The sequence below is a fragment of the Triticum aestivum genome, chromosome 1B (genome assembly GCF_018294505.1).
Source record: "Triticum aestivum cultivar Chinese Spring chromosome 1B, IWGSC CS RefSeq v2.1, whole genome shotgun sequence".
Lineage (NCBI taxonomy): Eukaryota > Viridiplantae > Streptophyta > Magnoliopsida > Poales > Poaceae > Triticum > Triticum aestivum.
This window is the reverse complement of record NC_057795.1, coordinates 366,688,431-366,760,519: the sequence shown is the minus strand read 5'-3', so window position 1 is coordinate 366,760,519 and position 72,089 is coordinate 366,688,431.

Genomic DNA, 72,089 nt, shown 5'->3' with positions numbered 1-72,089 from the left:
GATTTTTAGCAAGCGAAGATACAAGCAAGTAAAAGACCCATGGTCACACGAGCAATCAAAAGATCAAACGAGAAAAAAGGCAAACAAAAAAGGAGGCAAATAAAATGGCAAATTTTTGTGAAGTGGGGGAGATGAAAACGAGAGGTGTTGTGGATGTAACTCCGAGGTATGACCCGCCCAGGAGGTGTCGGGTTATACCATTAGTGATTCATTATGAAGAAGTCCAAGGAAGCCCAAGGCGTGAAGATGGCGGCTCATGGGGGCAGGCCTGGATAGGGCCCAGAACCGCGGCCTATGAACCGCCAGATGTTAACTTGTATTGTAAGGCAATGATTAGTTACAAACCGAGCCGGTCATGATGTGTGAGCCGGTCGGGACTCTGTAAACCATCTGTCCTCAACCTGTGTATATAAAGGTGAGACCTAGTGGCGGGTTAACTCAAGAAATAAGCAATCGAGAACTAGGTCAAGCCTATTCGCTCCCTGGTAATCGAAACTCAAGCAATATAGCGAAAAGCAGGAGTAGGCTTTTACCTCTACCGTGAGGGGCCGAACCTGGGTAAGTCTTGTGTTCTTTGTCCCGTTCAACCCTTCAAGCTAACCTAGTTGCGATGGCTCCACACCTAACTCCTTTCACTAGGACATATGCTGTGACAAAACTATGATAGTTGGCGCTCACCATTGGGCCAGAGCATGGTGGTTTTGTGTTCTTGAAGGGCAGCTTCTCAGGGATCAAGGGATACACCGCGGGCCGGATGACCAAGAGCCACCGCGGCAAGACCTACATCGACGACTCTCGCTGGGGTCCCGAGGCCGATTCAATCGAGTATGGATATCGGGTCCCCTTCAATGGAATTCAAGTCTTCAATGGCAAGATCGGCAAATCAGATCCTGAGTTAGTCGCCTGCTCTGACGCCATTGAGATGGCTCGGCGTGCGAGACCCGCCAAGCTTCAACCCACTCGGAAGCGTGCTTTCGTTGGTTTCATCCATAGGGCATAATTTGAGGAAGACTCTGTGTCTGGTGGAGAGACAGCCATCTATTCAGCTGATGAGTCCTCAACTAGCGAGACCGACTCAATTTATCAACTGCAAGACGGCAGGCTTGGAGGTTGTTCTGATGGTGACACTACTCCGGACTTCTATGAGCCGCCGAGCAGGGCAGCTATCTTCATGGCTGGTACACAACAGGTTCTGAGTTCACCAACCGCTGCAGCTATGACCTCTGGTTCAACATCCGCTATGATGGCCAGGGAAAGTGGCCTTGTGTGCCGCCGGCTCAGGTTTTATCCGAGCTCTTGGAGGCTTTGACAACTTTGATAACTATGGAAGTAACCCCGACAACTCAGGCACAACATAAGGTGGACGTTGCAAAATTGCGACATGAGATAGCTCAGGCTAAGGAGGAGCTCAATGCTAAGAATGGTAGGATGGCAACAGAGCGAGCCGCCTTGGACACGGAATCGCAACGGATTCAAGCAAAAACTTTCTGATTAAACTTGGATCAGACTGCATCAAATGCCGTTCTTCGCAGGAGGCACCAGAATTGTCTACCTCTTTAGTTTAATGCAAGGCATCTTTTTAATACAGCTGGGGCAGGACCAAGTAACCCGCCTGAGACAACCGGGGCTGTTAAGGCTCCCGTGGCCAAGGCCACGGCTCAACCGCATGTTATAGACCCGCCTCATTTGAATTTAACCCCGCCTCAGCAAGTGCCAACACCACTAGGTCATTACTCTAACCCTCTGGAAAACATGATTGTCGCGGCATCGTGGCTGGCGGCTCTTGCAGTGCAAGGTGAGTCTCCCGTGGCGGTTGAAGCCTGGAAGGCTGTGGAGCTTCTTCAGATGGCGGTAGCTCAGCATGCAACTTATTCATACAGCCGCGAGCGGATTCATTCGAATCCATGCCCCAGTCGGAGTTACAACCAGCGTATTGAGTTGCTGGTGGTTTTTAGTAGTGAGCGGCGCCATAACCCGCGCCATGGCATGACCCGGCACTCGCCAATAACAATGCTCAGGTCCTAATGGACCAGGCTAGGGCAGGTCAAGAGGTAGAGCTGGCGGCTCAGTTAGCGGCTAAACAGCAACTCCAGCATAACCCATTAGCATCCGTAGAAGCCGGGATGACTTCTAGGACAGTGGGTGTGCCGTGCTTAGCGCCAGCTCTACGCAATGAGCGCTTGCCCAAGGATTTCAAGGGCCCTTGAAAAGTACCCAATTACAGTGTGGATCAGCCTCCAGATGCTTGGATTGAGAGCTACGAGCTGGCTATGGAGATGCTGGATGTTAACGATGCTGTGTGTGCCAAATATTTCACCATGATGTTAGATGGGCCATCTTGCACCTGGCTAAAGGGATTGCCCCCTAACTCCATCGGCTCATGGTCTGAATTGAAGACGCGTTTCATTCAGAATTTTAAAGATACATGTAAGCAACCTCTGTCGATTATCGACCTAGAAACTTGCATCCAGCGTGAGGATAAGTCAACAACCCATTGGGTTTGCCAGGTATCAGCTATTATCCACTCATCGGATAGCATCAACGCTGGTTCTGTAGTTTTAATTTTGGAGAAAAATTGCCAGTTTATTCCCCTCAAACAGAAGCTAGGGAGGCTTGAACATCATTGCAATGACATGGGAGAGCTCATGGCGTCTCTTATCAAATACGGCAACTTAGACTGTACTAAGGATCCTGATTCAGATGAGGAAAAGTCCGGTACGGGGAAGAAGAATGACAAGAGGCAGAAGCAGAATGAGACAGTTTAGAGCCAAGGTAACAATGGTAAGCACAAACACACTAACAGCGGACCAGACTTTGTGGCCAACACTAACGCACAGATCGGTGATCGCCGTTGCAAGGGAAAATTCTAGCCCCAGTTTGGAGGGCGATATTGAACCAACCTTGCCCAAAACATAGTCGTCCCGATAAGCCATCAACCCACATGTGGAAAGATTGTCATATCATGAGGGAGTATAAGAATTCCAGTTTTCATGAGGACCATAATAACAGTAACGGACTACACGACGGATCAGGCTCCGACTCTCACAGCCCCGGCTTTGGAGGTGGTGGTTGATACGTCTCCAATGTATCTACTTTTCCAAACACTTTTGCCCTTGTTTTGGACTCTAACTTGCATGATTTGAATGAAACTAACCCCGACTGACGTTGTTTTCAGCAGAACTGCCCTGATGTTGTTTTATGTGTAGAAAAGAAAAGTTCTTGGAATGTCCTGGAAATCCACGAAGGCACTTTTCAGAATTAATAAGAATTTTTGGCTAAAGAATCAGGGCCAGGGGGCCCACGGGCTGTCCACGAGACAGGGGGGCGCCCCCCCTAGGGCGCGCCCTCCTATCTCGTGGGCCCCCTGGACCTCCTCCGACCACAAGTCCAACTCCATATATACCGTCTCGGGGAGAAAAAAATCAAGGAAAAAGTTTCATCGCGTTTCACGACACGGAGCCGCCGCCAAGCCCTAATCTCTCTCGAGAGGGCTGATTTGGAGTCCGTTCGGGGCTCCGGAGAGGGGGATTCGTCGCCGTCGTCATCATCAACCATCCTCCATCACCAATTTCATGATGCTCACCGCCGTGCGTGAGTAATTCCATCGTAGGCTTGCTGGACGGTGATGGGTTGGATGAGATTTACCATGTAATCAAGTTAGTTTTGTTAGGGTTTGATCCCTAGTATCCACTATGTTCTGAGATTGATGTTGCTATGACTTTGCTATGCTTAATGCTTGTCACTAGGGCCCGAGTGCCATGATTTCAGATCTGAACCTATTATGTTTTCATGAATATATGTGTGTTCTTGATCCTATCTTGCAAGTCTAGAGTCACCTATTATGTGTTATGATCCGACAACCCCGAAGTGACAATAATCGGGATACTTCTCGGTGATGACCGTAGTTTGAGGAGTTCATGTATTCACTATGTGTTAATGCTTTGGTCCGGTTCTCTATTAAAAGGAGGCCTTAATATCCCTTAGTTTCCACTAGGACCTGATAACCCACTAGTGTAGGGGGTCGCAACAGCTTTCGAGGGTTAAGTACAACCCAAATTTATTGATTTGACACAAGGGGAGCCAAAGAATATTCTTGAGTATTAGCAGCTGAGTTGTCAATTCAACCACACCTGGATAACTTAGTATCTGTCGCAAAGTGTTTAGTAGCAAGAGTGGTATGATGGTAATGGTAACAGTAGCAACAGGAAAGGTAAATGTTTTTTGGTTTTTGTAGTAGTTGTAATAGTAGCAACGGAAAAGTAAATAAGCGAAGAACAATATGTGAAAAGCTCGTAGGCAATGGATCAGTGATGGATAATTATGCTGGATGCGATTCCTCATGCAATAGTTATAACATAGGGTGATATAGAACTAGCTCCAATTCATCAATGTAATGTAGGCATGTATTCCGTAAATAGTCACACATGCTTATGGAAAAGAACTTGCATGCTATCATTTGTCCTACCCTCCCGTGGCAGCGGGGTCCTAGTGGAAACTAAGGGATATTAAGGCCTCCTTTTAATAGAGAACCGGACCAAAGCATTAACACATAGTGAATACATGAACTCCTCAATCTACGGTCATCACCAAGAAGTATCCCGATTATTGTCACTTCGGGGTTGTCGGATCATAACACATAATAGGTGACTATAGACTTGCAAGATAGGATCAAGAACACACATACATTCATGAAAACATAATAGGTTCAGATCTGAAATCATGGCACTCGGGCCCTAGTGACAAGCATTAAGCATAGCAAAGTCATAGCAACATCAATCTCAGAACATAGTGGATACTAGGGATCAAACCCTAACAAAACTAACTTGACTACATGGAAAATCTCATCCAACCCATCACCGTCCAGCAAGCCTACGATGGAATTACTCATGCACGGCGGTGAGCATCATGAAATTGGTGATGGAGGATGGTTGATGATGACAACAGCGACGAATCCCCCTCTCTGGAGCCCCGAACGGACTCCAGATCAGCCCTCCCGAGAGAGATTAGGGCTTGGCGGCGGCTCCGTGTCGTGAAACGCGATGAAATTTTCTCCTTGATTTTTTTTCTCCCCGAGACGGTATATATGGAGTTGGATTTGAGGTCTGAGGAGGTCCGGGGGGCCCGCGAGATAGGAGGGTGCGCCCCCTGTCTCGTGGACAGCCCGTGGCCCCCTGACCTTGATTCTTTCGCCAAAAATTCTTATTAAATCTGAATAGTGTCTCCGTGGATTTCTAGGACATTCAGAGAACTTTTCTTTTCTACACATAAAACAACATCATGGTAGTTCTGCTGAAAATAGCGTCAGTCCGGATTAGTTTCATTCAAATCATGCAAATTAGAGTCCAAAACAAGGGCAAAAGTGTTTGGAAAAGTAGATACGTTGGAGACGTATCAACTCCCCCAAGCTTAGACCTTTGCTTGTCCACAAGCAATTCAGTTGACAAACTGAAAGTGACAAAGAAAAACTTCTACAAACTCTATTTGCTCTTGTTGTTGTAAACAGGAAAAGCCAGCAATCAAGTTTCAGCAAATATTATGAACTAACCATACTCACAATAACACATAGGTCTCACAATTACTCATATCAATAGCTTAATCAGCTAGCGAGTCATAATAATAAAACTCGGATGACAACACTTTCTCAAAATAATCATAACATGATATAACAAAATGGTATCTCGCTAGCCCTTTCTGAGACCGCAAAACATAAATGTAGAGCACCTTCAAAGATCAAGGACTGACTAAACATTGTAATTCATGGTAAAAGATATCCAGTCAAGTCATACCCAATATAAACCAGTAATAATGAATGCAAATGACAGTGTGCTCTCCAACGGGTGCTTTTAATAAGAAGGGTGATCACTCAACATAAAAGAAAATAGATAGGCCCTTCGCAGAGGGAAGCAGGGATTTGTAGAGGTGCCAGAGCTCGATTTTAAAATAGAGATTGAATAACATTTTGAGCGGCATACTTTCGCTATCAACGCAACAACTATGAGATGGCTGTATCTTCCATACTACATGCATTATAGGCAGTTCCCAAACAGAATGGTAAAGGTTTATACTCCCCCAACCACCAACAAGCATCAATCCATGGCTTGCTCAAAACAACGAGTGCCTCCAACATACAACAGCCCTGGGGGAGTTTTGTTTAATTATTTTGGTTTGTTTTGATCTTTTTGGATCATGAGACGGAGCATCCCGGTTACCGGCCCTTTCTCGTGAATGAGGAGCGGAGTCCACCCCTCTTGAGAATAACCCACCTAGCATGGAAGATATAGGCAGCCCTAGTTGAAACATGAGCTGCTCGAGCATACAAAACAGAATTTCATTTGAAGGTTTGGATTTTGGCACATACAAATTTACTTGGAACGGCAGGTAGATACCACATATAGGAAGGTATAGTGGACTCATATGGAACAACTTTGGGGTTTAAGGAGTTTGGATGCAGAAGCAGTATTCCCGCTTAGTACAGGTGAAGGCTAGCAAAAGACTGGGAAGCGACCAACTGAGAGAGCGACAACAGAAATATAATCGACCATGAACATAAATATCGTGAAGGCTATGTTGATTTGTTTCAACTACATGTGTGAACATGTGCCAAGTCGAGTCACTCAATTCATTCAAAGGAGGATACCATCCCATCATATCACATCATAATCATTCTAATAGCATGTTGGCACGCAAGGTAAACCATTATAACTCATAGCTAATCAAGCATGGCACGAGCAAGTATAATCCCTAAATGTCATTGCAAATATGTTTACTTCATAATGGCTGACTCAGGAACGATGAATCATCATATTTACAAAAACAAAAGAGGTCGAGTTCATACCAGCTTTTCTCATCCCAATAAGTCCATCATATATCATCATTATTGCCTTTCACTCGCACGACCGAATGAAGTGTATAATAATAAGAGTGCACGTGCATTGGACTAAGCTGGAATCTGCAAGCATTCAACTCAAGGGAGAAGACAAGTAATATAGGCTCTAAATATAAATAATCAATCATGCATATGAGAGCCACTAAGCATTTTCAATATGGTCTTCTCGACCCCCCAAAAGAAAGAAAAGAAAATAAAACTATTTACACGGGAAAGCTCCCAACAAGTAAAAGAAGAAGGAGAAATCTTTTTGGGTTTTCATTTTAATTTCTACTACAAGCAAGGAACTTAAACTAACTAATTTTTTTTTGTTTTTCTTAAGGTTTAACAAACACACAAGAAGAAAGCTAGAAAAAGAAATTTAACTAACATGGATAATAAATGAAAGAGTATGAACACCGACGACTAGTGTGTGGATGTGAATGGAAAGTTGGTGAGAAATACGTACTCCCCCAAGCTTAGCCTTTGGCCTAAGTTGGTCTAATACCAAGGTTCGCCTGGCTGATATCCATAAGTGAAACTGGGATTGTACTGAGATGCAGAGGCAACAGCCTCCTGGGCACCAGCGTGTTGGCGAGCTGCCTCCATTCCCCTCTCATACTCAGTTGCTTCTTCCCTGGTGACAACATATCTTCCTTTTGCCTGATAATCAAAAAGGTAGGGGGCAGGAAGAGTAACAGGTACGACGTTGCGTCTATCATAGATTAGTCGATAATGGAGGAATTGTTCATTCCTCTCAAGAAATTCATGATCAAGCATAGCTTCCTTATCTAAATAAACAGGAGGTACAGTCATATCCCCCTCTCATGGAGCTATATTAAGAAAATTTGCCACATGGGTTGCATAAATTCCTCCAAAGAAATTTCCCTTTTTACTATTATTATGCAACCTACGTGCAACTATTGCCCCCAAGTTATAACCTCTATAACCAGACGCAACACTCTTGAGGACACAAAGATCAGGGGCACACAAGTGACTTACTTCGTCCTTACCGTTAATGCATTTACCAATAAAAAGAGCAAAGTAATGTATAGCAGGAAAATGAATGCTCCCTATGGTAGCTTGTGTTACGTCCCTAGATTCTCCCACAGTAATACTAGCAAGAAATTTTCTAACTTCAGATTTGGGAGGACCATTAATATTACCCCACTGTGGGAGTTTGCAAGCAGTTGTAAAATCCTCTAAATCCATGGTATAAGATGTATCATAAATATCAAACATAACACTAGGAGAATTACGCAAAGAAATATATTCGAACCTCCGCACAAAGGAATCAGTCAATTGATAATATTGAGGACACTTATCTTGTAAGAAGTCCTCCAGCTCGGCATTACGCACATACACGTCAAATTCTTCCTTGAAGCCTGCTTCGACCATAAAATCATCGGATGGCCACTCGCAAACCCGTACATTTGCGTCCCTTGGCAAGTTAACATCTTGTTCACGTATAGCAATCCTGGGCCCTTTCTTTGCCGAGGAACCACCTTGGTACATTCTTCTAAGCATATTTCTTTTTCTGAAAATTTCTGAAATTTTAGTAACTTCAAAATAAAAGTGGATAAAACTAAACAAGATTGATAGCAACTACTCCTACAAGTGCCTAGAGCCTATATCATGCATTGGAATTGCTTGGGACCTCAAAAATTTATCATGCAAGCTCAAGAACATGGTCACCTATGCAGCCAAAATTTGCAATGAATAAAGCACTAGAACAAAAACTAATTGGACCAATGGATAAGTCACATACCAAGCAACAATCTCCCAAAGCAGTTTTGTGAATGGAGCTTTGAGCTAAGAGATCGAAAATCGCAGCAAAACGAGCTAGGACTCGGGCATGAACTGGATGGGGATCTTTTGGGTAGAAGATGGAGTGTTTGGGTGCTGGCATAAGTGGAGGGGAGCCACTAGGGGCCCACGAGACAGGGGGCGCACCCTACAGGGGGGCGCACCCTCCTCTCTCGTGGCCTGGTGCTTGGCCCTCCTTCAGTGTTTTCAGTGCCTGAAATCCTCAAATATTCCAGAAAAATCATACTAAATTTGCAGGGCATTTGGAGCACTTTTGTTTTTGGACTATTTTTTTGCATGGATAAATCAGAAAGCAGACAGATAATACTATTTTTGCTTTATTTAATCTAAATAACAGCAAGTAAAAAGAGGGTACAGAAGGTTGTGCCTTCTAGTTTCATCCATCTCGTAATCATCAAACTGAACCCACTAACAAGGTTGATCAAGTCTTGTTAACAAACTCATTCCGAATAACACGGAACCGGAGAAATTTCGAATGACACTAAGTTACCTCAACAGGGATATGAAAATCCCCAACAATAAGAATATCATACTTTTTCTTGACAGTAGGGAGAGGAAATTCAAAACCTCCAAAAATGATAGTTGGAACTTTTTCAATAGAATTGATACTATGAACTTGAGATTGTTTCCTCGGAAAGTGTACCGTATGCTCATTACCATTAACATGAAAAGTGACATTGCCTTTGTTGCAATCAATAACAGCCCCTGCAGTATTAAGAAAAGGTCTACCAAGGATAATAGAGATATTATCGTCCTCGGGAATATCAAGAATAACAAAGTCTGTTAAGATAGTGACATTTGCAACCACAACAGGCACATCCTCACAAACACCGTCAGGTATAGCAGTTGATTTATCGGCCATTTGCAAGGATATTTCAGTAGGTGTCAACTTATTCAATTCAAGTCTACGATATAAAGAGAGAGGCATAACACTAACACCGGCTCCAAGATCACATAAAGCAGTTCTAACATAATTTCTTTTAATAGAGCATGGTATAGTTGGTACACCCGGATCTCCAAGTTTCTTTGGTATTCCACCCTTAAAAGTGTAATTAGCAAGCATGGTGGAAATTTCAGCTTCCGGTATCTTTCTTTTATTTGTGATGATATCCTTCATATATTTAGCATAAGGATTTACTTTAAGCATATCACTTAAGCACATACGTAAGAAAATAGGTCTAATCATTTCAGCAAAGCGCTCAAAATCCTCATCATCCTTTGACTTGGATGGTTTAGGAGGAAAGGGCATGGGTTTCTGAACCCATGGTTCTCTTTCTTTACCGTGCTTCCTAGCAACAAAATCTCTCTTATCATAATGTTGATTCTTTGATTGTGGGTTATCAAGATCAACAGCAGGTTCAATCTCTACATCATTATCTTTGCTAGTTTGAGCATCAACATGAACATTATCATTAACATTATCACTAGGTTCATGTTCATCACCTGATTGTGTTTCAGCATCAGAAATAGAAATATCATTGGGATTCTCAAGTGTGTCTATAGTAGGTTCATTAGAAGCATGCAAGGTTCTATCTTCTTTCTTCTTCTTGTTTATAGAAGAGCTAGGTGCCTCTAAATTATTTCTTTGAGAATCTTGCTCGATTCTCTTAGGGTGGCCTGCAGGATACAAAGGTTCCTGAGTCATTCTACCAGTTCTAGTAGCCACTCTAATAGCAAAGTCATTTTTATTATTCAATTCATCAAGCAAATCATTTTGATCTTTGAGTACTTGCTCAGCTTGAGTAGCAACCATAGAAGCATATTTCCTAACGCGGTGAAGTTCATCTTTAACTCTAGCTAGATTATCACCTACGTGTCCTATCTCGAAAGCATTATTCTTTAACTCTCTACCAACATAAGCATTAAAACTTTCTTGTCTAGCCATAAAGTCATCAAATTCATCTAAGCATGGGCTATGAAATTTTGTAGAGGGTATTTCAACTTTATCGTATCTATAGAGAGAATTTACCTTTACTACCTGTTTCGGGTTATCAAGACAATGTGGTTCTTCAGGCGGTAAATTAAGACCATGTATTTCTTCAATAGGAGGTAAATTCTTAACATCTTCAGCTTTAATACCTTTTTCTTTCATTGATTTCTTTGCCTCTTGCATATCTTCAGGACTGAGAAATAAAACACCTCTCTTCTTCGGAGTGGGTTTAGGAATAGGCTCAGGAGTTGGCTCAATTGGTTCAGGAATTACTTCAGGAACTGGCTCGGGAAGAGTCCAATTATTTTCATTAGTCAACATATTATTCAATAGTATTTCAGCTTCGTTGACTGTTCTTTCCCTGAAAACACAACCAGCACAACTATCCAAGTGGTCCTTGGAAGCATCGGTTAGTCCATTATAAAAGATATCAAGTATTTCATTTTTCTTAAGATGATGATTAGGCAAAGCATAAAGTAACCGGAGAAGCCTCCCCCAAGCTTGTGGGAGACTCACTTCTTTGATTTGCACAAAATTATATATTTCCCGCAAGGCAGCTTGTTTCTTATGAGCAGGGAAGTAATAAATCATATCCTGGGGACTACGCACACAACCAGGAGCAAGAGAATTATACCAAGTCTTACCATCACCCTTTAATGAGAACGGAAATATCTTAAGGATATATAAATAGCAAGACTTCTCATCATGAGTAAATAGGGTGGCTATATCATTCAACTTGGTAAGATGTGCCACAACAGTTTCAGATTCCAGGCCATAAAAATGATCAGATTCAACTAAAGTAATAATCTCTGGATCAACAAAGAATTCATAATCCTTATCAGTAACACAGATAGGTGAAGTAGCAAAAGTAGGATCAGGTTTCATTCTAGCATTATGAGACTGCTGCTTCCATTTAGCTAATAATTTCTTAAGATCAGATCTGTCATTGCAAGCAAGAATTTCCATAGCAACTTTTTCATTCATAACATAACCCTCAGGAACAACAGGTAAAACATAATCATTGGGGGAACGTTCATCATCACTATCATCAATAGAATCTTCAATATTTTCATTCCCCCTAACTCTAGCAAATTGTTCATCAAGAAATTCACCTAATGGCAAAGTAGTATCACGCACAGAAGTAGTTTCATCATGCATAGCAGAAGTGGCATCATCAATAACATGCGACATATCAGAATTCATAGCAGTAGCAGGTTTAGGTGTCGCAAGCCTACTAATAACGAAAGGAGAATCTAGTGCAGAGCTAGATAGCAGTTCCTTACCTCCCCTCATAGTTGAGGGCAAAATAGTAGTTCGATTGTCTTTCAAGTTCTTCATAGTGATCAACAGATATAAATCCCGAGTGACTTAGAGAATAGAGCTATGCTCCCCGGCAACGGCGCCAGAAATTAGTCTTGATAACCCACAAGTGTAGGGGATCGCAACAGCTTTCGAGGGTGAAGTACAACCCAAATTTATTGATTCGACACAAGGGGAGCCAAAGAATATTCTTGAGTATTAGCAGTTGAGTTGTCAATTCAACCACACCTGGATAACTTAGTATCTGCAGCAAAGTGTTTAGTAGCAAGAGTGGTATGATAGTAATGGTAACAGTAGCAACAGGAAAGGTAAATGTTTTGGGGTTTTTGTAGTAGTTGTAACAGTAGCAACGGAAAAGTAAATAAGCGAAGAACAATATGTGAAAAGCTCGTAGGCAATGGATCAGTGATGGATAATTATGCTGGATGCGATTCCTCATGCAATAGTTATAACATAGGGTGATATAGAACTAGCTCCAATTCATCAATGTAATGTAGGCATGTATTCCGTAAATAGTCACACATGCTTATGGAAAAGAACTTGCATGCCATCATTTGTCCTACCCTCCCGTGGCAGCGGGGTCCTAGTGGAAACTAAGGGATATTATGGCCTCCTTTTAATAGAGAACCGGACCAAAGCATTAACACATAGTGAATACATGAACTCCTCAAACTACAGTCATCATCGAGAAGTATCCCGATTATTGTCACTTCGGGGTTGTCGGATCATAACACATAATAGGTGACTATAGACTTGCAAGATAGGATCAAGAACACACATATATTCATGAAAATATAATAGGTTCAGATCTGAAATCATGGCACTCGGGCCCTAGTGACAAGCATTAAGCATAGCAAAGTCATAGCAACATCAATCTCAGAACATAGTGGATACTAGGGATCAAACCCTAATAAAACTAATTTGATTACATGGTAAATCTCATCCAACTCATCACCGTCCAGCAAGCCTACGATGGAGTTACTCACGCACGGCGGTGAGCATCATGAAATTGGTGATGGAGGATGGTTGATGATGACGACGGCGAGTAATCCCCCTCTCCGGAGCCCCGAACGGACTCTAGATCAGCCCTCCCGAGAGAGATTAGGGCTTGGCGGCGGCTCCGTGTCGTGAAACGTGATGAAATTTCTCCTTGATTTTTCTCTCCCTGAGACGGTATATATGGAGTTGGAGTTGAGGTCGGAGGAGGTCAGAGGGGCCCACAAGATAGGAGGGTGCGCCCCTAGGGGGCGCCCCCCCCCCTGTCTCGTGGACAGCCCGTGGGTCCCCTGACCTTGATTATTTCGCCAAAAATTCTTATTAAATCTGAAAAGTGCCTCCGTGGATTTCCAGGACATTCCGAGAACTTTTCTTTTCTACACATAAAACAACATCTTGGTAGTTCTGCTGAAAACAACGTCAGTCCGAGTTAGTTTCATTCAAATCATGCAAGTTAGAGTCCAAAACAAGGGCAAACGTGTTTGGAAAAGTAGATACGTTGGAGACGTATCAGGACCCCGCTGCCACGGGAGCGTAGGACAAAAGATGGCATGCAAGTTCTTTTCCATAAGCACGTATGACTATTTACAGAATACATGCCTACACTACATTGATGAATTGGAGCTAGTTCTATATCACCCTATGTTATAACTATTGCATGAGGAATCGCATCCGGCATAATTATCCATCACTGATCCATTGCCTACGAGATTTTCATATATTGTTCTCCGCTTATTTACTTTTCCGTTGCTACTGTTACAACTACTACAAAAACCCAAAAACAATTACCTTTATTGTTGCTACTGTTACCATTACTATCATACCACTTTTGCTACTAAATACTTTGCTGTAGATACTAAGTTATCCAGGTGTGGTTGAATTTACAACTCAACTGCTAATACTCAAGAATATTCTGTGGCTCCCCTTGTGTCGAATCAATAAATTTGGGTTGTACTTCACCCTCGAAAGCTGTTGCGATCCCCTACACTTGTGGGTTATCAAGACTAATTTCTGGCGCCGTTGCCGGGGAGCATAGCTCTTTTCTCTGAGTCACTTGGGATTTATATCTGTTGATCACTATGAAGAACTTGAAAGACGCTAAGACCAAGATCTATCCCTCAACTACGAGGGGAGGTAAGGAACTGCCATCTAGCTCTTCATTAGATTCCCCTTCTGTTATGAGTAAGTTTGCGACACCTGAAACTGCTACTGCTATGAATTCTGATATGTCGCATATTATTGATGATGCCACTTCTGCTATGCATGATGAAACTACTTCTGTGCATGATACTACTTTGCCATTAGGTGAATTTCTTGATGAACAACTTGCTAGATTTAGGGGGAATGAAATTACTGAAGATCCTATTACTGATGATAATGATGATGAAGGTCCCCCCAATGATTATGTTTTACCTGTTGTTCCTAAGGGTTATGTTATGGATGAAAAAGCTGCTATGGAAATTCTTGCTTGCAATGATAGAAATGATCTTAAGAAATTATTAGCTAAATGGAAGCAGCAGTCTCTTAATGCTAGAATAAAACCCGATACTGCTTTTGCTACTTCACCTATCTGTGTTACTGATAAGGATTATGAATTCTCTATTGATCCTGATATTATTACTTTAGTTGAATCTGATCCTTTTTATGGCCTGGAATCTGAAACTGTTGTGGCACTTCTTACCAAGTTGAATGATATAGCCACACTATTTACTCATGATGAGAAGTCTCACAATTTATATATCCTTAAGACATTTACGTTCTCATTAAAGGGCGATGCTAAGACTTGGTATAATTCTCTTGCTCCTAGTTGTGTGCGTAGTCCCCAGGATATGATTTATTACTTCTCTGCTAAATATTTCCCTGCTCATAAGAAACAAGCTTCCTTGCGGGAAATATATAATTTTGTGCAAATCAAAGAAGAGAGTCTCCCACAAGCTTGGGGGAGGCTTCTCCGGTTACTTAATGCTTTGCCTGATCATCCTCTTAAGAAAAATGAAATACTTGATATCTTTTATAATGGACTAACCGATGCTTCCAAGGACTACTTGGATAGTTGTGCTGGTTGTGTTTTCAGGGAAAGAACAGTCGATGAAGCTGAAATACTATTGAATTATATGTTGACTAATGAAAATAATTGGACTCTTCCAGAGCCAGTTCCTGAAGTAATTCCTGAACCAATTGAGCCAACTCCTGAGCCTATTCCTAAACCCACTCCGAAGAAGAGAGGTGTTTTATTTCTCAGTCCTGAAGATATGCAAGAGGTAAAGAAATCAATGAAAGAACAAGGTATTAAAGATGAATATGTTAAGAATTTACCTCCTATTGAAGAAATACATGGTCTGAATATACCGCCTGAAGAACTACATTGTCTTGATAACCCGACACAGGTAGTGAAGGTAAATTCTCTCTATAGATACGATAAAGTTGAAATACCCTCTACTAAGTTTTATAGCCCATGCTTAGATGAATTTGATGACTTTATGGCTAGACAAGAAAGTTTTAATGCTTATGTTGGTAGAGAGTTAAAGAATAATGCTTTCAAGATAGGACGCGTAGGTGATAATCTGGCTAGAGTTAAAGATGAACTTCACCGGGTTAGCAAATATGCTTCTATGGTTGCTACTCAAGATGAGAAAGTACTCAAAGCTCAAAATGATCTGCTCGATGAATTAAATAATAAAAATGACTTTGCTGTTAGAGTGGCTACTAGAACTGGTAGAATGACTCAGGAACCTTTGTACCTGAAGGCCACCCTAAGAGAATCGAGCAAGATTCTCAAAGAAATAATTTAGAGGCACCTAATTCTTCTAAAAATAAGAAAAAGAAAGACAATAGAACCTTGCATGCTTCTAATGAACCTACTGTAGACACACCTGAGAATCGCAATGATATTTCTATTTCTGATGCTGAAACGCAATCAGGTGATGAACATGAACCTAGTGATAATGTTAATGATAATGTTCATGTTGATGCTCAACCTAGCAAAGATAATGATGTAGAGATTGAACATGATGTTGATCTTGATAACCCACAATCAAAGAATCAACGTTATGATAAGAGAGAATTTGTTGCTAGGAAGCACGGTAAAGAAAGAGAACCATGGGTTCAGAAACCCATGCCCTTTCCTCCTAAACCATCCAAGTTAAAGGATGATGAGAATTTTGAGCGCTTTGCTGAAATGATTAGACCTATTTTCTTACATATGCGCTTAACTGATATGCTTAAAGTAAATCCTTATGATAAATATATGAAGGATATCATCACAAATAAAAGAACGATACCGGAAGCTGAAATTTCCACCATGCTTGCTAATTACACTTTTAAGGGTGGAATAGCAAAGAAACTTGGAGATCCGGGTGTACCAACTATACCATGCTCTATTAAAAGAAATTATGTTAGAACTGCTTTATGTGATCTTGGAGCCGGTGTTAGTGTTATGCCTCTCTCTTTATATCATAGACTTGAATTGAATAAGTTAACACCTACTGAAATATCCTTGCAAATGGCTAATAAATCAACTGCTATACCTATCGGTGTTTGTGAGGATGTGCTTGTTGTGGTTGCAAATGTCACTATCTTAACGGACTTTGTTATTCTTGATATTCCCGAGGACGATAGTATGTCTATTATCCTTGGTAGACCTTTTCTTAATACTGCAGGGGCTGTTATTGATTGCAACAAAGGCAATGTCACTTTTCATGTTAATGGTAATGAGCATACGGTACACTTTCCGAGGAAACAATCTCAAGTTCATAGTATCAATTCTATTTAAAAAGTTCCAACTATCATTTTTGGAGGTTTTGAATTTCCTCTCCCTACTGTAAGAAAAAGTATGATATTCTTATTGTTGGGGATTTTCATATCCCCGTTGAGGTAACTTAGTGTTATTCGAAATTTCTCCGGTTCCGTGTTACTCGGAATGAGTTTCTTAACAAGACTTGATCAACCTTGTTAGTGGATTCATTTTGATGATCACGATACGGATGAAACTAGAAGGCACAACCTTCTGTACCCTCTTTTTACTTTCTGTTATTTAGAATAAATAAAGCAAAAATAGTATTATCTGCCTGTTTTCTGATTTATCCGTGCATTAAAAAATAGTCCGAAAATAAAAGTGCTCCAAATGCCCTGCAAATTTAGTATGATTTTTTCTGGATTATTTGAGGATTTTAGGCACTGAAAACACTGCAGGAGGGCCAAGCACCAGGCCACAAGAGAGGAGGGCGCCCCCCGTGTAGGGCGCACCCCCTGTCTCGTGGGCCCCTGGTGGCTCCCCTCCACTTATGCCAGCACCCACACACTTCATCTTCTACACAAAAAAAATCCCCATCCCGCTCAAGCCCGAGTTCTAGCTCGTTTTTCTGCGATTTTCGATCTCTTAGCTCAAAGCTCCATTCGCAAAACTGCTTTGGGAGATTGTTGCTTGGTATGTGACTCCTCCGTTCGTCAAATTAGTTTTTGTTCTAGTGCTTTATTCATTGCAATTTTTTGCTGCATAGGTGACCATGTTCTTGAGCTTGCATGTTAAATTTTTGAGGTCCTAAGCAATTCGAATGCATGATTTAGGCTCTAGGCACTTGTAGGAGTAGTTGCTATCAATCTTGTTTAGTTTTATCCACTTTTATTTTGAAGTTACTAAAATTTCAGAATTTTTCAGAAAATGTTAAGGAGGTTCTTTAAAGGCTCTTCTAGCCAAAGCTCTAAGGAAAAACAAGACAAAGAGAAGGAAAAACCAAAGTATAATATTTCTTGCTTAGCGGAAGTACGGTCATGTGAATGGCCATGTGAGGATTTCTTGAAGGAAGTCTGAATTCATGAAGACTTTTATGCTTTAATCGGGACTGCAGGCCTCACCGGTTTCATGAACGACCGAATCGATCAGTATCTCTTACTTACCAATACTTTCGTGCAAAACTTTTACTACTATCCTAAGAAGTCACCGCATGCAGTATCATTTCATTTATATGATGAATTCAAAGAAATGTCTTTACGTCATTTTTGCGCGGTATGTAGGATACCTTATGAGGGAGAATTAGAGGAACCCCATCATGAAGATGTGGATGGCTTTGTTAAAACTATTGCTGTAGAAAAGCCAAAGAAGGGCTCTGAGGCAAAAGTCTCTAGCATACACTTTCCTGTTTTACGCTACTTTGCCATATTTGCTAGTAAATGCTTGATTGGTCGTGGGGATAGTGGAAATTTGAGCGTTCTAGATATTATTTTTTTTCGACATGCTTTGCTGGGAGACAATACTTTTAGTATGGGTGCTGCCATTGCTAAACGGCTAGCCCTGAATCGTACAAAAGGCCCCATATTTGGAGGTATCTATGCTGCACGTCTTGCTGAACATTTTCAGATACCCATTAGGCACATTGAGGAGGAGGAGACAAAATTACATCCTCACATTTTAGATTACAAGAGCATGGTAGCACACAAGTTTATCATTGACAGCAAAGAAAATATGCTTTTGTATAAACTTAGATTTAACAAGAAACACATTGAGATTATTATTTTTCCTGCGCCTCTGTTGTTTGATTTGCTTGCCGAAAATTTTCTTATCACGCCGGAGGCGGTGAATAACCATCGAGCCCAAGCTTTTACTCCAGAACCTGAACCTGAGCCGGAACCTAAACCTGAGCCCTATCGCGCATCATCTGTCCAGTGGGATCCGGAGATGACTAGCCAGTGTTATCCTGATTATACCTCTCCTTACACCGGAGAGAGTAGCGGTGGTCCTTGGTATTAGACCAACTTAGGCCAAAAGCCTAAGCTTGGGGGAGTACGTATTTCTCACCGACTTTACATTCATTGTTCACACACTAGTCGTCGGTGCTCATACTCTTTCATAGTATTATCCTTGTTAGTTTAAATTTCTTTTTCTAGTTTTCTTCTTGTGTGTTTGATAAACCTTCAGAAAAACCAAAAAAAAATAGTTAGTTTAATTTCCTTGCTTGTAGTAGAAATTAAAATGAAAACCCAAAAATATTTCTCGTTCTTCTTTTACTTGTTGGGAGCTTTCCCGTGTAAATAGTTTTATTTTCTTTTCTTTCTTTTGGGGGTCGAGAAAACCGTATTGAAAATGCTTAGTGGCTCTTTTATGCATGATTGATTATTTATATTTAGAGGCCATATTACTTGTCTTCTCTCTTGGGTTGAATGCTTGCAGATTCCAGCTTAGTCCAATGCACATGCACTCTTATTATTATACACATCGTTCGGTCGTGCAAGTGAAAGGCAATAATCATGATTTATGATGGACTTATTGGGATGAGAAAAGCTGGTATGAACTCAACCTCTTTTGTTTTTGTAAATATGATGATTCATCGTTCCTGAGTCAGCTATTATGAAGTAAACATATTTGCAATGATATTTAGAGATTATAGTTGCTTGTGCCATGCTTGATTAGCTATGAGTTATAATGGTTTACCTTGTGTGCCAACATGCTATTAGAATGATTATGATGTGGTATGATGGGATGGTATCCTTCTTTGAATGTATTAAGTGACTCGACTTGGCACATGTCCACGCATGTAGTTGAATCAAATCAACATAGCCTTCATGATATTTATGTTCATGGTGGATTATATCCTGCTCATGCTTGTATTCGGTGTGAATTAGTTCTAATGCATGCTTACGACTGTTATCGCTCTCTCAGTTGGTCGCTTCCTAGTCTTTTGCTAGCCTTCACCTGTACTAAGCGGGAATACTGCTTGTGCATCCAAACTCCTTAAACCCCAAAGTTGTTCCATATGAGTCCACTATACCTTCCTATATGCCGTATCTACCTGCCGTTCCAAGTAAATTTGTATGTGCCAAACTCCAAACCTTCACATGAAATTCTGTTTTGTATGCTCGAGCATCTCATGTTACAACTAGGGCTGCCTATATCTTCCATGCTAGGTGGGTTGTTCTCAGGAGGAGTGGACTCCGCTCCTCATTCATGAGAAAGGCCGGTAACCGGGATGCCTAGTCCCATGATCCAAAAAGATCAAAGCAAATCAAAATAATTAAACTAAACTCCCCCAGGGCTGTTGTATGTTGGAGGCACTCGTTGTTTCGAGCAAGCCATGGATTGATGCTTGTTGGTGGTTGGGGGAGTATAAACCTTTACCATTCTGTTTGGGAACTGCCTATAATGCATGTAGTATGGAAGATACAGCCATCTCATAGTTGTTGCGTAGGCAGTGAAAGTATGCCACTCAAAATGTTATTCAATCTCTATTTTAAAATCAAGCTCTGGCACCTCTACAAATCCCTTCTTCCATTTGCGAAGGGCCTATCTATTTACTTTTATGTTGAGTCATCACCCTTCTTATTAAAAGCACCCGCTGGAGAGCACACTGTCATTTGCATTCATTATTACTGGTTTATATTGGGTATGACTTGATTGGATCTCTTTTACCATGAATTACAATGTTTAGCCAGTCCTTGATCTTTAAAGGCGCTCGACATTTATGTTTTGCGGTCTCAGAAAGGGCTAGCGAGATACCATTTTGTTATATCATGTTATGATTATTTTGAGAAAGTGTTGTCATCCGAGTTTTATTATTATGACTTGCTAGCTGATTATGCTATTGATATGAGTAATTGTGAGACCTATGTGTTATTGTGAGTATGGTTAGTTCATAATATTTGCTGAAACTTGAATACTGGCTTTTCATGTTTACAACAACAAGAGCAAACAGAGTTGGTAAAAGTTTTTCTTTATCACTTTCAGTCTATCAACTGAATTTCTTGAGGACAAGAAAAAGTTTAAGCTTGGGGGAGTTGATACGTCTCCAACATATCTACTTTTCCAAACACTGTTGCCCTTGTTTTGGACTCTAACTTGCATGATTTGAATGAAACTAACCCGAACTGACGCTGTTTTCAGCAGAACTGCCATGATGTTGTTTTATGTGTAGAAAAGAAAAGTTCTTGGAATGTCCTGGAAATCAACAGAGGCACTATTCAGAATTAATAAGAATTTTTGGCAAAAGAATCAAGGCCAGGGGGCCCACGGGCTGTCCACGAGACAAGGGGCGCCCCCCCTGGGGCGCGCCCTCCTATCTCGTGGCCCCCCTGGACCTCCTCCGACCTCAACTCCAACTCCATATATACCGTCTCGGGGAGAAAAAAATCAAGGAAAAAGTTTCATCGCATTTCACGACACGGAGCCGCCGCCAAGCCCTAATCTCTCTCGGGAGGGCTGATCTGGAGTCCATTCAGGGCTTCGGAGAGGGGGATTCGTCGCCGTCGTCATCATCAACCATCTTCCGTCACCAATTTCATGATGCTCACCACCGTGCGTGAGTAATTACATCGTAGGCTTGCTGGACGTTGATGGGTTGTATGAGATTTACCATGTAATCAAGTTAGTTTTGGTAGGGTTTGATCCCTAGTATCCACTATGTTCTGAGATTGATGTTGCTATGACTTTGCTATGCTTAATGCTTGTCACTAGGGCCCAAGTGCCATGATTTCAGATCTGAACCTATTATGTTTTCATGAATTTATGTGTGTTCTTGATCCTATCTTGCAAGTCTATAGTCACCTATTGTGTGTTATGATCCGACAACCCCGAAGTGACAATAATCGGGATACTTCTCGGTGATGACCGTAGTTTGAGGAGTTCATGTATTCACTATGTGTTAATGCTTTGGTCCGGTTCTCTATTAAAAGGAGGCCTTAATATCCCTTAGTTTCCACTAGGACCCCGCTGCCACGGGAGGGTAGGACAAAAGATGCCATGTAAGTTCTTTTCCATAAGCATGTATGACTATTTACGGAATGCATGCCTACATTACATTGATGAATTGGAGCTAGTTCTATATCACCCTATGTTATAACTATTGCATGAGGAATCGCATCCGGCATAATTATCCATCACTGATCCATTGCCTACGAGCTTTTCATATATTGTTCTCTGCTTATTTACTTTTCCGTTGCTACTGTTACAACTACTACAAAAACCCAAAAACGTTTACCTTTATTGTTGCTACTGTTACCATTACTATCATACCACTTTTGCTACTAAATACTTTGCTGCAGATACTAAGTTATCCAGGTGTGGTTGAATTGACAACTCAACTGCTAATACTCAAGAATATTCTTTGGCTCCCCTTGTGTCGAATCAATAAATTTGGGTTGTACTTCACCCTCGAAAGCTATTGCGATCCCCTACACTTTCGGGTTATCAGCTGCTCAAACTCTAGATTTCAAGGCCAAGGCAATCAAGGCAGTTTTGATGAGTAGCCCAGTCAAGGCAATCAGCAGCAGTAGTCCGGGTATCAGAGTAATCCAAAGCAGCTGAATAGTGGCCAATATCATGTTTTTACCACGAGCATGTGCAAGCAAGATCATAAGGTTCGTAAACGAGCTGTGAGCGTAGTTGAGCCGGCAATCCCTTGATACTTACAATGGTTAGAATAGCCCATTTTATGTAACCGTGAAGATCACCCGCCCCGTATTGACAACCCGGGTCAGCTAGCTTTGGTGGTTGCTCCTCAGGTCGGAGGTTACAAGTTCACTAAGGTGCTTATGGACGGAGGCGAGAGTATCAATATCCTTTATTATGATACTTTTCACCGTATGAATTTAACTGAAGAAGATCTTAAGCCATCCTCTACAGTTTTTCATGGGGTGGTGCATGGTAAGTCGACGTATCTAGTGGGTAAGATAGCCTTGGAAGTAGCTTTTGGCAATGAACATAATTACAGGGCATAGACATTAACCTTTGAAGTGGTCAAGTTCAAAAGCCCCTATCATGCTATGTTTGGACGGCCGGCTTACACCAAATTTATGGCACGGCCTTGTTATGTGTATATGTAGCTTAAAATGCCGGGTCGCAAGGGTACTATCACAATACATGGTGACAGGAAAATAGTTCTGGAGTGTGAAGAAGGCGATGCTACTTATGCTGAGTCTGTTTGTGCAACGGTGGAGCTGAAGTTTTATAAAGAAAATGTTGACCCGGCAGATATGACCCTTTGAAGAAGCCAACAACAGAGCATGACCCTTTGTTGAAGTTTAAATCGGCAGATGACACCAAACATGTTGACTTTGTCCCTGGTGATTTATCCAAATGGTTCACTATTGGTGCTAATACGGATCCAAAATAGAAATGCGCGCTCATTGAGTTCATCCGTGAGAACCAGGTCATCTTTGCATGGAAACCTTGACACATGCCAGGTGTACCAAGGGAACTCGCTGAGCACACTCTCAATTTCGATCCCAAGTTTAACCGGTCAAGCAATTCCTTTGTTGTTTTAATGAAGAGAGGCGCAAGACCATTGGAGAAGAAGTGGCCCGGCTCTTAGCAGCTGGGTTCATCATTGAAGTTTTCCACCCTTAGTGGTTGGCTAACCCGGTGCTGGTACTTAAGAAAAATGGCACTTGGCACATGTGTGTGGATTACACAGACCTTAATAAGGCTCGCCTAGCTGATCCCTTTGCCCTTCCTGTATTGATCCGATCATAGATGCTACGACAGGTTGTGAGCATTTGTGTTTTCTGGATGCTTATTATGGATACCATCAGATCCAGATGGCAGTCAAAGACTAAGAAAAGACGGCTTTCATCACACCTTTTGGATCTTTCTGCTATGTGTCTATGCCTTTTGGGCTTAAGAGTACCCAGGCGACTTATCAACATTGTGTGCAGAACTGCTTTCATAGTCAGATTGGGTGCAATGTTCATGCCTATGTGGATGATGTTTTTGTGAAATCCAGAAAGAAGGAGACTCTCTTGGAGGATCTGAAAGAGACCTTTGATAATCTTCGGGTCTACAAGATGATGCTTAACCCGGCCAGGTGCGTTTTTGGTGTGCCTGCTGGTAACCTCTTGGGTTTTTTTGGTCTGTGAGAGAGGCATCGAGGCGAACCCGGAGAAGATCAAGGCTATCACCACACTAGCTAAGCCGGCATGCGTTAATGATGTTCAACGACTGGCGGGTCACATTGCAGCTTTAAGCCGGTTTATAAGCCGCCTGGGAGAGAAGGCTATTCCTCTGTACCAGACGATGAAGAAAACAAATCATTTTGTTTGGAGTGATGCTGCCAATGAAGCGTTTGAAGTGCTTAAGAAGCAACTAGCTAAGCTGTTTGTTCTTGCAGCTCCTATTGAGAAGGAACCTTTACTCTTATATGTGGCAGCAAATAGCAAAGCCGTCATCATAGCAGTTGTGGTGGAAAGGAAAGAGACAGGTAGGAGTATCCTGTCCAAAGGCCGGTTTATTTTGTCAGTGAGGTTTTGATTGAGTCAAAACAGAGATACCCGCATTGGCAGAAACTAGTATATGGGGTGTTCATGGCCAGTCGCGAATTGATGCACTATTTTATTGGTCATCCCATTACTGTGGTCAGCTCTGCTCCCTTAGAAGATATTATTCAAAACAGAGAAGCCACAGGTCGAGTGGCCAAGTGGGCCATTGAGCTGGGACCCCATGGTTTGAAATATATGCCAAGGACAGCTATCAAGTCTCAAGCTCTTGTGGATTTCATCCATGACTGGACAGAGTTGCAGATGCCTGAGGACAAGCCAGACAATACTTATTGGACAATCCACTTTGATGGGTCTAGGCAGCTTGAGGGCTCGGGGTCTAGAGTATTTTGACTTCCCCACGAGGCGACAAGTTTTGTTATGCTCTAAGGTTAATGTTTCCTTGTACTAATAATGCAGCTGAGTATGAGGCCCTTCTCCATGGCCTGCGAGTGGACAAGGAGATGAATTTAAGCCAGGTCAGGTGCTTTGGTGACTAAGATTTCGTGGCTCAGCAAGTTTCAGGCACTTGGGACTCTAAAGACCCGCTCATGGCGGCTTATCGCCGGGCGGTTGATACCATCGCTGGTCACTTCAAGGGTTACCAAGTGGAGCACATTGATCGCAGAAAGAACGAGGCAGCCGACGCTTTAAGTCGGCTAGGGTCTCAGCGTAAGCCGGTGCCCCCAAATGTTTTTCTTGACATATTGCATAATCCTTCAGTTAAGTTGCCGTTCGAGGAAGATCTTGCAGTCCCTAATCCGGAGGCACAGTTAGTGGCGGCTCTTCACGCCACCCCTGATTGGATAGTTCCTTATTTGACTTATATGACCTGGGGAGAGTTACCTAAGGATGAAGCTCTAGCCAGGCAAATAATCTGGCGGTCTAAGTCCATGACTATTATCAATGGCGAGTTACACCGATGCAGTGTCATAGGCGTGTTCCAGCATTGTGTTTCTCCTAAAGAAGGCCGTAAAATTCTAAGGGAGATCCATGAAGGATATTATGGCCATCATGCCGGATCTAAATCCCTTATGGCCAAAGCTTTTCGTCATGGGTTTTATTGGTTGATGGCCCATGCTGATGCAGAAGATCTGGTTAGCAAATGTGATGGGTGTTAGAAGTTTTCTCAATGGACTTATGTGCTAGCTCAAGAGTTAAGGATGATTCCAATTACTTGGCCGTTTGCGGTCTGGGGGCTGGATATGGTTGGACCTTTCAAGAGATCCAAGGACAAAAAGACCCACCTCTTGGTGGTGGTTGAAAAGTTTACCAAGTGGGTTGAGGCAGAGCCAGTCAGTAAGTGTGATGTGGGAATGGTGGTTCAATTCATCAAGAAGGCGATTTTCCGCTTTGGGTACCCTCACAGTATCATAACAGATAATGGCACTAATTATCCAAAGGAGCTATGAAAGGATTCTGTCAAAAAGAACATATTTGTCTTGACGTATCATCAGTGGCTCACCCTAAGTCCAATGGTCAAGCTGAAAGGACAAATCAAGAGATCTTAAGAGGGATAAAGCCCCGTCTTATGGTCCCTATGCAAAGGACATCGGGTTGTTGGGTTGAGGAGTTATGTTCGGACTTTGGAGTACAATACCACCCCTAACAGATCCACGTGTTATACGCCTTTCTTCATGGTTTACGGGGCAGAGGCGGTTCTCCCAAGTGACATTCGTCATGATTCGCCCCGTGTGGCGGCTTACATTGAAGCTGACAATGAAAAAGCACGTCAGGGGTGCTCTAGATATGTTGGATGAGGAGTGTGACATCTCGGCGGCTCGTTCGGCGATTTATCAGCAAGATCTGCGTCGTTATCATAGCCGTCGGGTTAAAACCCGGACCTTTCAAGAAGGTGACTTGGTGCTTCGTCTCATCCAATATCAAACAGATATGCACAAATTATCCCCGCCTTGGGAAGGGACTTTTGTGGTCAGCAAGAATCTGAACAACGGATCATACTACCTCATTGATATTCAAGAAAACAAGGACTCACGCACATCGGAGGAGGAGACCCACCGGCCATGGAACATTGCTCATCTGCGACCATATTACCCTTGAGCAACCGGCTCTTGTGTTGTACATACCTTCATCAATGTATATATTTTGATCAGTATAATAAAGCCGACATCCTTGAAAGTTCGGGGCTTCTGTCGTTTCATTTCAAAGTATTTGAGTCTTTATTGTTTGCTCATAAGGTCACTTGGGGGCTTCCTGCTCAATGAGCATAGCTGTTCACACCCTCTTGATCCGGTTTTCAAGCCGTCACATTGGTCACTTGGGGGCTTCGTGCTCAATGACCATAGCTGTTCACACCCTCTTGATCCGGTTTTCAAGCCATCACATTGGTCACTTGGGGGCTTCCCGCTCAATGAGCATAGTTGTTCGTACCCTCTTGATCCGGTTTTCAAGCCGTCTCATTGGTCACTTTGGGGCTCCCTGCTCACCGAGCAAAGCTGTTCATACCCTCTTGATCCAGTTTTCAGGCCAAATTTGAGTTCAACCCGCCTGTTTACAAGATGCTACTCCGCTAGGTGACCCACCGAACTCTTGACAGTTACTCTTTTCAATAAGACCCTGAACTACTCAAGGTTAAAACGGCGGCCTTTGTCACGAGAGAGCCGGTTTACAGAGAGCTAGGATAAACTCACCTGTTGTCATAGTCTCTCTGCCATGTGGCCTGTTTGTACTCTTAACAGTCAATCTTTTCAATAAGACCCTGAACTAGTTAAGGTTAAAACAACGGATTTGTGTCACGTGAGAGCCGGCTTACGGGATAAAAACTGATTTTTTTTCAAAAAACAAAATAGAGTTAGACTCTTCTTGACTTGTAATGCTTCCGGCTTACAGACTTACATATTTACAACATCATTATGATATTGGTCTATAGGTATGACTTCATATTTGAATAAATACTTGGATTTTTAACACGCCCTGGTTATAGACTTTAAGTCGCCAGAACATATTATATTGGACATTATGACCCGCCCTGGCGTAAAACCGCCAGGGTATATGTTGTTCACTGTGTGTGCAGGAACTTTGCAAAATAATATGATATTCCTTGCAAGCTCATCAATGGCGCATAGAAAGCTAAAACATGCAGATGGCATGGCAGATCATTGTTTCATACTAGCCTATTACAAGGCCTTCACAAAGCCCAAATAAATCAAAGTTTTTCATAATGCTGCGCCATAGTCTAAGAGCCACCCCTTGGATCAGTTGTTTTGCTCCTGATGAGTTGAAGACTCTAGGTCAACCTGCGCCAATTCTTCCTCTTCTTCCATCATCGGGAAGTCAGGCGATGACCAGTTGATGCCAGTTAAGGCTTGAAATTCAGCCTCATCATCTATAAGTTCGGATGGATCAACTTCAGGAGCAAAGGTGTGCTTACGTATTGGAGGAATGGGGTCAACAATGTCATAAGCAAGCGCCCTCACTTTTGCATTTTCCACTATATAGGCCGCCTGATATTTGGATAGATCAGTCTCTTCGGCTAGCTTGCTTGCCAGTGGGCACATATCCTTCACACAAGCAGCAAAGTCATCTTGGTCAAAGGGAGACCCATCTTCTTTCAGAATTGGGCAACCAGTGGCCAGTTCTTCCGAGTCTAGTTCTGCTTGCCACGCTTTCGCCCGGCTCAAAGCAGTAATAGCACCGGCTCTGGTAGATGATCATTTTATCTCTTCAATTCTTGCAGGCAGGACAGAGAGTTTGTCCAAAACCTCCATGAGAAGTGAAGGTGCCTGCTTGGTGTGAGAGATGGCGACTATTGTGCGCTGAGCGCCTGTGTATAATTGCTCCACTAGAGTGTAAACCGCCTTTAGTTCTATCAGCATATCCTGGCCAAGGTTGGTACTTCTGGGGCCTATTAAGTAAACACGCAGTTAAGTCACCAGGCGGGTTAAGAGTTGAGCTTTGGAAATGATTAAAATATGCAGAATTACTTACCAAAGATAGCGGCAGTCATCTGGGAGATGTGGCGTTTTAAGCCGGTCAGTTTTGCGGTGACCTCTTGCAAAGAAGCTTCAGCGGTTTCTGCTCTTTGCACTAAGGCGGTCTTTTCTTCACCCCAGGCGGTTCTCTCTACAACAAATCCGGTTTTGAGTTTTTCAATTTCATCCAAGCTGAATTTAAACTTGGAATCAACTTTCCGGGTTTCAGACTCTTGACGCTCGAGCCTGGTTTTCAAATCAGCCAATTGGGATTCAGCTTGTGTTGAGGCTTCCTCTAAACAAGAGGTTAAACAGTCATATGCAAATATGTCAAGATACAATACATACAAGTCCCAAGCCATTTGCAAGCAACAACACTTGGGACTTGGGGGTTAATGTGTGGGAAAGCTCTTTTTATTATGAATTGCAGAGAGACCCGTTTCATCCTGTCTCAAGGTAAACTGGTCTATGAGGGCTATGAGGTGAAGTTCTATTTCTAAAGAAAATGCAAATGATCTGGTTCATCTTTATCAAGAAAATCCGACTCATGGGGGCTATGGCTCGGAATTTGCAAAATATTTACTAAGTAAAGTCTTCACCATACACAATAAATTTTTCCTATGGCTAAGACTTGGGGGCTGGATGAGTGTATCAACAGAGGAAGTAGAAGTTTATACCTCATATTTCTGGCGCATCTGCTTGACTATGCCTATCTCAAGATCACGACTAGCATGCACTTGGCTGAGATAGACAGAGAATAATTCGCTGATGCCCAAATGAGAGTAGTTGGCAATATCAAACTTAGCCTTACTCTTTTCAATCAGTTCTTCTTTGGCAGAGTGCTTGGCCAGAATGGTAGGATTTCCCGGCTCTATGTATATAATACCAGTAGTCAAAATATCTTCAGCATTCTCCTCGGTAGGCTTGATTTGACTTGGTGGCTTAGCACCCGATGGGTCAATATCCATAGGATCCGTGGAGGTGCCAGGGTTTTCTGGTGGCAGGTCATCAGTAATCTCCTCAGGGTTTTGCACGGAGGCTTCAGATATTGGTGCTTGTTTTTCCAGTTCATGGATCTTGAGGTCTTCGGTCGGCTTATTCGTCTTGGCTTTCTTGCTTGGTTTGGCTATTCCACTGAAAGTTAAGGATGAGGATGTAAGTATATGAATATTCAGATGTTAAACCAAAAAAGTCAAAAATTATTACCCAGGGGCAATCTTGAAAGCCGGCAGTTGGGTTTGCGATGAGTCACCAGAAGAGGAATGAGAAGTTCCCTGATAATTTGAGTCCGAAGGATTAAGCAGTTGGCGAATAAGACCTGTCTTTGGGTAAAAAGAGATTGAATTCTGAGGCACCTCTTTCTGGCGTTTGCGAGAAACCGGTGTGTTGGGTAATCCGGAGGAAAGTTATCCACCTCCACTATTCCAGGTCTGGCGCCGAGTCTCATGATGTTGTTGCTTCAAAATAAAGTTTGGATCCAAGTAAGCTAAAGGGTGAGAAAACCTTACTTTCCGGGTTACTCATAGATTTTTTTTGTCTTGGCAAAGGCTCTAAGACGGAGGAAATGATAGTTACCTCTTCGTCTCCCACTTGGCTGACCTCCGCGTCGTCCTGAGAGGAGTCAGCAGGAAGCCAAAGTCAATAAGATGCATAAAAAGGGAACCAAGAGAATCAAGTTCTACCTCCGACTCATCCTATAGAGAGAACAGTTCTGAGGCATTGGTTTTCTTCTTATTTTTCTTGGGGGCCTTGGTCTTGGCCCTGGGTTTTTTGGCCGCTTTCTCCTTCTCTTCATATTTCTTGTTCCAGAAGGCAGAGCCGGCCTGCATAAGTCAAAAGAAGATAAGGGATATGCTGTTTATATAAATGGTGAGCAAAGTAAATAAGTTGGAGAACTTATAGCTGGTGGCGGGTTAAGAGCACAGAAGGGATTCAACCCCACCTTGCTATAGCTCACTAAGCTTTCCCCAAGTAGGGATTGGGTCATGTCGTTGACCGCTTCATCAGTCAGACGTATTTGGCAGTGGTGCTGAGGGTCTTTGGATCACTAGTGTATGCACACATTAAGACGGGTCAGCGGCTCAGAGGTATGATCCTCCAAGCAACCCAGCAACGGACCAGGTCGACGCCGGTTAGTCCATTAGCCAGCAAAGCCCTTACCTTTGAAAAGGTCAGCATGTACTTAGCCCGTTCAGCAGTGGTAAGCAGATCTGAAAGATGATGTTTCGGGTTAAGCCAGTTGTCATGGAAACCCGACAGAGGATTCTCGTCAGACGGAGATGTATCTTGGCAATAAAACCAAGTTTGGTTCTAGTCTTTGGCGTGACTAGGAAGTGCGGCTGAAGGGAAAGGTGCAACTCTTCGTCGTTGAATAGAGATTCCACAAAGCTCTAGGCTAGGTCCATCTGTGAATTCATTCTGATGGTTCAAGTAATAATACTCTCTAAAGAGTTCAACATTGGGTTATTCTTGAAGATATACTTCGCAAAAATCTTGGAAGTTGCAGATGTTGGACGCGGAATTGGGTGCGATGTCTTGAGGATGGAGCTGAAAGAAGTGTACTGCATCACAGAAGAACTTTGACCCGGGCGGGGAGAAGCCCCGGTTTATGTGATCAACAAAGACTATGACCTCGTTCTCCTTTGGCCGAGGTCTAGTTTCACTTGGCTCTGGAACCTGCCAGTGGATGATGTTTTTTGCTACTATGACGCCAGTCTCAACATATTCATTGATCATCTGTTCTGTCACAATGGAGGGAACCCAGTTGCATGCGGTGACAGCCTTAGTCATGGTTGGCCTAAGAAGAAAATAATGGCAGGTTAAATGTGTGATGATAAGATGCCCGGTGGTAAAAGAAAGCAAATTCATTATACAAAGTTAGCCACGAGGATTGATCGCTATGAAGGAAAATTAAAAGCATGGCTAAATTTGCAAGGTGTAGCTAGGTTATGTCAACATTGAATGAGTATTGGCAGTTCAAACAATTCAGAGTTAATCCGGCAGGCATTTGGCAGGTTATAGGTTATCATTTAACCCGCCGTGGCAGAGCTAATGTCTACAGATCTGGAGTGGAGCAAATTTTTTACTAAGTGTTGGATAAACAGGTTTTATAAAGTTCCACTTATGACTTAGGATCTACAACGGTTCCGAAAATAAAAGTAATTCCTAAACCTAAGACTATGGTAGTGGAAGAACTCACGAGCTCAGATCGAATCTTGGACAAAGGGGACTAACTGCAGTCGAGAAACAATGCTAAACTGGTACCGCGCAATCTCAGTGCCATTTTTGGATCAAACTACACGTTCTATGGAGGAACTAGGAGGAACGGTGAAGAACACCGACGAACAGTTGAAACCCTAATGCAGATCTGTTATGGGGAGAGGTCAGTGCTTACTGAGGTTGATGAACAGTGGGGGTGCACCGCGTTTTTCTGGTCCGTTCAGGTTGATGCAGCAGCGGGAGTGGACGTCGCTGAAGGAGGACAGCGACGGTGGAGCTCGGGTTGCACTAGAGACGCGAGGAGGAAGAAGACATAGAGGCAGGGGTGAAAGTAAAAACGGGTGCCCCTGTCCCTATTTATAAGGAAGTGATAAGATGGCAGGCGCAAAAATCAAGGAGACGGAATGGTTTTGTTAACACAAAGGGCGCCTCGATTCACGGGAAGGCTATTAAAGATAAGGATCCGTTGGAGATATCCTAGGTTTTGGGTGAAATCAATGTGCATGATGTCATGGAGGGTTACAGAGGTTTACTGGTATTACGTCATGGCAGTTTATAGTGGTACAAATGAAGTTCAACACTAGAGTAAAGTTTGTTCAAGTCTAGATAGTGAAGATTGACGTGAACAAGTTCAAGTCAACCTGGGCCTAATTTTGGGGATGTAACTCTGAGGTACGACCCGCCGACGAGGGGACGGGTTATACCGTTGGTGATTCATTATGAAGAAGTCCAAGGAAGCCCAAGGCGTGAAGATGGCGGCTCATGGGGGCAGGCCTGGATAGGGCCCAGAACTGCGGACTATGAACCGTGAGATGTTAACTTGTATTCTAAGGCAATGATTAGTTACAAACCGAGCCGGTCACGATGTGTGAGCCAGCCAGGACTCTGTAAACCGCCTGACCTCAACTTGTGTATATAAAGGTGAGACTCGGCGACGGGTTAACTCAAGAAATAAGCAATCGAGAACTAGGTCATGCATATTCGCTCCCTGGTAATCGAAACTCAAGCAATACAACCAAAAGCAGGAGCATGCTTTTACCTCCGCCATGAGGGGCCGAACCTGGGTAACTCTTCTGTCCTTTGTCCCGTTCAACCCCTTCAAGCTATCCTAGTTGCGATGGCTCCACACCTAAGTCATTTCACTAGGATATCTACCATGACAAAACCATGATAAGAGGCAAATGGCAAATAATGTAAATTGCAAGGAGATGATATTTGTGATTAGGAACCTGGTAGATGTTAATGATGTCTCCCCGGCAACGACGCCAGAAATTCCTTTTGATGTCGGCTTGAACTACGTTGGTATTTCCCCAAAGAGGAAGGGATGATGCAGCACATCTACGGTAGGTATTCCCCTCAGTGATGAGACCAAGGTTATCGAACTAGTAGGAGAACCACACAGCACCACGTAAACAGCTCCTGCACACGAAGAACAAATACTTGCAACTCGACGTGAGAGAGGGGTTGTCAATCCCTCGTGGGTAAAAAGATAGGTAAAATTGTAGTAGATTGGATAAATAGATCTCGCGGGAATGCGAGATAAAATAAATAAATAAAAATTGCAGCAAGGTATTTTTGTGTGTTTGAATTAATAGATTTGAAAATAAAAGCAAATAAAAATAGATCTCAAAGGCAAATATAATAAAGAAGAGACCCTGGGGCCGTGGATTTCACTAGTGGCTTCTCTCGAGAAAAATACCATACGGTGGGTAAACAAATTACTGTTGGGAAATTGATAGAACTTGAAATAACCATGATGATATCCAGGCAATGATCATTATATAGGCATCATGTCCAAGATTAGTAGACCGACTCCTGCCTGCATCTACTACTATGACTCCACACATCGAGCGCTATCTAGCATGCATCTAGTGTATTAAGTTCATGGAAAAATGGAGTAATGCAATAAGAACGATGACATGATGTAGACAAGATCTATTTATGTAGAAATATACCCCATGTTGTTATCCTTAATGGCAAGGATACATACGTTTAGGTTCCTCTTCTGTCACTGGGATCAAGCATCGTAAGATCGAACCCATCACAAAGCACCTCTTCCCATGGCAAGAAAAATTGATCTAGTTGGCCTAACTAAACCAAACACTCGAAGAATAAATATGAGGTTATAAGTAATCATGCATATAAGAGATCAAAAGACTTTCATGGATAAAAACATAGATCTGATCATAAACTCAAAGTTCATCGGATCCCAACAAACACACCGCAAAAAGAGTTACATCAAATAGGTCTCCAAGAGACCACTGTATTGAGAATCAAATGAGAGAGAGGAATCCATCTAGCTACTAACTTCGGACTCGTAGGTCTACAATGAACTACTCACGCATCATCAGGGAGGCATCAATGAGCATGATGAACCCATCTGTGATGGTGTCTAGATTGGTATGTGGTTTCTGGAACTTGCGGCGGCTGGAATTGATTTTCATTGACTCCCCTAGGGTTCTGGAATATTGGGGTATTTATAGAGCAAAGAGGCGGTGCGGGAGGCCACCGAGGTGGGCATAACCCACCAGGGCGCGCCCAGGTGGGTTGCGCCCCCCTCGGGGCACCCCTCTGGTACTTCTTTGGCCCATCTGGTGTCTTTTGGTCCAGAAAAAATCACCAAAAAGTTTTGCTGCATTTGGACTCTGTTTGGTATTGATTTCCTGTGAAGTAAAAAACAAGCAAAAAACAGCAACTGGCCCTGGGCACTATGTCAATAGGTTAGTCCCAAAAAAATGATAAAAAGTTGCTATAAAATGATTGTAAGACATCCAAGAATGACAATATAATAGCATGGAATAGTACAAAATTATAGGTATGTTGGAGACGTATCAAGAACCAAGGTTTATTGAACCAATAGGAGATGCAACACGAATGAGATAAGCGGTACCTACACACACACGCACACACAAAGCAAAGCAAATACTTACACCCAATGAAGACAATAGGGTTTTCAATCCCCTTGTACTCACCAATTGCAAGGATGAAATATGATAGTGGTAGATAGATAAAATAAAAAGGGAAATAAAAATAATAAATTGCAACATAGTATTTTTAGGGTTTTTGTAAATATAAAGTGAATGGATCTAGGGGCCGTAGCATTTGCTAGAGATATATCTCTCTCTCTCATGAGCATAGCAATAGTGGGTAAACAAATTGCCTTTGGGAAATTGATAAAGTAGCGCATAGCTATGATGATTATTCATGGCATGATCAATATATTACCATTACGTCCGGGACAAGTAGACCGACATCCATCTGCATCTACTACTATTACTCCACCCCCCAACCACTATCCAGCATGCATCTTTGAGGTATTAAGTTCATAACAAATAGAGTAATGCTTGAAGCCTGATGACCTAATGCAGACAAAGTAAGACCAAATAATATGTCCAAACCCCGTCATTTTACCCTTAGTAGCAACTATACAAATATGAACCTTGCAACTCCTTTTGTCACATAATAAGGGCACCACAAGATTGAACCTACTACCTAGCACCTCTCCCACTAAAGATAAATCAATCTAATTGGCCAAAAGATATAGACAGATTAGAGAGAAATACAAGGCTCTAAAATCACACATATATAAATCAGAGAATTCAGTCAAATACTTTCAATAAATAATCTGCTCATAAAACCACAATTCATTTGATCCCAACAAATAACCGAAAAAGTTTACGTCGGATTGATCGCACATGAGGACATGATATTGAAGATCGAGAGAGAGCGAGGGAGAGGGAGAGAGAGAGTCAGCTATGCTATGGGCCCGTATGTCCTGCGAGAACTACTCACACATCATTGGGATGACAACCTAGTTGATGAACATAGCTTCCCCAATGGTCTCCCCCTTCCGACAGATTACCAAAGAAGGCCTCCAGATGGGATCACAGAAGAATAGAGGCTTGCGATGGCGGAAAAAATATTTCATGACTTGGTACAGAGATTTCTTGCAATATATGAATTGCAGCACATGAATTAGGATAAATGGAGTTGCAGGGGGCCCCCTGGGGGCTAGGCATGCCCCCTACCTTGTCGCTCTGTCTTCTATCATTTGATATCCTCTCGAAGCTTCTAGGGTCTCTTTTGGTCTAGAAAAAATAGTCAAAAAGTTTCATCGTGTTTGGACTTTGTTTGGTATGGATTTTCAGTAAAACCAAAAACATGTAGAAAAAAACAACTAACACTGGGCACTAGGTTAGTAGGTTAGTTCCCAAAACTGATATAGAATATTATATGAAGCATAAAAGATTACAATATAATAGAATGAAACAATCGAAAATTATAGATACGGTGGAGATGTATCACTCCTCCATTTGATGAAGGCGCTATGAGCATTGGACACTAAGGCGTCCATGTGCAGGCGAAGCCAGATGGCTAGGATATTTGCAATTTATTTTGCAATACTGTGAATGAGGATAACCGGCCTATAGTCACCGATGCCCTCCACCCCCTCCTTTTTGGGCATAAATACCACATTCGCCGTGTTCAGCTAGTGAAGGTTATCTACGTTTTTTTTCCTGATCCAAATTGATTACAGGATGTCTGAGAACACGGGCTTTCTCTGGTGAAGCTTATATCTTTTTCTTTATACTAATCTTAACATAGTCTTTGTATGTTAATTAATAAGCTAAAATCATACCCCATGAAGGTTCCAAAAGAGGTGCACCACCCGTATGATGTTCGCTTTGATAATGCCCCAACATTTCCTGAAAAAGGTTCGAGTGAACCCATCAGGCTCAGGCGCCTTGTCAGCGGCATCTAGTCAACACTAGTGGAAAAAGTGCTAGCCACAACTTTGTTGGTGGCGCCATTTTCAACCAATGCTAGCACTATTTTTTTTTCAAATATTGGTGGTGGTGGCTTATTTGGTACAACATTAGTATGGGCATAGTGGTGGCTTGAGAAACAGGTGAGCGTCACAAGTATATGGGATCAATAATTTGTACAAGGCATAGTATAGTGCTGGCGTGGTATAACATGGAACGCCAACATTATTATGTTTAGTTGTGGCGTGTTATTGGTTACCACATCAGCATTATTATTTTGTCAATGTGAATTACATTCTTATATTGTCATTTTTATAGTATATTGTAGTTTGCGACTTCAAATTTATATTATTATAAATAGAAATACTGGCATTTTTTATTATATGTACTTTGAGACTTCAATTTTACCTTTTTTTTCTTTTTTCGGTGGTGATCTTTTTAATAGTATATTATAATTTATTTTTATCAAATTTATATTATTTTAAATGGAAATACTAACATTTTTTAAAGTATGTACTCTGAGACTTCAATTTTACTCTTTTTTCCTTTTTAGTTTGAGAATTGAAATCTGTAGTTTGAGACTTCAAATGTGTAGTTTGACACTTCCAAATTTTTTCCTTTTTATTTTTTAGGTGGTAATATTTTCTTTACTATATTGTAGTTTACTTTTATAAAATTTATATTATTTTAAATGGAAATACTGACATTTTTTTAAATATGTAGTTTGAGACTTCAATTTTTCATTGTCTTTATTTTTAGTTTGAGACTTCCAATATGTAGTTTGACACTTCCAATTTTTTCCTTTTTATTTTTTAAGTGGTGATCTTTTATATAGTACATTGTAGTTTACATTTATCAAATTTATATTATCTTAAATGAAAATACTGACATTTCTTTAAATATGTACTTTGAGACTTCAATTTTATTTTATTTTCTTTTTAGTTTGAGACTTAAAATATGTAGTTTGAGACTTCAAATAAGTAGTTTGACACTTCCAAATTTTGTATTTTTTAGGTGGTAATTTTTTACACTATATTGTAGTTTACTTTTATCAAATTTATAGTATTTTAAATGGAAATATTGACATTTTTTATAACTTATATTATTTTACATCTCTTATTGGGCCAAGCCCAAATTATATTATTTTACATCTCTTATTCTTGTTCCGATCCCCTTTCTCTCCCTCTCTCGCCGCTCATCGTCACCACTCTGATTCTGGCGATTTCCGGTGTTCTCCGGTCCTGAGGTACACATATCTGAGCCTCCCCCTCTCATCTGGTCCATTTGGATTTGTTTTTAATTAGAGGTGTGATTCACATTCCCTATGCTAGGGTTTCAGCGACGGCAGCAGATTTCCGGTGACGGAGTATACAACAGGCGACCCTCAGCTCCAACCGAGGTAAGCATATAATGCCTCCCTCTTTTGCTGTAGGTCACTACCACTGTAATTTTGCATAGGAACCGAAACAAATGGAATTAGATACTATCTAGTTTGCTATAGGTCAACCCTCGACATTGAGATGCTAGCTTGTTTGATTAGTTCTATACATTGCTAGTCCAATGCCTCAACAGTGCCAACATATGCAATATAGGAATTACTTTTCATTGGTGTGTAAATATTCACTTTGGTATATAATGGGAATCTTCTACTAATTCACCATTATGATATTGCAAAAATAGTCTATTCACTTGTGGTATTTGCTATCCTCCTAGTAATTCACTGTTATTCATAACAACAGTGCCAACATTTAGTTCCATTTAGTTCTATACATTGGGATTACATTGCCAAAATAGTGACAACATATGCAATATTGGAACTACTTTTCATTGGTGTGTCAATATTCAGAGATATGAAATTGCATATTATCTTTTGTGCTTCTATTCACTTGTGGTATATAATGCAAATCTTCTACTAATTCAGTATTATGATATTGCAAAAATACTCTATTCAGTTGTGGTATTTGCTATCCTACTAGTAATTCACTCTTATTCATAACAGTGCCAACATTTAGTTGCATTTAGTTCTATACATTGCAAGTTCAGTGCCAAAACAGTGCCAACATATGAAATTGCATATTATCTTGATTCTATACAATGTGTTTGTAGGTCATGGACAATTCTGGAGGCAAGAACGAGTCGGTGTACGATGTGGACATGGTCAATAATAATTTCTTAGACGCTCATGACTATAGCATCAACAACCTGCAAGGGGAAAATGACGAGCTAAAGATGGAGATTAAAGAGCTGCACAAGGAGACTATTTAGCTCGTTAAGGAGACTAATGAGCCGAGGGACGAGAGGGATAGGCTCGGCGAGGATCGGGATAAACTAAAGGAGGAGAGAAAACTCCTCGAGGAGAGAGGATTGACCTCAAGATGGACACAGATCATTTCAAAAGAGACGAAGAGGGGAATAGAAAGAAGCTTCGCCAGCTGAGCGTACTCCTTGATGGAGATGAGGTTTTTAACAAGCTATTCCATCTTATTAGCTTATGATCATCAAGTAACTAGAGTACTTGATGAGCAAATTTTGTGAAGTTTAATTAACTTGTTAAGTTCATGAGCCTCTTCTTTTAATGATTATCTATTAAGTAAGTAGCTAGTGTTGATGAGTATATTGTGTTAATAGTATCTATTAAGTAAGTAGCTAGTGTTGATGAGCAATTTTTTATCATAAAAAACCATTTGCTGGCGTTGGGCAAGGAGGCACGTCAGAGTTACGATGAACTTACTGCTGGCGTTGGACAGGAGACATGCCAGCACCACATAGGATACTACTGACGTGTTCTCCAATGCCACCACTACTTTTTAGCAATGGTGCCATATTAGCGGTGTCTTGTATCCACGCCAGCAAGGCTGTTTTTGGAACACAATAGCGAGGCTTTTATGCACTAGTGCAATGTCGTCCCTAACTTCCTCCTTGGTGATGTAACCGTCCAGGCGGACAAGTCAATTGCCTCCAGGTTGAGCTCACCCCATTTGAAGTCAAGTGCACCGGCGTTGCCACTTCCCATGACAACGGAGAAATGCTCATGGATAATCTTCTCTTTAGTTCAATCTCGGTGACCCACCCTTGATTGTGCTTGATCCTATGAATGTGATTTTTCCTTCTTCTAGCGTTGACATGGCGGTGGAAGAATATTTAATGTTCGCATCGTCCTCCTTGAGGTTGGACATCCTTGCATATTGCTTCTTGAGAGCTCTCTCCAATACTGACAGGCTAATAACCCTCCTCTTGAGCTTTGGTCGTAGATCAAGCTCCCTAAGGGAAAAAGTTGTCTTTTCCTGAGCTTTATCTACTTGTAGGATCATGAGGAGGGCGGTGTGCAGGTGGAACCTAGCTTTGGAGAAGAGCCTTCTACTCCACTGCGACAAATGGATGCCCGTGATCTTGAGCACGTGATGAAGCACATGGTATGGTTCAGTGTGGGTGGTGGGTTCATTCCAGGCTTCCTCCACTACCTCGAGAAAGCCGGACATGGAAGTCTAGAAATTTTTAAATTTGAAAACATTAGACCTTCGGTGCTCTTTTTCATTCGCAAGTAAAAGAGGACAGTAGCCGGCGAGTGAAGATGACAAAGCGTGAGCAAGTGGGTGTTGAACTGAATGTCCCATTCCACATTGCAGAAGAAGGTGTCCAGCTTGCACAAGGTGGGATTCTCTCTCATTGCTCCACATGAAGAGTCTATTTTGAAGATGGATTTCTTGCAAGTCGCAAGTGTGGAGCACAACATGAGAGCGGTTGGTGCGACTTCTATTATGTTCCATTTATTCTTGTCCCTTGCATGAATAATCTGATTGAAGTCCCCGACAGCCAATCATGTCATGCCATTTGGTGATTTTTGATTCACAAGCTTTGTCAAGAACGCATCCTTGCACACCGAGTCGGTCGGGTTGCAGACTATGGTTGAGTTCAAGTGCACGTCGGTGTCCCTGACTTGTAGCATGATTGACAGATAATACGTGGATAGGGTGATGCAGCTCACGTCCACCACCAGACAGTCCCAAAGCAGCAGACTTCTGCCTCTAGCCCATCCCCAAGTTTTTCAGCCTATTCCCACCCAGGAAGGTAGCTGTGAAGCTGTTGACATTGGCAAGCTTAGTTTCTTGCAAGCACACGATGTGGCACGAGGATGTAGCGATAGTTTCATAGACCGTGGCACAACCACCCGGTCATTTAAACACCTTCCAGCTAAGGACATTTACTAGTTGCTCTAACATGATGAACCGGGAGAGACATGAACGCTGCCAGACCCAGGGGTAGATAACAAACTCCTTACACAACAAGGCAGTTCCAGAATCCCTCGACAGACAGGCCCGTCTGAGACAACCCGAAGACTGACACACGCAGCTAAACCAAATCTTGAACTGTACTAACATAGAATTATATGGACACTGCCTAAACGTGATCAAGGCATCTAGCCTACTCCTCCTGGGTATGCAACGAAGCGCCTCCAAAGACCAATTCATGGTCCAAACCATAAACACCTCCATGGTTGGTGAGAGCATCCTCCAACTCCACCACGCGACTGTTGTCGATCTTCAAAAAGGCCCTCATGGCCACAGTAACCTTCTCTGACAGCTGCTCCTTGAACCTGTTCGCGAACTGCTCCGGAGCGCACTCTGTCATGTCCTTGCCGTCCTGGACGATACATGTTCGCATTGTAGCATCGAGAACCAGGAAGTTCATACTCAACTCCAAGATGATCATGTTGAGCATCAGTGGCTACTCCATAGCACTTGATTGGTTTGCTTATGTCATGCTCTTTATTTTATTAGGACCCATTTGTGTGTTTGAATTTGAATAATTTGATTTGTAAAGTTTAAATTTGTAATATCCATGAATTATGTGAACTTTGAGTATTAAGTTTGAATTTAACATATGAGCAAATATGTAGTTGAAAAGTTGCATGTAAAAAACTTAGAATAATTGATGAATGAAATTTGTAGGGAGTTAAATTTGAAGGATTCGGTCACAAATCATTTTTATTTAACTCGTCAAATATAAAATGTTAAGGTATACAGAGTAGAGGAGCAAAATTATAAGTGATCAGTTAGAGATGCCCTTAGCATGGCTAATACTTTAAATAATAAGACAATAGACACGGCTAATGATGTTCAAAGTATTCTCTTTGAGGGTTCTCTAGTCTAGTTTCTCTGATCAGTATCTATCTAGTTGATCCATGTCTCATGCACTTGGGTACTCTCTCTGTACCGGTGCATAAGTCATCTTACCAAAACCAAATAGTCCCAAAACACTTAGGTGTGGTGCATTAGCTCCCACCTTGTTTCTTGTTTCTTGACATGAGTGAAGGAATCAACCAATAAGAGACATGGGGCATGTATGTTTTTAGTGACCTAAGACTACCTAGCACAGCATGCAGTAGTCAGTTCATTGCATGCAATGCTATTAATTAGCAAATGAACATTAAGTTCTCTCATTTTTTTCCTCCGCCTTGATCGCGTTGCACAACATAGGATGACTTAAGGCATCCATAATGGGTGTGTTTGGTTGCCTAGGTGGCTCTAGCCTGCATCGCATGGGGGATGCTGCTAAGCGTGGCTTGGTTGAGATGATGCAAGGACGAGCTGAGATTGGTGTTTGGTGGTGTATGATATTGGTGCTTGAGGCATGTTGTATATGACATATGTTGTTTGGTATGCTGCACTAGTGATTAATTTTGTCAGTTAACTCTTCTCCTTCAATTTTAATCATTTCAATTGGATCTGGACCATACCATGGACAGAGAAACAAGTAAAACAAATCTAAACTGAAATCTGAACCTAACTGTCGGATGAAGTGCACGCAATGTCATTGTCCAAGGGAGATGTCTCTAGTAGATCGTAGATGGTGCTATGGGGAGGAGATGGGCATGCCGGGGATGGGCCAGTGATACGTCTCCAACGTATCTATAATTTTTGATTGTTCCATGCTATTATATTATCTATTTTGGATGTTTTATATGCTATTTTATATGATTTTTGGGACTAACCTATTAACCAAGAGCCAGTGCCAGTTTCTGTTTTTTCCTTGCTTTTGAGTTTTACAGAAAAAGAATATCAAACAGGGTCCAAACAGGCTGAAAATTCTCGGTGATTTTTTATGGACCAGAAGAAGCCCCCGAAGTAAAAGAGTTGGGCCAGAAGAGTCTGGAGTCATCCACAAGGGTGGAGGGCGCGTCCTACCCCCCTGGGCATGCCCCCTACCTCGGGACTGTCTCAGAGACCCCCCCTAACGTGAAACCGACGCCAAAAATTCCTATAAATATAGAAACCCCCGAAAAGAAACATAGATCGGGAGTTCCGCCGCCGCAAGCCTTTGTAGCCACCAAAAACCAATCGAGACCCTGTTCCCGCACCCTGCCAGAGGGGGGATCCATCATCGGTGGCCATCTTCATCATCCTGGCGCTCTCCATGACGAGGAAGGAGTAACCCTCGGGGCTGAGGGTAGGTACAAGTAGCTATGTGTTTGATCTCTCTCTCTCTCATGTTCTTGATTCAGCATGATCTTGATGTATCGCGAGCTTTGCTCTTATAGTTGGATCATATGATGTTTCTCCCCCTCTACCTTCTTGTAATGGACTGAATTTTCCCTTTGAAGTTATTTTATCAGATTGAGTCTTTAAGGATTTGAGAACACTTGATGTATGTCTTGCATGTGATTATCTGTGGTGACAATGGGATATTCACGTGGTCTACTTGATGTATGTTTTTGTGATGAACTTGCGGGTTCAGTGACCTTGTGAACTTATGCATAGGGGTTGGCACACGTTTTCGTCTAGACTCTCCGGTAGAAACTTTGGGGCACTCTTTGAAGTTCTTTGGTTGGTTTGAATATAGATGAATCTGAGATTGTGTGATGCATATCATATAATCAAACCCACAGATACTTGAGGTGACATTGGAGTATCTAGGTGACATTAGGGTTTTGGTTGATTTGTGTCTTAAGGTGTTATTCTAGTATGAACTCTATGATGGATTGAGCGGAAAGAATAGCTTTATGTTATTTTACTATGAACTCTTGAATAGATAGAACAGAAAGGATAACTTTGAGGTGGTTTCGTACCCTACCATAATCTCTACGTTTGTTCTCCGCTATTAGTGGCTTTGGAGTGACTCTTTGTTGCATGTTGAGGGCTTGTCATATTATCTATCTATGTTATTATTGTTGAGAGAACTTGCGCTAGTGAAAGTATGAACCCTAGGCCTTGCTTCCTACCATTGCAATACCGTTTACACTCACTTTTATCACTTGTTACCTTGCTGTTTTTACAATTTCAGATTACAAAAACCTTTATCTACTATCTATTTTGCACTTGTATCACCATCTCTTCGCCGAACTAGTGCACCTATACAATTTACCATTGTATTGGGTGTGTTGGGAACACAAGAGACTCTTTGTTATTTGGTTGCAGGGTTGTTTGAGAGAGACCATCTTCATCCTACGCCTCCTAGATTGATAAACCTTAGGTCGTCCACTTGAGGGAAATTTGCTACTGTCCTACAAACCTGTGCACTTGCAGGCCCAACAACGTCTACAAGAAGAAGGTTGTGTAGTAGACATCAAGCTCTTTTCTAGCGCCGTTGTCGGGAGGCTAGGTAAACGGTACTCACACTCCGTCAACTAAGCTCTTTTTTTGGCGCGGTGAGTGCTTGAAGGTATATCTTTAGATCTTGCAATCGAATCTTTTTGTTTCTTGTTTTAGCACTAGTTTAGTTTATAAAAGAAAATTCACGTGATTCACTTGATGTATGTTTTGGTGATCCACTTGCGGGTTCCGTGACCTTGGGAATCTATGCATAGGGGTTGGCACACGTTTTTGTCTTGACTCTCCGGTAGAAACTTTGGGGCACTCTTTGAAGTACTTTGTGTTGGTTGAATAGATGAATCTGAGATTGTGTGATGCATATCGTATAATCATGCCCACGGATACTTGAGGTGACAATGGAGTATCTAGGTGACATTAGGGTTTTGGTTGATGTGTGTCTTCAGGTGTTATTTTCCTAAGAACTCTAGGGCTGTTTGTGACACTTATAGGAATAGCCCAATGGATGGATCGGAAAGAATAACTTTGAGGTGGTTTTGTACCCTACAATAATCTCTTCGTTTGTTCTCCACTATTAGTGACTTTGGAGTGACTCTTTGTTGCACGTTGAGGGATAGTTATATGATCTAATTATGTTATCATTGTTGAGAGAACTTGCACTAGTGAAAGTATGAACCCTAGGCCTTGTTTCTAAGCATTGCAATACCGTTTTTGCTCACTTTTGTTACTAGTTACCTTGCTGTTTTTATATTTTCAGATTACAAAAACCTATATCTACCATCCATATTGCACTTGCATCACCATCTCTTCGCCGAACTAGTGCACCTATACAAATTACCATTGTATTGGGTGAATGGGGGCACAAGAGACTTAATTATTTGGTTGCAGTGTTGTTTGAGAGAGACCATGTTGATCCTACGCCTCCCACGGATTGATAAACCTTAGGTCATCCACTTGAGGGAAATTTGCTACTATCCTACAAACCTCTGCACTTGGAGGCCCAACAACGTCTACAAGAAGAAGGTTGTGTAGTAGACATCAAGCTCTTTTCTGGCGCCGTTGCCGGGAAGGTTAGTGATTGAAGGTATATCTTTAGATCTTGCAATTCAATCTTTTAGTTTCTTGTTTTAGCGCTAGTTTAGTTTATAAAAGAAAACTACAAAAAAATGGAATTGAGGTTGCCTCATATGCTTCATCTTTATAATGTCTTTCGTGAAAATGATGGAAAGGAAAATTGTGCTCAATTGCTAGAAGAAGAAGTCTATAAAATGTTTCGCATAAAATCTTTGAATGATGAGCATGATTGCAATGTTGTTAGTATGAATTCTTTGAATATCCATGATGCTAATGATATGCCAAGCCACAAGCTTGGGGATGCTATGTTTGATGAAGTTGATACTTTTAGTCCCCCAAGTTTTGATGAGCAAATTTATTTTGATGATAGCACGCCTCCTATTTATGATGATTATATTAATGAAAGTGGGTTTGGAAGAGTGTCAACTTTAGGAAGTAGTGATCCCACTATTTTGAAGGGTGTTGAATCTTATTGTGATAATTATGAAAGTGGATTTGGAGAGGTCATGACTTTATTTAGTGATGAATCCTCTATTTCAGAAGAGGTCCCAATTGATTATGAGAAAAAAGTTGCTACTTAAGATGATTATTATGATGACATGTATGCTATAAAGACTAATAATAACCATGAAACTTGTCATCATGATTTTAATTTTCAATTGGATTATGCCTCACATGATAGTTATTTTGTTGAGTTTGCTCCCACTACAATTGATGAGAATAAATTTGTTATGTAGAGAGTAATAAAAATTCTATGCTTATGCATCATGAAAAGAGTTCTTTATGTGATGGTTATATTGTTGAATTCATTCATGATGCTACTGAAAATTATTATGAGGGAGGATTATATGCTCGTAGGAATCGCAATAATATCAAGTTTCCTCTCTATGTGTTGAAAATCTTGAAGTTATGCTTGTTTTGCCTTCCTATGCTAGTTGATTCTTGTTCCCATAAATTGTTTGCTCACAAAATCCCTATGCATAGGAAGTGGATTAGACTTAAATGTGTTAGTCATATGCTTCATGATGCTTCCGTTATGTTTCAATTCTTATCTTTTATGTGAGCATCATTGAAATCAACATGCCTAGCTAAAAAGGCATTAAAGAAAAGCGCTTGTTGGGAGACAACCCAATATTTACCCTTACTATTTTTGTGTGTTCACACGATTATGCTACTATAGTAATCATGTTTTATAGCTTTTGTTTCAATAAAGTGCCAAGTTAGACCTTTAGGATAGCTTACGGTGATAGTTGTGTTGATCCTGCTGAAAATCAGAAACTTTTGCACCCAATAAATTAGTTTTGATAATTCACAAAAACATGCTTTTGATCTGATTCATTTTGCTCTTGATTGGTACACAAATTGCTCATGTTTTCCTAATTTTCCAGGATTTTTGGAGTTACATAAGTATTCGAGGATAACTACAGACTGTTCTGTTTTTGACAGATTCTGTTTTCTATGTGTTGTTTGCTTATTTTTATGAATCTGTGAGTAGTATCAGAGGGTATGAACCATAGAGAAGTTGGAATACAGTAGATATTACACCAATATGAATTTAGAATGAGTTCACAACAGTACCTAAGTGGTGATTTATTTTCTTATACTAACATAGCTCATGAGTTTTCTGTTGAGTTTTGTGTTGTGAAGTTTTCATGTTTTGGGTGAAGTTTTGATGGACTATGGAATAAGGAGTGGAAAGATCATAATCTTGGGGATGCCTAAGGCACCCCAAGGTAATATTCAAGGACAACCAAGATCCTAAGCTTGGGGATGCCCTGGACGGCATCCCCTCTTTCGTCTTCGTTCATTGGTAACTTTACTTGGAGCTATATTTTTATTCACCACATGATATGTGTTTTGCTTGGTGCGTAATGTCATTTTATTTTGTTTTGCTTGCTGTTTGAATAATATCCCAAGATCTGAAATTATTAAATGAGAGTCTTCACATAGTTGCACAATTATTCGACTACTCATTGATCTTCACTTATATCTTTTGGAGTAGTTTGTCGTTTGCTCTAGTGCTTCACTTATATCTTTTTAGAGCACGACAGTAGTTTTGTTTTGAAGAAATTGATGAACTCTCATGCTTCACTTATATTATTTTTAGAGTCTTAAACAGCATGGTAATTTTCTTTGGTTATGAATTTAGTCCTAATATGATGGGCATCCAAGAGGGATATAATAAAAACTTTCATATAAAGTGAATTGAATACTATGAGAAGTTTGATTCTTTATGATTGTTTTGAGATATGAATATGGTGATATTAGAGTCATGCTAGTGGACTAGTTATGAATTTAAGAAATACCTGCGTTGAGGTTTATGAGTCCCGTAGCACGCATGTATTGGGAACCGTTGTGTAACAAATTTGGAGCATGAGGTATTTGATACGTCTCCAACGTATCTATAATTTTTGATTGTTCCATGCTATTATATTATCCATCTTGGATGTTTTATATGCATTTATCTGCTATTTTGTATGATTTTTGGGACTAAGCTATTAACCTAGAGCCGAGTGCCAGTTTCTGTTTTTTCCTTGTTTTGAGTTTTACAGAAAAGGAATACCAAATGGAGCTGACCTGCCAATTTAAGGAGATTTTTTATGGACCAGAAGAAGCCCCCGAAGCAAAAGAGTTGGGCTAGAAGAGTCCCGAGTCATCCACGAGGGTGGGGGCGCGCCCTACCCCCCAGGTAGCGTGCCCCTACCTCATGGCTGACTTGAAGACCCCCCCCCCCCCCCGACGTGAAACCACGCCAAAAATTCCTGTAAATACAGAAACCCCCGAAAAGAAACCTAGATCAGGAGTTCCGCCGCTGCAAGCCTCTGTAGCCACCAAAAACCAATTGGGACCCTGTTCCAGCACCCTTTCGGAGGGGGGATCCATCACCGGTGGCCATCTTCATCATCCTGGCGCTCTCCATGACAAGGATGGAGTAGTTCACCCTCGGGGTTGAGGGTATGCACCAGTAGCTATGTGTTTGATCTCTCTCTTTCTCTCTCTATCTCTCTCTCTCTCTCTCTCGTGTTCTTGATATGGCATGATCTTGAAGTATCATGAGCTTTGCTATTATAGTTGGATCATATGATGTTTCTCCCCCTCTACCTTCTTGTAATGGATTGAGTTTTCCCTTTGAAGTTATCTTATCGGATTGAGTCTTTAAGGATTTGAGAACACTTGATGTATGTCTTGCATGTGCTTATCTATGGTGACAATGGGATATTCACGTGATCTACTTGATGTATGTTTTGGTGATCAACTTGCGGGTTCAGTGACCTTGTGAACTTATGCATAGGGGTTGGCACAAGTTTTCGTCTTGACTTTCCGGTAGAAACTTTGGGACACTCTTTGAAGTTCTTTGGTTGGTTTGAATAGAAGAATCTGAGATTTTGTGATGCATACCGTATAATCAAACCCACGGATACTTTAGGTGACATTGGAGTATCTAGGTGACATTAGGGTTTTGGTTGATGTGTGTCTTAAGGTGTTATTTTACTACGAACTCTAGGGATGTTTGTGACACTTATAGAAATAGCCCAATGGATTGATCGGAAAGAATAACTTTGAGGTGGTTTCGTACCCTACAATAATCTCTTCATTTGTTCTCCGCTATTTGTGACTTTGGAGTGACTCTTTGTTCCACGTTGAGGGATAGTTATATGATCTAATTATGTTATCATTGTTGAGAGAACTTTCACTAGTGAAAGTATGAACCCTAGGCCTTGTTTCTAAGCATTGCAATACCGTTTTTGCTCACTTTTGTTACTAGTTACCTTGCTGTTTTTATATTTTCAGATTACAAAAACCTATATCTAGCATCCATATTGCCCTCGTATCACCATCTCTTCGCCGAACTAGTGCACCTATACAATTTACCATTCTATTGGGTGTGTTGGGGACACAAGAGACTCTTTATTATTTGGGTGCAGGGTTGTTTGAGAGAGACCATGTTCAACCTACACCTCCCACGGATTGATAAACCTTAGGTCATCCACTTGAGGGAAATTTGCTACTGTCCTACAAACCTCTACACTTGGAGGCCCAACAACGTCTACAAGAAGAAGGTTGTGTAGTAGTCATCAGCCGACCAGAAAACATCCATGCGGTGGAGATTCGATTGCAGCAGCTGTATTGGCGGTGGCGGCGCGGTTCAAGAGGTGAGATAGGGGAGAAACATGGCGCCGGTTGAGCACGCAGGTGCTCCCCTCTCCCTCATCTCCCTTCTTCCTCTCAGGCCGTGGGGGGCGTTGTGGCGAGGTCCGGCGAGGTCATCGGCAAGCGCGGGTGCGCGGGACAATGGTGGAGTTCGGTAGCGGTGGGCCCTGATGTTGTCGTCCTCTAGTGAGGGCGTAGAGGAGCACCGGATGCATCGTCCTCCAGCGAGGGCGGGGAGGACTGCTGACGAGGGCCGCGTCGTCATCCTATGGCGAGGGGGGCGGCGGCGGGAAGAAGATTGGGAGACGATGGGGTCGAGAGCAAGGCGAACAGGTTGCATCGCGAGTGCAGGCTTTCAGGCACAGATGAGCCTGCATGAGAGAAATGCTCGGATCTTGCGTTCCTCTCAGCCTGGCTGAGAGACCTGTTTTTGCATCACCTGGGCCAGGCTGAGAAGACCATGCAGCAAACCAAACATGGGCTATTTTGCATCTGAGATGCAAGCCAGGTGCGAGCCACCCATCCAAACACGCTCAATGTATGCCAAAATGATGATGCCAAATGTCAAAATAGCTTTTGGCATTAGCTTGGTCGATTGTGGAGCATGTTTCCAAAAAAAGGAGCGATGCTACAAGGAGCATCGATGCCAACTGACCCAAAACAATAAAATATGATATGTTTGCTCAACTGCCGAAAGCATCAGCGAAGTTCTCAACCATTGTGAGGACATGCAAAGTTCTCATTCATGTGGATTCAGTTTCGATGTCCCGGGAAGGGGAGGAGCCATGGTTACTGAGGGCCTTATCGGACAGTGGACAGAGCGGGTTGCCGGACCCGGAGCTAGACATGCACTACTGCAGGATGCTGCTAACGCGACACTACGATCAGAGACCCTTTCACGAAACCGTGTGCGATGCATTAATCGCAGATGGTGGTGTAAAAGAACCGCCAAAAAAGGTGAAAAACATTTGCGATGACGGATGCATCAAACATCGTGCCGATTTTTGTTGCATGTGCAATTTAGGGTATACGGTTCAGTTCAATTAAGGGTGAAGAAAAGAAACGGGCTACCAGACGAAGGCATGTGCGATGTAGAGCATACGGTTCACTCGGATGAACTATTTGTGATTGATGAATTGATCGTTGACGGGTTACCTAGTGTGGTCCGTGTGTGTTGTGATATGCTCTGTCTGCAGAGCATCTATGATCTGTGTACAGAGGAACAACATATATATACTTGTAACATGACATGATTGCAATACCAAATTAAACATCCAATTACGTTATATAACAAATACCATAAATATTGCAAGGTTCAAATTCAAAGATTACAATGCCCAAATTCAAACATTGCAAACATCGACATTTCTGCAAAGGGATCAGCCGCTGACAAGTCATGTATGGGTTTGACACAATGACTTCCAATTTCTATGCCATATGCTCTTCCAAAACGAAGTTTAGCTTTTTTGGAGCCTCTTCCATTCCGTAGTACCTACCGGCTTTGATCAACATACCATTCATCTTTCCTAATTAAATGTGTGTTCAACCTTAGTATCCTCAACACCTTTGCTCTAGCAAGAAAGAACCTGGCGAGTGTAATCTCCGGTAAGGTCCCTTGGTAGGAGTTCAAAGTAAAATTTGAGAGATGCAGATCAAGGCATTCAATGTGATTGTTGTTATAAACATTATCCACCTCCGGGCCTATTATTATCTTCAAAAGAAGAGAACATGTTAGTGCCTACATGCAGTTTTGAACACTACCACATGCCTATTTGGTTTGCAAGATTTGTAAAATGCACCAACGTGCCATCTTCGATCTGACATGATTAACGTGGGCATTTGATTACAATCTAGAAACATGTAGCCTTCTTCACCACAGGTTGGATTGGATGAAAATTCCCTAAGAGAACTAGTACAGATGAATCCAAAGGAGAAATGCTTATGGATTTTAACCATATGAATCAAGCAACCAATATGTGGTGGGGGTGTATGTCCTGAAATCAAGCAACCAATATGTGGTGGGGGGTGTATGTCCTGAAATCCTCCAAAATTCCTTCAGAAATCGTAGTACATTGTCATTGTAAACTTGGGAAAAGGTGCAAAAAATTGAACTCCCTTATGGTTAACCTTTAACAGGAAAGGAACATCACCTTGATATATAGCTTCTTCAGGCACGGAAAGCATCTCAGGCAACTGACAACTTGGTCTAGGTTGGGGCCGACAGATTCTAGTGCCAAGACCTTCACTGTGCCCAGAATCTGGATGAAGCTTTGTTGGATGACACATGAACTTACATCTTGAAAACTAGAAATAATGTTGATATTAAGAAAGAGAGGTATAATGCAATTGTTGTACCTGAAAGTAGTAGTATTTGACAGACGAGTAGCCCACCACTGCCAATTTTGGCACAGAAATGACATTGATTCTTGTTGGACCTTGTTGATCAACTACAAGTAATCTATCAAGTGAAGGTGTGTCCTCAATGACCATATTGTAGTCCACCTTTTGTGATCTATCGTTGCAGCACCAGCAACACACATAAATAGTCCGGAGAGTCCTGGAGGTGATGTGGAAGGTACTCGAGCAATTCATCGCCTAAAGTCGAAGGAACTAGAGTGCAGCACAACCGTGGAGCAGGCGATCCATGTCATCCTTTGGGATGCGGATGGCGACGAGCTCGAGGTGCTTCAGTCGTGGTAGAAAAAGAGTGGGCGCGTCATTAAGGGGGATGGCAGTTCATTAACTTGGCGAGGTGCAGCGTGGGCGTGAAGCGGAGCGGGGACATTGGCAGCGAGCGCATATGCCCATCATTAAAACAGAGCTTCTCGAGCTGATCTATGGCGGGGGATCGGAACCACTCGTCAAGCTCTTGGCTCGGTCCTTGTCAATGGAACGTAACTTGCACGTGATAAGGCCTCTCATTGGGCCATGGTGACTGCCGAGGATCTGGGAGAACGCATCCAAGCTTTTGTGATAGCCATGGCAGAGCTCGTGGGCGTCGAGGAGGTCGGCAGGGGTGAGGAGCCATAGGGGGCGCCACCGCCGAGAAAGGGCGGTTGTGCTCGCCCCATATTTGATTGGGAGGAGGGATATGATGACTCTCAACATATCATCGAGGAGGTTGCTGATGAAGTCTAGCCCTGCCGGAGTCGCTTGCGGTTCTTTCTTGACCCGCCTCCGCTTGTTGGAAGCCTCGTTCTCCACCTCGTCGGCGGCGACGGAAACCTCCCATATTCATGCCGTGCTCCGGTGCACTTTGAGGACTGAGAGTGGCATTGAGGATGCAAGTGGAGAGAGAGGATTGTGTGTGTGGAGAGGACGGGGGGTGCGGCCGCTCGGGCGCGCCATCAATACAGACCAGTGGGAGCGAGGCAGGTGGCGGTAAAAGGCTATCTCTCTTCCCGGTAAGCCTGTGCGGCAGACTTCTAGCATTCCTATAGCATCATTTCACGGAGCGAGGCGGACACGCCATTAATATGGAGGAGTGGGAGCGAGGAGGACGCGCCATTAATATGGAGGAGTGGGAGCAAGGTGGGCGGCGGTCAAAGGGCTGGCTCGCCTCCCGGTGAGCCTGCGCGGCGGATTGCTGGCACACTACCGTCATTTCACACAGCTACTAGCATGCCTCATACGGTGAGTGCGTAGCGAACACGCGCATGAATTAGATAGTGGTAGTGATTTTAGTTGCCAAAATTAAATAATGCTAGTGATTTTTAGCTGCATATTTTGACAAATCGCAGTGTCTCTTGGCTTAGTGCCGAAGTCTGGCTTTAATTTGCATACCGTATTCAATCTGAACCGTTTGCATTGAAGAGATGCACAAATCCTGCGTTGAACAGCTCACACGCTTCCCGGTGAGCCTATCGGTCAGCCTGCACACTGAACTACGCTGGTACACCTCCTGTTCAGTCAAGCAGCTGTCCGCACGACATCTCCTATAGCCATTAAAACCAAGACACGTGGCGTCACGTAAATGATTAACAGAACGCACATGATTTGAATTATACAAACATTTGAGATATTAAAGTGGCAGCTATTTATTTCAAAATGCCTTTGTTGGCTATTATTCGAGTGCGCCTTCCATCAAAATGAACACCAAAAACACCACAACATGTCGGGTGCCATTCCATGATATAATGCCAAGTTTCATGAATTTCAGACGAGTTTTGGATTTACTAGAATTTAAAAACAAAGTATCTCAATGTTTTCCCGGCAATCAACAGTGCCCTGGTGTTTGAAATTCATTCCCATTTCTTGCATGGGACCTAAGCATGCACCCGAGGACACAGATTTGATTTTATAACCAATTTATATGCACTGGAGCATGTGTATGTAGTTCAAATTTGAATTATGCACATAAATGCATCGAAAACTCAATTAATGCAGAAAAATATCCAAACGAACCCCGAAAAATCCCAAAAATTGACACAACACTCATGTTGTTCTCTGTTGACACGAGAATTTTTTTGAAAGCAATAAGAGGCAGCAGATATTATTTTGTCCCGAAAGGTGGGATTTTCCCTACCAAAACCATCAGGCTTGTTGTGAGAAGCTTTGGTTTTTGAGATGCATATCCCCAAACCTGCCCCAAATGGGACACAAAATTTACCATGACATGTTGATGCCGCTCCATGATAGCATGCCAAGTTTCATGAATTTCAGATGAGTTTTGGATTTAATAGAATTTTAAAACAAGGAATCTCAATGTCCGCGGCCGAGTGGCGGTGGCAGGGTGTTTGACATTCGTTCCCATTTCCTGCATGGGACCTAAGCATGCAACCAAGGACACATATTTGAATTTTCAACCAATTTATATGCATTAGAGCATGTGCATGTAGTTCACATTTGAATTATGCACATAAATGCATAGAAACTCAGTTAATATATAAAAACGTCCAAGCGAACCCCCAAAAATCCCAAAAATTGACACAACACTCCTGTTGTTCTATGTTGACACTAGAAAAAAATTGAAATCGAGAAGAGTCAATGGATATCATTTCATCCAGAAAGGTGAAACGTTCCCTACTAAAACCATCGGGCTTGTTGTGAGAAGCTCTGGTTTGTGAGAAGCATATCCCCAAACCTGCCCCAAATGGAACAAAAAATTTACCACGGCATGGTGATGCCGCTCCATAATAGCATGCCAAATTTCATGAATTTCAGACGAGCTTTGGATTTACTAGAATTTAAAAACCAGGTATATCAATGTCTGCGGCCGAGTGACGGTGGCAGGGTGTTTGAAATTCATTCTCATTTCTTGCATGGGACCTAAGCATACAACCAAGGACACAGATCTGAATTTTCAACTAATTTATATGCATTAGAGCATGTGCATGCAGTTCAAATTTGAATTATGCACATTAATGCATAGCAAACTCAGTTAATGTATTAAAATGTCCAAGCGAACCCCGAAAAATCCCAAAAATTGACACAACACTCCTGTTGTTCTATGTTGACACTACGAAAAAAAACTAAAATCAAGAAGAGGCAACGAATATCGTTTCGTCCAGAAAGGTGAAACGTTTCCCTACCAAAACCATCACACTAGTTGTGAGAAGATCTGGTTTATGAGAAGCTTATACCCAAACCTGCCCCAAATGGGAAAAGAATTTCACCACAACATGTTGATGCCACTCCATGATAGCATGCCAAGTTTCATGAATTTCAGACGACTTTTGGATTTGCTAGAATTACAAAAGAAAGCACGTTGACGTTTGCCGGAGAGCCACGATGCTGTGGTGTTCAAAATTCATCCATATTTCTTGCATGGGACATAAGCACAAACCCATGGACACACATATGATTTTATAACCCATTTTGGTGCACCAGAGCATGTGCATGTAGTTTAATTTTGAATTGTGCACCTGAAAATGGCTAGAAAACCAATTTAATGTATAAAATGTCCAAACGAACCCAGAATAAGTCCAAAAATTTTGACGACACACCTATAGTTGCATGTTCACTACAGATAGAAGTTCTAGCAATTCAAACACCATCCTTTGCAGTTGTGACCCCATTATGTAATTCAAATCAAGATGAAAAATCAAGTAGATCCCACACAGTTTATTATCACCAACCATGTGAGATGCAGTACAAAATATCCTGGAGCACCGTCGGTGTATAGTACACATACGCCTTACACAAGAAGGTGCTACAGTCCACTGCCTGCTCTGAATAAGGGACCGTGTCTGATGACACTTTGCGCACCAGTTTTTTCGCTAAAACGATTCCAAATTTTCGGCTTCCGCGGAAATATCTACCTCCCCACCCCCTCCCCTTTACCAAAAGCCACATTTCCCCTGTTTCCTCCTTCCTTTACAAGTTGAAACCTTCACTCATTGCATGTAGCACCGCCCCCCTCGCTGGCGACCCTCCTTCACACTGCTCGTCCTCGCCTATCCAGGCAGGTAATCCACACCCGACCCCCATCTTCCTCCTCCTTCCACATCCCACATGCCCTGACCGCCGGTGTGAGCGCTACACCTTCCACCAAAATCACTGACCCCTCCACCAAATAAGCTCCGCTTAAGCCATGGTGCACGCAGTATAGCCAGGATCTCAAGGAGCATTTGGCAGCGGAGAAGCAAATCGCGGTCGCACGCACGTATGAGGTCGCGATGGCTGCCATTCGTGCCCACCCCTAGATCTTGGAGGAGCACCTCACCGTCCAGGCCACCGTCGACACCTCGTGCGCTGACGCCGTGGCGCGGTTGGCTGCTTTAGATGACAGTTCGTGACGTTTTCTCGAGGCCACCATCGGTGCGTTCGACGAAGACTACAAGGTGTTTTCTCAGCATGCACGTGCTTACCTCATCTCGAGAGCTAGCAGGTTGGTTCCCGAAGCGGCTCAGGCAACTCACCACTACAACGAGGGAACCCACGATGCCGAGGCCTTGCCCTCTTCCATGTCCAAGGAGCCAATCATCATCGATATCTCCGACAATGAGTAGCTTGTCTTATTAGCTCACTATAAGAACCCATCTTTAGTTTGCTAGATACTACCTTTCCTTAACAAATTCTAGTGAATTGTGCTATCTACTTTTACCATGCAATCTTCTGCTCTAGTGTATATGTTCTATATGTCGTGCAATGTGGTGTTCAGTTAACTGTTTGGTTCAATTCTGCAAATGTGATGTTCAATTCTTTAGGGTGCAATTTTCCAAGTTGTCAAGCATGCTTGGTTTGGTTAACTGCCTGATCTTCTATTAGGAGTATGTTATATTGTGCAATGTGATGCTCAATTAACGTTTGGTTCATTTGTTGTGGTGTTTAGTTAATTATTTGGTCCAATTCTACAATGCGATGTTCAATTGTTGTGTGTGCATTCTGTTATTGTATATCATGTAAGAAATAAATCAAATTTGGCTATACTAAATACATGAGAAACAAATACAATTGCTATATTTCCAAGTTATTAAGCATGCTTGGTTTGGTTAACTGCCTGATCTTCTATTGGGAGTCTGTTATATTGTGCAATGTGGTGCTCAGTTAACGTTTGGTTCATTTGTTGTGGTGTTTAGTTAACTGTTTGGTTCAATTCTGCAATGCGATGTTCAATTGTTATGTGTGCATTCTGCTATTGTATACTATGTGAGAAATAAATCGAATTTGGTTATACTAAATACATGAGAAACAAATACAATAGCTATATTTCCAAGTTGTTAAGCATGCTTGGTTTGGTTAACTGTCTGATCTTCTATTAGGAGTATGTTATATTGTGCAATGTGGTGCTCAGTTAACGTTTGGTTCATTTGTTGCGGTGTTTAGTTAACTGCTTGGTTCAATTCTTCAATGCGATGTTCAATTGTTGTGGCTGCATTCTGTTATTGTATACTATTATACCTTGCCTTTTTTATTCCTTTGCCCCATTTTCAATATAGAGAAGATATGTATGCACATCCTTGTTTTCAGGCCTTTCCAAAGCAGTTCACTGATGATTACCTCTCAAACCACCTCTATGGTCAGGAGGCGAGGAAAGTTTTCATACAACACCCACGGTTCAATATTGAAGTGTTTTTGAAGAGGACGAAGGATGGACGGTCAATCATCCACATGCACTGGCCTAAAATTGCAAAGACCTTCAACACCAATGAAGGCTCAATATTCGTCTTCCGCTTTAGCAGTTTATTGATGTTAAAGGTCTTTGTGACTTTAGGCCAGTGCATGTGGATGATTGACCGTCTATGACCGGTGCATAGTCCAATGCAAATATTGGGCCTTCATTGATGTTGAAGGTCTTTGCAACATCTAGAACCTTCCATGGGGACTGACTGTGTGGGATGTACTTACGACCGGAAATGATTTCGCCTGTATAATTGTATTTAGGACTACTATACGTATAACCGTATTTTGTCGCTTGTCGGTTGCACACTACCTCATTTTACCGAGCGTGTGTGCCAGGAGGGCATATCCCCGACGGTTTCTGGATTGTGTGAGAAGGACCCCCCTATCGCAGTCACTCACTACATGACGGTTCCCAACGCCGTCGTGGAAAGGGGTTACAAACCATTTGTATGGCCCTGACGCGTATCAGTGATGGGCCGGTGGACCGAGCACTTGTAGGTTGGATTGGCGGTTTGGAGTCTGTGATCGCAAGGGAGCCAATGCAGGCGGCAGTGGTAGTTCGGTGGAGGGCCAACAGTGCACCGGTGGCACGGTTGGTGCCGGTGAGGTTGGGGATTGGCGGATCCCACTGATAGGTCTAGTGTATCGGGTGGGTGGTCGTGGGCCCGAAGTGTCAGTTCAGGATAGGCTGACGTCTCGTCCCTCTGCTTTTGACCAGCTGGGTGGTGCGGCGCGGCATGTGGAGGATGAGCAGCTAGAGGTTCAAATTTCGAATCCGCAATGCGCCAACAAGATGCTGAGGTGGCGAGGAAACCAGTCTAGGGTGGGGACACATGCCCAGTGCCCTAGGCGAGCCGGGCCCTCTCTTCAGGAGGCGCACCGCGACAACAGAATGCGCCTATCCGGTCGGATCAGTTGGATGGTGCAGAACGCACAGCGGTGCATGCAATGGAGGATGATTCGGGAAGGGTTGTCGGTTCGGATCATGATGACAGGCCGTTGGTGGTGGGGCTTGCGAGGGGAAATCCCGAGGTCGGGTGTGGGGGCTCGGAGGCAGCGCATGAAATAGCTGGAAGGCTGGAGGAAAGGCGGTTGGCAGTGGGGTCTGTGAGCAGAGGATGGACGTGGTGGGCCGACGGTAACGCATGATACAACTGTGAGGCCACTTGCGGGGCTTGGCCAAGTTGTGTTGGGCCAGGTGGCGGCCGCCCCTGATCCGGTCGTGGTGGAGCGGCAGCTGGTTGGCATTGCGGAAGAGCTGGCTGGGGCACATACACAAGGCGCATCGCTCGGGTTGGAGACCCATCCTATAGAAGATCGGCAGTCGGCCCCGCAAATGATTGAGGCTAACTCTCCTGCATGTGAGGAAGAGCTGATTATGTGACAAGTGGCGGCCGCTTAGGGGGTGAATGGGGCGCAGGGTGATCTGCACGTTGCGTTGGGCATGCAAAGCCAGTTTCAGGATGCACGAGCGGGATCACACCCCGGGAAGTAGTGACTTATGGGAAGTTCAAGTGGTTTTGCAACGCGTTGGTGCGCAAGCTGGCACCACCACTACTAATGGAGGTGTAGTCCACACTAAGACCGGAGGCTGAGCCTTTCACACCGCTCCGCGCGATGAGGGGTTCAAAGCGAGCTTCGGCAAGCAAGTCGTGCAAGGCTACATAGGCTGAGAATGTTCTCATGAGGGCGCTTGGGATTGTCCCGGAGGATTTGGAAGGTAACGATGACAATATTGCTGAGTTGGCTGAGATCTTTGATTCACCACTGAGGAAGTAGCACATCCGGGTCATCGCAACCCTGTTTGGCAAGGAGGTGCCACCGGTGAGTGACATGCTCACTGGTGCGTCAGTTGTGCTGGGGGTGGCGTGAGTGCCCGCTTTGGAGGTAGTTCGAGCATTCAATTGGTATCTATGAATTGGAATCCAAAGGTGCTATGTTGGAATGTGACAGGGCTGGATAACCCAGCAAAGAGAAACGTGGTGAGGGAGTTCGTGGTGAAGGCCAAAGTGAACCTAGTGTGCTTGCAAGATACGAAACTTGATGTAATTGATCCTTTTATTGCTATGCAATGTTTGGGGCCATCTTATGATGGCTTCGCCTACTTACCGGCGTCTGACACACATGCACTAGTGCAGAACCGGCCTTTAGTGCTGGCAACCGGCACTAAGTGGTTGTTTGGATGCCAAGAATTAGACGTGAGTTTTTAGAAAACCAGTTTTCAGAGGATTTTTAGGAAAACCAGTTTTAGTTAGTTTTTCTGTTAAGGTGAGTGTATACAATTCTTTGTTTGGATAGAAAACAAAAAGAAAACATGATTAGTCTCTCTTCTTGGGCCAGTTCCTCGAGGACAGCGTCGCCATGGACCAAGCGAACCACACGACAACGGCGTTGTCGAGGACAAAGCGAACCAAGTGGCGGGCTAGTCGGCTACGCAGGGCGTGCAACAGGCGGCTTGCCATGCGACCCCGCCTCAACCGCAGCCGGAGAGGAACTAGGGTCTAGGGTGCAGAGGCACTACTGCCACCCGGTGACAGGATGCACACCCTGTTATGTCAGGGCGGAGAGCAGTGCAGTTGGTGTGACGTCACTGCATTCGCTGCTCTACTGAGCTCTGTTGTTGCTACAAATTTCACAAAAAGGAGGATTGGAATGGGCCTTCAACTACATCTCCGTTCTCGTGCTGTTCAAGTGCTTGTTGAATTACTTCCTTGCTGGTTGATTAACTTATATTCAGTAGTTAGTTCCCATGAACCTCCGCCTGGAGTGCAGCGACCGGAGAGATCAGGTTGTAGCCGTCGCAGCTATACAGGAAGAGGAGTTTGTCGGCCATGCTCACCCTGCCCTCGGCGGCCGCTCCCATATCGCCGTCCCAACACGACGGCGGCCACGTCCGGACCCCTAGCGACGAGCTCGCCAGTGGTGCGAGCGCTTCATTGATGTCTTGGCATAGAACGTTTCACCCTCCAGTGGACTTTCAGCGTCGCCATGGTTGTACCTGGGAGAACGTCGCAGTGCTCGTGGCCGACTCCGTGTTCAGCCAAAACGAGTATATAGAAAAACGTGGATTAGTCGTTTATAAACTCGGTTTTTGGGCTTTTGTAAAACTTAGTTTTGCATATCCACGATTCTGTTAGACAATCCAAACAAGATTTTTGGTTGTTACAACTGAAATCGAGTTTAAAGGAAACTAGTTCTCTATAATCTACGTAACCAAACAACCCCTAAAGAGTGGGGACTAAAGGTCCCCCGCCCCCCCCCCCCTTAGTACCGGTTCGTCACGAACCGGCGCTAAAGTGTCACCACGTGGCACGAGCCATGCCCGGGTGCGTGTAGGACATTAGTACCGGTTGGTAACACCAACCGGTACTAAATGTTTGGGGGGGGGGGTTGGCTTTATTTTCCATTTAATTTTTTTGTTTGCTCGTATTTCACGATACTACAAATTGTACACGTTATGCATATATATAAATAGATTTTCTCGTAGGTAGAACCGCATATATATATATATATAAATATATATCATCAAATGTCTCACCACCAACACCATTAATTATTCACACATACACATGTATATACCTATACAATTTCTCCTACATGTTGCCTTGGTGCCTTCAGAGCACGATGACAAGTGGTTCATGGGGGCGGTAGCGGGTAATAGTATTCTCCTTTGGGATCTATGACCTGGTCGAGCAAAATTCGGCTATTTCCTGTTGAAGTTCTAGTATGCGGTTCGCTGGTAGGAGCTTATCCCACACCTCTCTGAACTGTTACGAAGGAGATCAATATGCATGTGTATTAGTTGTGTGACTAGATATCGATAATGGTGTGAATAGTGTTCTGACAAACGTACCCAGTCCTGTCTTTGAGATCTGCTCCTTTCGGACGCCATCATGCGAATATTCTCGCAAATGCAGAATGCACACAGATCATTCCCCCGCGCCTTCTTCAGGGCCTTTACGAGAATGGAATTGAATCAGATAATGATTAATCAAGCATGATAATTAATTAATGGTATTGAAACAATAATTAAAGAGATGGTAGCTAGCTTGTACTACTTAATTACTTACCTTTGGTCGATGCCAAAACAACTTTTTTGCCCATTTGCCTGGAGTCATCTTGATGAACTTTGCCCAAGCCCTGCCCGCTGGCAAAGAAAATTAATAAAGGGGTTATTAAATAGTTCATATCAGGAAATGACGAACTAATAATAGGCCGAGATATAGTTAATAATGATTGAAATTACCTGTTGACTATCCCCTTCACGATGGTGTAGTCTTTATCTTCTTTAAGTAGTGAGTCCAGTACTTCAATTGTTCCTTTGTCAACTTTAATGTCTAACAACATCGAGTAGAAACTGCATGCGCACATCTTTGCATGTCTTAATTAAGCGGGCATGTGCATAAAATTAATCAACTACTGTAAACCGTAGACACTTAATTATTAACATCTAGCTAGCTAGTAAGCAAAAACAGAATTTGTAGTACAAGACAGTGTGACTCAGAGGAAGTTGTAAGGAAGTAGTATATCTTCATTGGTATTGAGGCGCTTCAAGAACTCTAGCATGCTTTCCTCTACACTTGCTTGATAAATTGGAAGATTCCATGTGTACTCATTAAAGGTATTTGGGTCAATGAACCCAATGCCATAGTGTCCAGATTTTTTTATTTCATACATCTTCATCCTGCATATAATACCACAGAAAAGAATATAGTGAGGATAATTACATGTAATGATTGATCAAAATGATCACTACATAGCTAGCTTGAGACTTAAATTACAGAAAGAAATCACTTACAGACAATAGCAACTGACGATAGACTTGTCGAGTGCGTCTTGATTGTATAACTGAAATAGTTCTGAATACTCAACGGACAGAGCTTTCTCATGGAAGTAATGCTCATTCTTGACATTCACCATGAGGGACTCTCGATTGGAAATCTCGGTAATGTTCATGTACCATTGATGCAATTCATACATTCTCGTCGGGAGGTTCTTGACCTTGTCTGGCTCGACCAAAGGTTGGCCCCGGACATATTTCCGTTTTATTTCCTCCTCTCTAAGCTGAGGCATGGGCTCGATTTCGAGGAGTTGTCCAACAATGATCTTGAGCATTACAGCCTGCATTATATGCTCCTCGGTTATTACCACATCGCCTAGCTGGGGAACGTTAGCGGTTTGCCCACAATAATATTGGGCGCGCGTATTCTCATGTGTTGTTGGCACAACAAGCGGGGGATTGATTGCGCCGCCTTTTCTCTCAGCTGGGGAATGGTTTTCCCGCATTTTTTGCCAGCTGCTTGTTGGCTCGAGCTCGAGCTCGCTTCCTTCTGTAGCCGTGCTCGATGTAGCTTCCTGATTTGGCGCTCATAGTCCGAGTCAACTGGCTTGGGAGCTGGTGCTCTAGCCATACGAATGAAGTGGTCAATCCTTTTCTCAGGCACTTTCTCCTTTGGCGGCGGTGCCGGTTTCGGTCCAAAATGGGCGTCCACTTGGGCCTACATTATGGCTGCATTTTGCTCCTCGATCATGTCGTAAGGCCTCCGAGGAAGAGGAGCGAGGCTTGGACCATGTTTATATCGCTTGTCTCCGCCTGTACTTCATGTACTACCTTGACTCGTACCACTACGCACCATAGTTGCGGCGTGTCTCTTCTGCGATTGCTGAGACGGCAGAGACGGCTGACGTGGCTGACGCCGTGCCGGACTTGAAGCGGGAGGAGTGGCCTCACGCTGTTTCGGACTTGCAACGGGAGGAGTGGCCTGACGCTGTACCGGACTTGAAGCAGGAGTCTGCTCATGCGTTCGGGGACTTGGAGGAGGTGGCAGACTTCGAGGAGGAGTTGGCTCCCGCGTTCGTGGACTTGGAGGAGCGGGAGTCTGCTGACTCGGTGGCGGACTTCGAGGAGGAGTCGGCTCACGCGTTCGTGGACTTGGAGGAGCGGGAGTCTGCTGACTCGGTGGTGGACTTCGAGGAGGAGTCGGCAGACAATGCGGTGTCGGTGGACTTGGAAAGATGATGCAATCCTTTCTCCATAGGATGATACGATGTATGGCCTCTCCCAGTGTGCGCTCGCCGTCACCTCCAGCAATGTCAAGTGCTAGCATCGAATATGGCTCCACCACTTCATCAACCATGACACGAGCATATCCCTCTGGAATCGGGATGCAACGGAAGGTTGCTTCGGGGGTAATTGTGAAAGCAATGCCGTCCGCCACCTTCATGGATATGTTGTTCATTTTGGAGTGTAGCTCATAGTTAGTGTTCTCTATGATGTCATCCACAGGGTATTGTATCTAGCAGTGTGTCGCCCGGGGCAGAACCAACACTGCTTCTCGGCATGGATGGGACGGTGCTATCCAATGCTGGACGATCATCCGCTTGCTGCTACCGCTGCTGAGACCCCCTTTCCTGGCTAAGTGAGTCCATCTGCTGCTTCTGCTGCTGGAATTTGAGTGCCAAGTCCGTGTGCCTTGCTTCTAGGCCTTGAAGGTGTTCTGTGTCCTACTTCCTCTGCTCCTCCTCCAGCTTCCTCTTCTTCTCCTCCTCCATCTTCTTTCTTGCACGGGACCTGTAATCGTCGTTCCACTCTGAAAAGCCCTCATACCAGGGAATAACGCCCTTGCCTGGTGTTCTTCCCGGGTGTTCAGGATTTTCCAGGGCGCGTGTAAGCTCATCGTGCTCTCTGTTGGACATGAACACCCCCATTCGAGCTTCTTCTATTGCGTGAAGTATCTTTTGTTCGGCTCCTTTCAGACTTGTCTTCTGCCAAACCAGGCTTGTCTTCGGGTCCAACGCCCCCCATGCGCATAGAACCAAGTTCTGCACCTAGGGGCCAGCTCCGAGTAACCGGAGTGACCCCTGCATCCTCCAACTCTTGCTCAGACTTATCCCACTTAGGCATTCCCACCGCGTAGCCACCTGGACCCAGCCTATGGAACTGCGTCTTTTTTGCGGCATTGGCCTTGTTTTTTATCGACCGTTCCTTAGATAATTCTGAATCCTTGAATTTCACGAAATCGTCCCAGTGTTCTCTTTGCTTCTCCAGTGTTCCCGTGAATTCTGGAGTCTTCCTTTCCGCACCGAGGTAGTTGGCCCATACAGTTTTCTTGTGGGTATTGAATGCAATTGCCATCTTCTTAAGAGCAGCCCCCTTGACTTTGTCCACATCTGCTTTAGTGAAATAATCTGGTACGGTGAAATGTTCCATCAGAGAATCCCAAAGGTTTTTTTGCTCTATCGTCGACCCAAGTAACACCTGGACATTTAGTTTTTGGCTCTTTCCATTCTTGAATGGAGATCGGGAGTAGGTCCATGACAAGAACTCCGCACTGACGAGTCCACTTGTTCGCAATGTTCTTAGGCGATCGGGGTTCGCCACTAGGTTTGACGGAGTCGATGTTGTACTTTACACCCTCCTTCAACTTTTTGCCCGGGCCTCTCTTTGTCCTGCTGTCTGTAAAAGCAGATTTGCTCGATCCGGAGGGCTGAAAGAAGAAAGATCGATTCGTTAATATATCTTCAAATAAAATAAAACATGTGATGATCACCAGATGCCTGGTTATATAAATATACCTCGCCGGTAGTCTTTGTTATTTGAAGATCATCATTCTATGTGTCATCATAAACATTGTCTGTGTCATCATAATCAGAATCATAGTTCATGACTTCATCAGCTCGGTCGTCGAGATCGAACATCTTTTCATCACCCTCTCTGGTATTGTTCAGATATTGGGAGCCGTCATCTGCTTCATTCAAATCATCTAGCCTGCGAGGGCTGCGTATGATATCGAACAATTCCTCTTCTCTGTCTCTGCCGGTATTGTCCGCCATAGCTTTTACTTAACTAATTTAGAATAAATATAAAACAATTTAGTATTCAAATTACAATGCATGGATGCAATCAATAAGGAAAAACTGAATCATATAGTACATAATATATGCATCGTCTTGATTAATATATAATCTCCAATACATCATCATCTCGAATAATATATATAATCTCGAATACATCGTCTCGAATATTATATATCGAATACATCACTGGCTAGGTACCTAATAAAGATCGAGTACTACAGAAGAATCTAGGGCGCCACTCGCGGTTCCTAGGGCACGGGCGGCGGACATCCAAAAAGAAGGAACCATCACAGGATCATATCTCCGGTCATCTGCCCAAAGAACCTGCCAAGTAGTGGAGAACCTGACGTCGTCCATTGCAGCCATGTAGCGATGGACGTGCTCGTCTTCCTCCCTCACACGGCGACACACCACCTCCGGCGGGGCCGGTTGCCTCTACACCGAATGTGGCCCACGCGAACGCCACCAAAAGAGATCAGGGTCGATGACGGGACCCAAGGCCGGGTTCCTCACCAAGTGGCGCGCCCCTCCAGGTAGCACCTCCCAGTGCCAGCCCGGCGGAGCCCAGTCCCGGACATTGGTCCTCTGAAGCATGACGTCGTCGCGAACGGGTCGATGGCGAGGATGCAGCCTGGGCATATCGTCGAGAACAAATACTATATGCCCGCAAAAAGTAACATTTTTTAAAAGATTGGATTGTGATAACTAAAATTCTATATGCAAATTCTAACAATTTGACATTAATTAATCTAATTCATCTAACTAAAACTAATTCTAAAATTTCTAACATTTCCATATATATAACTAACATTTCTATAACATTTCTAATATTTCTATAACTAAAAAACAGAAAAATTGCTAACATTTCTATAAATATTTCTATAACTAAAAAACAGAAAAAATTTATAACATTTCTATATAACTAACATTTCTAATATTTATATAACTAAAAAACAAGAAAAATTTATAATATTTCTATATAACTAACATTTCTAATATTTCTATAACTAAAAAACAGAAAAATTTCTAACATTTTTATAGATATTTCTATAACTAAAAAACAGAAAAATTTCTAACATTTCTATAGATATTTCTATAACTAAAAAACAAAAAAAAATTCTATAACTAAAATACTAATGTGTGTGTATGTGTGTGTGTGTGTGTGTGTGGACATGGCGGTCGGGGCAGGAGCTCACCGGCGAGGCGTGACGACGGTGGGCGGCGACGAGGATGGAGACGGGCGGTGATGAGGACGATGGGGACGGGGCGGCGACGACGGGGCCGGACGGGGACAGACCGAGCGGGGACGACGGGACGACGAGGCGCGGCGCGGCGCGACGAGGCGGGGCGCGGCGACAGGACGGGGTGCAGCGACATGGATGACAGGTACGGGGATGGCCCGGGCGGCGACGGCGACGGGGACGGCGACGAGGGGCGGCGGCAACGGGGCAGAGGAGAAAGAAGCCGAGGAAGAGATGAAAAACTGAAATTTTTCATAAGTGTTGTATATATACAAGGCACCTTTAGTACCGGTTGGAGCCACCAACCGGTACTAAAGGTCTGTTTTGGCCAGGCCAAGCGGCGGGAAGCGCCCACCCTTTAGTACCGGGTCGTGGCACCAACCGGTTCTAAAGACCCCCCTTTAGTACCGGTTGGTGCTACGACCCGGTACTAAAGGTGTGTGCTGGCGCAGGTTCGTGCGGCAAGTTTAGTCCCACCTCGCTAGCCGAGGGGCGTCCGCACTGGTTTATAAGCCCCAGTGCGGTAGCTCTCTCGAGCTCCTCTCCAAAGCAGGCCTACTGGGCCCACCTGTTCTGTGCTACCCTGCGGGCCTACTGGGCCGTTGCGGGCCTACTGGGCCGTTGCGGGCCTGCATCCTGGCCCAACAAAACGTTGTGTTTCTAGTCGTATGCGGGCTGCTCTCGCCCGTTAGGCGGCCTTTTTTATTTTCTTAAATTTTTTTGCTTTATTTATTTTTGAGTTGTTTTTTGCTGTATATAGAGTTTCTTTGTGAATATTTTTGCTTTAGCTTAGTGTCGGTAGTTTTCAAATTTGAATAGTTTAAATTTTGAATTATTTGAAATTTGTGTGAATCACTAGTTTGTGAATAACTTAACTTTGAAATTAGATTTTCCAGTTATTCTTTTTTCTTATGTTTAATATTATTAGTGTGTTTTATCATTATATTCAATTTGGTAATGCTTAGGTTATTTAAAAAATGAAATGCCTTTGTAACAGATGAGTTTTCGTCTGAAACCCTAATACTTCAAAAGAGATTGTCCATTTTGTACACGAATTGCATCCTGTTTTTGCCGTAACCCTCTCTACTTTTTTACACATGCTATGTGGGTGAAATTATGATACCATGCCAACTTTCAACCTTTTCTGAGTTCATTTGAAATGCTTTTCAATTTTAAGGTCATTTAGCTGAAAAAAGTAGTAAATGCATGAAAGAATTTGTTTGCACATAAAATTTCTTCGCGTTTCAAATGCCAAAACACATAACTACCCTAACTATTACAGAGATTCCCTCCTAGGTGTGAAACACAGAGGAAAGTGATGATAGTGAAGCCGATCACATCCCAGATCTTTGGGTGTGAAACTTTTTCTTCGCGTGTCCCTTTGCACCATAGCCATGGAAAATCTTCATCATTTAACTGGATGCTCGGGTCAATATTCACTCTGAATGGAGCAATTTCATCAAACTTTTCATAATCTTCTGACATGTTTGTCTTGTCATCCACTCCCACGATGTTTCTTTTCCCTGAAAGAACTATGTGGCGCTTTGGCTCGTCGTATGATCCATTCGCTTCCTTATCTTTTCTTTTTCTCGGCCTGGTAGACATGTGTTTCACGTAAAAAAAACTGCACCACATCATTGGCTAGGACGAATGGTTCGTCTGCATACCCAAGATTGTTGAGATCCATTGTTGTCATTCCGTACTACGGGTCTTCCATTACCCCGCCTCGTGTCATATTAACCCATTTGCACCGAAACAAAGGGACCTTCAAACCACCTCCATAGTTAAGTTCCCATATGTCCTCTATGTAACCATAATATGTTTCCTTTCCCGTGTTGGTTGTTGCATCAAAGCGGACTGATGTCTACTACACAACCTTCTTCTTGTAGACGTTGTTGGGCCTACAAGTGCACAGGTTTGTAGGACAGTAGCAAATTTCCCTCAACTGGATGACCTAAGGTTTATCAATCCGTAGGAGGCGTAGGATGAAGATGGTCTCTCTCAAACAACCCTGCAACCAAATAACAAAGAGTCTCTTGTGTCCCCAACACACCCAATACAATGGTAAATTGTATAGGTGCACTAGTTCGGCGAAGAGATGGTGATACAAGTGCAAAATAGATAGTAGATAAAGGTTTTTGTAATCTGAAATTATAAAAACAGCAAGGTAACAAGCGATAAAAGTGAGCGTAAACGGTATTGCAATGGTAGGAAACAAGGCCTAGGGTTCATACTTTCACTAGTGCAAGTTCTCTCAACAATAATAACATAGATAGATAATATGACAAGCCCTCAACATGCAACAAAGAGTCGCTCCAAAGCCACTAATAGCGGAGAACAAACATAGAGATTATGGTAGGGTACGAAACCACATCAAAGTTATCCTTTCTATTCTATCTATTCAAGAGTTTGTAGTAAAATAACATAAAGCTATTCTTTCCGCTCAATCCATCATAGAGTTCATACTAGAATAACACCTTAAGACACAAATCAACCAAAACCCTAATGTCACCTAGATACTCCATTGTCACCTCAAGTATCCTTGGGCATGATTATATGATATGCGTCACACAATCTCAGATTCATCCAACCAACATAAAAGTACTTCAAAGAGTGCCCCAAAGCTACTACCGAAGAGTCAAGAATGTGTGCCAACCCCTATGCATAGGTTCATGGGTGGAACCCGCAAGTTGGTCACAAAAACATACATCAAGTGGCGCATGATATCCCATTGTCACCATAGATAATCACGGCAAGACATACATCAAGTGTTCTCATAAAGACTCAATCCGATAAGATAACTTCAAAGGGGAAACTCAATTCATCAAAAGAGAGTAGAGGGGGAGAAACATCATAAGATCCAACTACAATAGCAAAGGTCGGGATACATCAAGATCGTGCCATAGAGGGAACACAAGAGAGAGCGAGAGAGAGAGAGAGAGAGAGAGAGAGAGAGAGAGAGAGAGAGAGAGAGAGAGAGAACTCCGATCTATCTTCTGTTCTGGAAGTTTTTGGGTACGTAGGTATATATGGGTGCAGGAAGTACGTCGGTGGAGCTAAGGGGGTCCCACGAGGCAGGGGGCGCGCCCAGGGGGGTGCCCCCCACCCTCGTGAGCACCTCCCGTATCTCCTGACATGCACTCCAAGTCCATCGGGTGGCTTTCCTTCCAAAAATAACTTCTCCAGTTGATTTCGTTCCATTTTGACTTCGTCTGATATGCCTTTTCCTCGAAACACTGAAATAGGCATAAAACAACAAATCTGGGCTGGGCCTTCGGTTAATAGGTTAGTCACAAAAATAATATAAAAGTGGATAATAAAGCCCAACATTGCCTAAAACATTAGATAAAGTAGCATGGAGCAATCAAAAATTATAGATACGTTGGAGACGTATCAAGCATCCCCAAGCTTAATTCCTACTCGTCCTCGAGTAGGTAAATGATAAAAAAGAATTTTTGATGCGGAGTGATACTTTGGCATAATTTCAATGTAAATCTTCTTGATTGTGATATGAATATTCAGATCCGAAAGATTCAAGACAAAAGTTCATATTGGCACAACAATAATAATACTTCAAGCATACTAATCAAAGCAATCATGTCTTCTCAAAATAACATGGTAAAAGAAAGTTCATCCCTACAAAATCATATAGTTAGGCTATGCTTCATTTTCGTCACACAAAGATGTTCCCAACTTCTATACCCCCGATGACAAGCCAAGCAATTGTTTCATACTTAAATAATCTCAAACTTTTTCAACCTTCACACAATACATGAGCGTGAGCCATGTATATAGCACTATGGGTGGAATAGAATATGATGATGGGGATTGTGTGGAGAAGACAAAAAAGGAGAAAGTCTCACGTTGACGAGGCTAATCAACGGGCTATGGAGATGCCCATCAATTGATGTCAACATGAGGAGTAGGGATGGCCATGCAATGGATGCGCTAGAGCTATGAATGCTCAACAAAAGAAAACTAGTGGGTGTGCATCCAACTTGCTAGCTCACGAATACCTAGGGCATTTGAGGAAGCCCATCGTAGGAATATACAAGCCAAGTTCTATAATGAAAAATTCCCACTAGTATAAAAAGGACAACTTATGAGACTCACTACATGAAGAAAAGGTGCTACTTTGAAGCACAATATATGAGACTCACTACATGAAGAACAAGGTGCTACTTTGAAGCACAAGTGTGGAAAGAGAGATAGTAGCATTGCCCTTTTCTTTCCCTTTTTTTTGGGCCTTCCCTTTTTTTGGCCTTTCTATTTTTTCTTTTTTTGGTCAATGCTCTAATAATGATGATCATCACACTTCTATTGATTACAACATGGGGATTACAACTCGAAACTAGAACAAGGTATGACTCTATATGAATGCCTCCGGCGGTGTACCGGGATGGTGCAATGAATCAAGAGTGACATGTATGAAAAATAATGCATGGTGGCTTTGCCACAAATACGATGTCAACTACATGATCATGCAATGTCAATATGACAAAAGTAGTGCATGTCATGAATATGATGATGGAAGTTGCATGGCAATATATCTCGGAATGGCTATGGAAATGCCATAATAGGTAGGTATCGTGGCTGTTTTGAGCAAGATATAAGGAGGTTTATGTGTGATAGAGTGTATCGTCTCACGGGGTTTGGATGCACCGGCGAAGTTTGCACCAACTCTCAAGGTGAGAAAGGGCAATGCACGGTATCGAAGAGGCTAGCAAAGGCGGAAAGGTGAGAGTGCGTATAATCCATGGACTCAACATTAGTCAAAAGAACTCATATACTTATTGCAAAGATTTATAAGTCATCAAAAATCAAGTACTACGCGCATGCTCCTAGGGGGATAGATTGGTAGGAAAAGACCATCGCTCGTCCCCGACCGCCACTCATAAGGATGCACAAGCCAGGTACACTTCATGTTTCAAATTTGTTACACAACTTTAACCATACGTGCATGCTACGGGACTTACAAACTTCAACTCAAGTATTTCTCAAATTCACAACTACTCAACTAGCATGACTTTGATATTATTACCTCCATAGATCAAAACAATTATCAAGCATCAAACTTATCTTAGTATTCAACACACTCAAAAGAAAGTTTCACATATCTTGAACACCAAGTATATTAACATTAAGCAAATTACCATGCTATTAAAGACTCTCAAAATAATCTAAGTGAAGCATGAGAGATCAATAGTTTCTTTAAAACAAATCCACCACCGTGCTCTAAAAGATCTAAGTGAAGCACTAGAGCAAAAATTATCACGCTCAAAAGATATAAGTGAAGTACTACGAGCAAAACTATCAAGCTCAAAAGATATAACTGAAGCACATAGAGTATTCTAACAAATTCCAATTCATGTATGGCTCTCTCTCATTAAAGGATTCAGATCTTGATACTTCATTCAAACAGGAAGCAAAGCGAAAGAAAACTACAATGCAAGGATAGCACAACTCATGTGAAGAAGCAAAAACTTAGGCTCAACCGATACTAACCGATAGTTGTTGAAGAAGAAAGGTGGGATGCCTACCGGGGCATCCCCAAGTTTAGATGCTTGAGACTTCTTGAAATATTATCTTGGGGTGCCTTGGGCATCCCCAAGCTTGAACTTTTGTGTCTCCTTAATTCCTCTCATATCATGGTTTCTCTTTTTATCAAAAGCTTCATTCACAACAAACTCAACAAGAACTCGTGAGGTAGGTTAGTATAAACCAATGCAAAACCTTATCATTTTCTACTGTAACAAATCACTAAAATTATTATTCCACATTGAATACTAAATGCCTATGTATATTTAATACTCTTATCATCAAATAGAATCATTAAACAAGCAAACATATGCAAACAATGCAACCATAACAGCAATCTGTCAAAACAGTACAATCTGTAAAGAATGCAAGAGTATCAATACTTCCCTAACTCCAAAAATTATGAACTAAAATTCACACTAGAAATAAATTTATAATATCTCAATATTCAAAAAGATTCAACATTATACCATGCTCTGACTTGTCTAGGGAATTTTTGCAACAGCGGTAAACTTTCTGATTT